The sequence below is a fragment of the Rutidosis leptorrhynchoides genome, chromosome 7, assembly GCF_046630445.1.
Source record: "Rutidosis leptorrhynchoides isolate AG116_Rl617_1_P2 chromosome 7, CSIRO_AGI_Rlap_v1, whole genome shotgun sequence".
NCBI lineage: Eukaryota > Viridiplantae > Streptophyta > Magnoliopsida > Asterales > Asteraceae > Rutidosis > Rutidosis leptorrhynchoides.
In genome coordinates this window covers 97,548,233-97,620,321 of record NC_092339.1, presented here as the reverse complement: position 1 = coordinate 97,620,321, position 72,089 = coordinate 97,548,233, and the positions used below count along the sequence as shown (strand labels likewise).

Genomic DNA, 72,089 nt, shown 5'->3' with positions numbered 1-72,089 from the left:
GCAACTAAAAACTTTACATATTGGAAGGATATTGCACCTAAATATATGTTAATTTGGAGCACTATCACACATGTTCACTTGAATTTTTTTATGATTTTAATGGTTGATGAAGTGGTTATAAAATCTCTTTTAGATGTCACGATATAGTCAAATCCCGTATTTTCAGAAAAGTATCAATTCGTTTCCTACTTTCCTATAGAGTCAGCTCACATCTATAGTCTATATTAAAATGCTATAATGATGACATCATAAATAGTCATTTTCCTTCATTGAAAAAAATCAAAAAGAAAATAGAAAAAAATCTAACCCACTTGGATGACATCATAAATCAATTTAATTTACAATTAAATTTTAATCTTTACAATTAATTATAATTTAATTATTATGATTAAGATATAATTTAATCTTTACAATTTTTAAAAAAAATTCAAAAGACATTTGTTATTAGTTATAATTATTATTAAAAATATAAATACTCAATTTTTAAGCAAACTTTATTATTATTTTTATTATTATTATTATTAATAATAATTATTATTATTATAATAATAATTATTATTATTATAATATTAATATTCAAATATGAATTCTCCTTACGGAATTAATTACGTTACATATGTATGCGAAAATACATGTCTCTATATGTTTGTAAAAACGATAAGTTTCTTAGTCAGAATCCGTAGTTTTACGGTCATTAAACTAAACGATTTTACCATTTATATTCACTTAATTCCTAAAACATATCATTAAACTGTTTCGTTTAACCAAACTCGTGGTTCCACGGGTCATTTCACTAGTGTATTCTCATAATCCTATCGTCACTTGGTTTTGACTTAGCATATCATCATTTCTCTTTGTAGCATATTATGTTAATTTGTAGTTTTGTACTAATGTTAATTTGTAAATTACATTACTCAAATGATAGATAAGTTCATATTTATGATCATATCTTCATTTTCTTCACCATATCATTATTTGGTGATAATGCTTTAGATCTATTGTCAAGTTCCAAGGGGTGGTCAAGTAAACCTCGTCGTCGTCGTCCCATTCCTCGTGCACTCTAACATTTTCATCATCATTAGCAGCAGCAGCAACTTGATTCTTCCTTTGGCACAACAACTTCCCCTCGGGATCTTTGGCTTTTTTGTTATCCTTTTCTTCAAGTAAAGCAAAAGGGATGATTTCTGGAGTGCTGCCATTGGTTTAGATGTTCACAAGAATTAGTAATCAAAACACACTAATAATAATAATATAGTACTAATATACTAATAAATATCAAATCAAATATATTGATGATAAAAACCTGGATAGGACGTGAGAAACACGCGTAGAAGAGCCAGGACGAACGTGTTTTATGTGGCTCTTGTTATTATTATTATTAGCAGCAGCAACAAATGCATCAAGCACCATCTTCCAATCACAACCGCAGTTTTCATTTCGACAGAAGGTGATAAAATCAACAGCTATACCCTCTCTTTTCAACAAATTTCCGTATTCCTCAGCTACTTGAATTTTTTTGTAGCACATATCCCCAGGACTGGCAGGCAACAACAAGAGCAAACATAATAATAATTAGTCATCTAGTAGTAGTAGTAAGATTAATATAGCAGTATATAAATAAATTAAATAAAAAAAATAAAAAAAATACATACATACCCTCTGGCAAAAAATAGTATCCTTTTTAGCTTACATGGTTCAACTTCGTTGAGTATCATACGGGATATAATGATCCCTCGCCCAATGCTCAACTCACCACCTAATCCTGAATCTGCAAAAACAATTGGTGGAATTTAATCAAAAAAATATTCAATTACAATTGGTGATTTATTTATTATTATTATTATTTTATAATATAAATAAAAACAAGAGTATCTATGTCAAGGTTGAAAAAGACGCGAGACGGGGCCGAAACGGTAGCAACCTCAAAACGTCGCAACGGAAAAAACGGGGCTGAGACGGGGTCGAAACGGATGTTGACTAATGTTGACTTATATATATATAAATATATATTTACACATATTATAGAGCTAAAAAACCTTCATTGACAAGTTTGTACCTATAATTGCTATTAGCGTTAATATAATACAAAATGGAATACTAAACTAAGTCAATTTTGATTGATTTGACCGACTTATGACTGATTTTAACAGAATTTCTGACTTTTGATCGGCGTTGACCCAATTTTTCCTGCATTTGACCCGATGTTTGACCGTTGACCGGCTTATAAGAAAACGGGACGGGGTCGAAACGTTTTAGTCACTAAAACGCCGCAACGGGCGTCGCAACGGACGCAACGGACGCCGTTTACAACAGTGATCTATGTAGTATGCTTACTTTCCAAATTGTAAAGGTAACGCACGACTTTATCAATATCACTAGTTGGTCTAAGCGTCTCCACCCAGAACTTAGTACCCGTTATCATTACGCCTATATCATTCTTCGAATTAGACTGTAACGAAACAATTTCAACAATTCGTGTGTTAACCAATGTATACATTTAAGTATACATATATACACAATTACTATTGAACTAACCTATAAATTTAAAAAAATATATATCAGTAAATAAATAGGAAATTACCTTGTGTTTAGCTCGGCAATACCATCGAGCACATTTAAGTTGAAGCGCATAGCTATAAGCATGCTGTCCCATCCATTCAGAATTGTCGATACAGATCATAATAGTCTCCTGGAATATCAAAAAATTAACCACGTTTAGTTACGAAAGTAATTAGATTTAGATTGATAGCATGAGAAAAAAAAAAAAAAAAAAAAAAATGATACCTCGGCCACCATGGTTTCAAATTGGGATTGAAATCGACGACCAAAATAAACCTAGTATAGACGATTACTTGATTGATTGAGGAATAAAAGAAATTGGGATTGAAACCGACCAAAATAAACCCTAGGATAGACGATTACTTGATTGTTTTCATTGAGGAATAAAAGGAAAATTGGCCGTCGGGTTCTTATTTATATTATCAAGTAGTTCTAGTTTACCCCCTTACTAAAATCTGAGAAATACAAAATAACCCCTAATCTTATTAATTTTTTCATTATTGTTCGAATATAACTAGAAAATTTTTGCACAATTGAAATATTTATAGGGTGTTTGGGATCATGTTTTGAAAGTAATTTTTTGATTATTGTGTTTTGTAAACGTAAATAATTGTTTTCTGGTGTTTGGGAATATAAATTTAATTATCAATTGTTTGCATTTTGGAGGGATGATAACGCAGGTTTGAACAAGTGACGATGGACCTACCGTTTTCAAAACGTGATTTTCAAATTAAAGGACTTATATTTAATACAACATATTTACCCCCTTACTAAAATCTGAGAAATACAAAATAACCCCTAATCTTATTAATTTTTTCATTATTGTTCGAATATAACTAGAAAATTTTTGCACAATTGAAATATTTATAGGGTGTTTGGGATCATGTTTTGAAAGTAATTTTTTGATTATTGTGTTTTGTAAACGTAAATAATTGTTTTCTGGTGTTTGGGAATATAAATTTAATTATCAATTGTTTGCATTTTGGAGGGATGATAACGCAGGTTTGAACAAGTGACGATGGACCTACCGTTTTCAAAACGTGATTTTCAAATTAAAGGACTTATATTTAATACAACATATACTTGCCCAATCATCTTACTTATTAACTTATTTACTCATTTGTAAAAGGAAATTTAAGTAAAAAGAGAGAAAAAGGTTGGAGAACATAGTAGAGGTGACATCATGTTGGATAAAAGTAAAAAATAATTGGTAGGATGCTAGAATCGAGCTAGGGAGCATATGAATACTAAGAACGTGTGGTTACCAGCTACGTAGGCTGTTGGTTTAGTATACTTAAGGAAAATTAATTATATACTTACAAAAAATTCTGATTCTGATTCTGATTAATAATTAATAATAAAAATAAAAATAAAAATAAAAATAAAAATAAAAATAAAAATAAAAATAAAAGAAAGAAGAAGTTATGAAAAGTAATAAAGAAAATTAAAAAGAAGTTATGAAGAGTAGTTTATGATTTAGTATATACGATAGTTAAACAAAATATTTAACTGATATAATAATGATAGAAAGAATCACATGACGATGAAGTAACCATTTTTACAATATTTCACACACAAATTATTACAAACATCTGCAAGTGCACAAAAGCCGGTTCTTAACAGACTAGAACTGAGACCGATCACAATTGTAGCCAGTTCTAATTGATGATTGAGAAGAATGGTCCCGGTGCAAACTGAACTATGGTATCTTTTGTAGCGACCCGACAAAATCGTCATTGACGGCGCCGTCTACTTAGGTCCCGTTACATGGTCATAAGTCTTTAAAACAACGTTTGACCAAAATATGTCGCATTCATTTCAATTATAAAGATGTTTCAAAGTTTACAAAGTAGTTCATGTCTAAACATGTTACAACGTTTTAAGTACAATTGAAACCCATGCGACACAAATTAAGTTAAGTCAAATGACGCTCCACGTATGCATGTATACTCGACATCCAAGCAAGTATCAAAAATAATGTGCGGAAGCATGTATCACCTAGCGTTCAAGGACCTGAGAAAACATATAGAAAACTGTCAACGAAAAACGTTGGTGAAATCATAGGTGTAATAGTAACGTTATTTTTGAACCACAAGATTTAATATAGTTGATTATCCAAATCGTTTGTATTCTAAAAGTATGTTCGCGAGCACCCAATTATCAAGACTTAACTGTTTTGTACCCTGTTACGTAGTGTTAGAACATAAACTATATTCGAAAATATATTTCATCCGCTAACGGTAGCGAACTGTCCGAATGAGGGCTCGTCAAGCCCAATGTGATCACATAACATAAGTTCACGTTTACACCCTGCAAGTGTAACTAATGATAATTGAATTGAGGTTTTTTCTTCTAAATCGCTGTGGAATGTTTGTTTTCGTACTTGTGTTCAAAGCATAAAAGTATGATACGTATATGTTTCTCATCCCATAGTTTAAAAGTAAAAGTTGTTGAAAAGGTGGGACTATGATCTCACCTTGGTTGCACGAATACTAAATTGTACTTCACAAAGTAACGTGTGCAAGAAGGAATGCTAGTCTTGACCTAAACAAATAGGTTCGTATAAATATCGGTAAACACGGTTGGTCAAAGTGTTTAATTAGTCCTATGGCTCATTACGACTCGATTATAAAGCATGTGAATCAAGTTGTCAAGTTTCATGTAAGAATCAAGTATGCAAGAAGATTAGAATGGTTTAAACAAGTATTGGTTAAGTTTGGACAAAAGTCAACTTTGGTCAAGTCAAAGTCAACACGTTCGGGAACGGTCCCGAACTATTTTTCTGAGGTTTTTAATCATATATAAGCATGTTAGAACCAGTTACATGTGAATTGGAGGTGCGTAGAATAGCAAACATTTTTCGTAAAATTGTAAAGTTGGTCAGTCCCTGGCCACGCCTAATGTCGCGCCGCGACCAAGGAGTGTCGCGCCGCGGCAATCAATGTGAACTGGTGTCTGGCCAGTTTCAATTGTTCAAGTCTCAACCAAACTTCAATTAAGCACAAATCGCAAACCGTAAACACTTAAAACGTATGCCATACATCGTTGGAAAGGTAATTTAACGAGGAATGCAACTAAACATATTTCATCAACCAAAATCATCATTTACATATAATCAAATTTTCAAATTGAATGATCAATTAATGCTCATCATAAATGCTTCAAGTTTATAAATGCATATTGATGATTCGGGAATTAAATGCACACATATGATACGCCGTTTCGTAGGTAATTACGCATACAATACAACTAAACACTTACAAACAACATTGCAAAGCATTCAATGCATCAAAAGTTCATTTTACTTCTATCAAACCCTAACTCAAAATCACAAATTTAACAATTATGTTTATGAAGCTATTTCATGTCAACCTACATACCAAATTGAAGCTAGTGATGCTAGTAACACATTTAATACATGCACTTTTAACATCTAACAACATTTAGGCAACCAAAACTCAAGATCAAGCACACCCATTTCAAGTTTAAGCTAGTTACTTAAAATAACAAGATCGAGCATATAAATCATATACTCATGTTAGACTTGAGCCATAGACACTAATTAACACTTTTATAAGTTGAAAACATCAAGAACACAAAATCTAGTGATCTTATAAAGTTACCCAAATGCAACAAAGTTGGTATAGATTCGAAGAGGAAGATGCAAGGATTCTGAATATGTAATTTGTTTTGATGGTTGCTCCTTGAAATGATTTAGATGATGATTCTTTGTATTGGGAGTTTGAGAGAAAAAGGAGATGGAAGTATTAGAGAGGGAGGTGAAAATGAATGGAGGAGATGAGGGTTTGACTCTTTAACTTAGTCACATCTTTAGTCATTTGGCAAGTCTAGTCCCTCGAGTTTGAATCGGGTGCGTGAATTACCTAAACAAGATATTTTAAAAACGCGTATTAACGGAAGATGTTATAATTAAATAACGGACTTTAAAATAGTATAACGGAAGGTAAATGGAAAAAGGCGGGAAGTTACATTACCTACTCCTTAAAAGAAATTTCGTCCCGAAATTTAAGTAGGCGTAGTAGTCGTAGTTTCTTCCTCGGGATCTTGCGTTTTCAAATCCACGAATAAATGAGGATACTTCCTTTGCATTTGATCTTGTTTTTCCCAAGTAAACTCGAGTTCCCTTTTGGCATTCCAACGGACCTTAACGATCGGAATTCTACTTTGTTTTAGCGTCTTGACGGAGGTGTCCACAATTTCAACCGGTTCCTCCACAAAATGAAGTTTGTCATCAATAGTAAGTTCCTCGAGAGGGATGACGAGTTCGGGTTTGGCAAAACACTTCTTCAAGTTCGATACATGGAAAGTAGGATGAACGGAGCTCAATTGAGGCGGAAGGTCTAAACGATAAGCAACGATTCCAAGACGCTCCAAGATTTCGAAAGGACCAATATACCGCGGATTTAGCTTCCCGCGTTTCCCGAAACAGATTACACCTTTCCAAGGTGCGACTTTTAACATTACGCGATCACCGACTTGGAATTCGAGGTCGTTGCGTCGAGTGTCGGTATAGCTCTTTTAACGACTTCGGGCCATCCTAAGCCTATCTCGGATTTGAACGATCTTCTCTGTTGTTTCATGAATGAGTTCAGGTCCGGTGATTTGTGTGTCGCCTACTTCGGCCCAACAAAGAGGAGAACGACATTTTTGACCATATAAAGCTTCGAAAGGTGCGGCGTTGATACTCGCATGGTAACTATTGTTGTAAGAGAATTCGGCGAGAGGCAAGTGCTTGTCCAAAGCTTTTCCGAAATCGATAACACAAGCTCGTAGCATGTCTTCCAAGGTTTGAATTGTGCGTTCACTTTGTCCATCGGTTTGTGGATGATATGCGGTGCTCATGTCTAAACGCGTTCCCAATGCTTCTTGTAAGGTACGCCAAATCTAGAAACAAAACGGCCATCTCGGTCCGAAATAATCGATAAAGGTACACCGTGACGGGCTACGATCTCTTTAATGTAAAGTTGTGCAAGTTTTTCCATTTTTTCGGTTTCCTTCATGGCTAGGAAGTGTGCGGACTTGGTGAGTCGGTCAACAATAACCCAAATAATATCATATGTGATGACCCGGAAATTTCCGATCAAATTTAAACTTTAATCTTTATATGATTCCGACACGATGAGCAAAGTCTATAATGTTGAGTCTCGAAAGTTTTGAAATCTATATTCATGTAATCAATTACCCTTTGGCCATGTCTGACGATTCACGAACCTTTAATTGTAAACATAAAAATATGTATAAATAATAAATAATATTACATTAAATTCAATCACAAGTTTGAATATAATTGTTATATTAATATTATGATCATTACCTTTATTATTGTTAATATTGATATTAACATTTGAATTATTAATATTATTAATTTTAGTATAAGATATATATATATATATATATATATATATATATATATATATATATATATATATATATATATATATCATTTGATATGTAAAAGTTGTTATATTATTATTATTAATATTGTTATTGTTATCATAAATGTCATTATAATTAGTTATAGTGTTAGTATCTTGAATGAGATTATTATTATCATTATTATTAATTAAATTTATTAAAATTATCATTTAGCATATATTTATTTATCATTTATTATTACTAGTCTTTTATTAATAATATTATTATTATAAGTAATATTAGTAATAGTATTATTAATAATATTAAAATATTTACTAATTATAAATATTTATGAATTATATAAATGTATATATACATATATAGTAACAGATTTAGAAAAACAGAATTATATACATACTTATACAGTTATATATTTGTATATGAATACATATACAGATAATTAAATAAATATACGGTTTATACAAATATTTATACAGATATATACAATACAGATACGTATATGAATACTAGTGACAAAAACGTAACCTTTTATCCATCACAATCAATTTGTTTTACTTTCCTGCTCTTGATTTGTACTACACCTGCTCTAAATTGATTCCAATCAATTATAAGAAAACAAATTCTGTTTAAACTCATTATCAAGTTGTAGATATATTTTGTTTTTTGTCTGTAGATCGTTACATGTCGATTCCATGTGTCTAGTACAAACAAATGGATAAATTCGTGTTCCTATAACAAGTGTATACTCATATTCTATGAATTACTACTGCAATCCGTTATCAAAAGGGGAAATTAAATCACCTGAAATAATCACCATGTTCACACATCACCCGATGAATCACCACCTTTACAACAACCCTTGAAAGACCCTACTACTTCTACTTGGATCGATTACGAACCAAACCCAATATGATTAGGACAACCATGCTGCTGCTTATTTGGGTTCAACTTGTAACAAATCGAAAATCACCTTCTATCAAACAAACGACCTTCACAAACCAATCTTTTAAACTGTAAACCTTGCTACTACTACTTGTTCCTGTGTCTGATTAACGAACCACACCTATTATTCTTCTCCTATTCTTCTTCGGCTCTAATCACTAATCATCGAAACCCTCATCACCACTCATCACCACCATGAACAACACCTTAACCACAACCCATGATTACCTATAATCAACAATAACCATCTTGAAACTATTACAAACCGAACACCGACACCTCAACCATTCAATACCCATTAAACGCCATCAAACACCACCACTTCTAATCTTCTTCTTCGTAACTACACCACCGGTCACCACCACAGCTATCCACGACACCAACTCTCTTTCTCTCTCATCTTCAAACCACAATCTCGCCACCTGTTATCATCCCATTACTCGAAACCAGACAGCACCATAAACCATCACCACAAAACCACTATATCAACCGCTGCTATGCTTATCTTCTTTCTGTTTTCCTTTTCTTTTAATGACGATGAAAAAGTGAATGAATAATGGTAGGGATGAAATAGATTGATATGCATTCACAGATTTTAAATTTATAAAAGCCACTTTATAAAAGGCATCTTGGCCGACACCTTTATCCAGTGAATTTTTTTTTTCACATTGTTGTTGGCTGCTACCGATTCCCTTTACAAAACCACGACACCCTTGAATTTGATTTTGGGCCGTAAACCTTGAATTTTCTGTTGGGCCGTGAAAATTTAGTTGGGCTGCAAAACTAGGGCCTTTGAATGATGGGTTCGGTTAGATGGTTATGAAGACAGCATTTCGGTTTTAATATTGAGTGATCCTGGCCGATTTTTTTTAAGCAGAAGAGAAAACAGTAGGATAGTTTAAATAAAATTTGAATGGATGTTAATCAGATAAAAAGAAATGGCTAAATGGTTTGAGGTGTTGATGGGGTAGCTGGAGGTCGTGGGTTCGAGTCCCATATTGGGCAGTTTTTTTTTTAGAAAGGGCTTCAAAGGTAGAAATACTTTTATTATTATTGTTATTATTATAATCTTCATTATTATTATTATTATTATTGATTATGCTATTATTAGGAATGTAATGTTATTACTAATATAAAGAATGTTATTATCTTTAAAAGTAACTAATATTATTATTTTCATCATGGTTATTATTATTATTATTATTACTTATTAGTATTATGGTATTATTAATTGTTATCAATATTATTAACTATAACTAATTATTAGTAAAACAAGTATTATTAATATTATTAAATTTATCATTTTAAGTATTATTATCACTACTATGATTATGATTATTATTATTATTATCATTTTATAAATATTAAAACTTTTATTATTAATATAGGTATATTATTAGTATTAATATAATTATTTTTATCACTAATGAAATCATAACCATTATGATCTTAATTAATAGTATTATAATTATTATCATTTTGATTATTAATATTACTCTAGTATTACTATAACTATTATTTTGTAAACAAAAGATTATTTATATAAAAATAAATATAAAAACCATAACTTAAATATATAAATACTTTATTTAAAGTATACAAAATGAATATATGATAAAATACATAAGTTAGTAATATAGAAATCATCACTAATAATAATATAATTATTTACTCGATTGCGATTTTGTGTATTAATAAATAAACAAATGATATAGGTTCGTGAATCCAAGGCCAACCCTATACTTGTTCAATGTCGTTCTATGTATTTTTACTACAAAATACATTAGGTAAGTTCATTTACTCCCTTTTTACTCATTATATTTTTGGGACTGAGAATACATGCGCTACTTTTACAACTGCTTTATTAAATGCTTTTGAAATATATTTTAAACTGCGAATACATGAAATGCTTTTATAAATGTTTGACGAGATAGATACAAGCAAAACATTCCTCGAATGAATTATTATGCAGACAAAAGTTCTGCGGATTATTATTGAATTATGTGAACATGATAATTGCCACCGTTGAATTATGTAGACATGATAATTGCCACCATTGAATTATGTGGACATGATAATTGCCACCATTGAATTATGTGGACATGATAATTATCACCAAATGAAAAGTGAATATTATGTATCGAGAGAATGATTTTATACACAGGTTATGTGTATGTTATTTTTGTACACGAGATATGTGTATGGTTACTAAGATTTATGAAAGATGATTTTGTACACGAGAAAGGTGTACTGTATTTAAAATATATCGCATGTACATTACAGGTGGGTATAGGATTCGGGCCCATTTGTACCATGCAGCATTTAAATCTTGTGGTCTATCAAAATGCTGAATTTTATTGTTTTATGATAAACTTATGAACTCACCAACCTTTTGGTTGACACTTGAAAGCATGTTTATTCTCAGGTATGAAAGAAAGCTTCCGCTGTGCATTTGCTCATATTACATGGAGTCGTTCATGGCATATAGAGGTCAGAACCTCGCAATGGGACCAGCTGTTGAAGACTTCGTCCAGATGGATTAGGATGGGTCATTTCAGTTGGTATCAGAGCGGTGGTCTTAGCGAACCAGGTCTGCATTAGTGTGTCTAACTGATAAGTCGATAGGATGCATTAATGAGTCTGGACTTCGACCGTGTCTGCATGTCAAAAGTTTTGCTTATCATTTCGTGTCAAAAATTATTTGCTTATCATCCTTAAAGTCTAGACATGTCTTACTGCCTCTATTGCATAGACAGTGTATAGATAAATTCATATCTTAGCGTATCTGTTATTGTTGCCTTTGCCTGACAGTTTTCGTAGATTCCTCCGTAACTTATGGGATTTTAGTATTATATATGCATATGTAAATTATGTATTGCAGGGTACTAATCTACATCCTATAATCTATTTCTTATCGAAAATCCTTTATTCAATCGTACGAAATGGAACTCACAACTAGTTCAAGTCCCTCGGATTTCGATATGGAGTCTCACTCCAGCTCCGAAAGCAGCATCACCAGAATGAATCAATCAATCAACCATCCCCAATTCATCTGATGAATTTGTAGCCTACTTAATCATTGGAGACAAGAAGAAGGCGATCCCTTCCATCCGCCACATTCCACTCTTGGTGAAGAACCTGAAGCACTTACCGGCGAACCTATCCGCAACACTATTTTCACCCTCATTTCCTAAATATCGCACCACTATTATATACTATCTCAAATTCTAAACCTTATTCATCCGCTCGTTCTGACCGACAATCATCCTGGAATAATAGAAGACGTCAATGAACATCACGCTCGAGTAATCAATCTGAAGAATATGGTGCAAAATTTACCAGCTTCAACAACATCACCGGCACCAATAGTACCATCAATAACAGCACCAGTACCATCAACAATCTATGCCTCAACATCTCATTCTGTACCTCAAGTATAATCATCATTCTACGTATCGTTCTATATCAATTATCTTCGTTCTTCATGGCGATTATGTAATCTCTAATGTTTTAGAGATTATGTACTCTAATTCTAGCCGTAAATCAGATGAGTTTAATATCATATTAACTCATTAAATCCACGATTTACATCTGAAGAAAATATATATGTATATATGTTTTCATAAAGATTATAATTAAAAATTCTTTTGTATAAACTGTTAATGGTGAAAATATTTTAGCGGGTAGGTAATACCCGAGGAATATTTAGATTTCGCATTAATAAGTTACACTGTACATTCTTCGAATCTGATTCAACAGTCATTTACTATCCTACTTACATCCACAGATATACGAATCCGTTCACCACAGAATAACCATTTTCTTTCAATTTTATATTTGGATTTTGACATATCAGAATCCAACAAGTGGCATAATGAAGAAAACATTGGACAAAATAAAATTTGTTAGAAACAAACGATTTAATTATGAGAAATTCTATTAAGAATCCACACTAACAAAATCCTAGCTAACTGTTCCTAGCTAACTGATTACATTTTATTTATCGCAGTTTATTTATCGCAATTTAATTATCGCAATTTTATTTATCGTCATTTAATTTCTGTTATTTATTTTACGCACGTTAAATATCGGGACACGTATACAAAGTTTTGACATATCATATCGACACATCTATATATATATTACTTGGAGTCACCATAGACACTCTATATGCAGTAATGATCGGGTTCTCTATACAGGGTTGAGGTTGATTCTACAATAATATATATAATTTGAGTTGTGATCGAGTCTGAGACATGTACACGGGTCACGATACATATTAATTAATTCAAATATTATATATTAAATTATATATGAATTATTGGACTGTCAACTGTGGACTATCGACTGTGTACTAATAACGGTGGACAATTAAAATGAATTAAAATATTGATTAGAACATATGAAACTAAACAATTCTTCAAGTTTGCCAGTTGATTTCATTTTTAAACCTCATTTATATATTGACGATTACAATCTGCAATTCAAACCTTTCATAATTCTTGAAAACATTTCAATCGATAGGATGAACCAACCGCACTTCATCTACGTAAGAAGAGATGGATGCATATAGTTATGCATTTGAAAACACTAGAAACCTGAACAAACGTTTAACACGTATCTGTGCTAGCTCCTTTGGCGTTATTATTACCGAAAGTAATTTTGCAATCCCTTTCCAAATTAGCCAATTTTGTCACAGCTTCAGCAAATCAATTTCGACTTTTCATACGAATAAACACTATTATAACCTCGATATATAAGTTTGCCTTTCGTCATCGTTATTAGGAAACCGTTTATATTCCACCGCACTAGCAGTAAACTTACCAACAACTTCATTGATCTTTGACTTTTCGAAAAATCATTAACTTTATTGAAACCTATTCATATACTCATCCGCATCTTGTAACGATAATTGCCATATCAATTACAGAGAATTAACAATCAGTATTTTGAATCTTGCAGCATGACTACATCAACAGTTATATGTATAACCTTTCTCCTTTAGAATTATGACCTTCCATTCTAAAATTTTGAAAAGCAACCAGCCTACGAATCAATACATTGAACTTTGAAAAAGCTTAATGAAGCATCATAAACTGTAGACAACCGTAAACGACCTTAATCATCAGAAGTTTGATGATAAGGAATAGCATGTTGGAAAAGCTCAGAAAAGTTAGAACTGGAAAATGGATCGAGTTAACCACGAAGGAGACCAAGGACAAATACAAGAACCAAACCCTATATTCAAAGAATCCAGATAATTCTGGATCCGTTGAAATCTTTAGAGAATATCTTACTCCGAAGTCATGTAAAAATCTTGCGAAAAATCTTTCTCCATCAACCATCGAACTTAGAAATTCCAAAAATATCATCATCAATATCTTCGATATTTCTGAGGATATTTTCATAAATATTCTCGTCCGAAATTTTATACCTCTTCGTTCTTCCTGTGTTTCATTATATTGAAAACTTCTGAAAAATCTAAGTTTAATTTATGAATAAATTCTGGAGAAATATAAAGAAATTGATGCATGAATTAGTATAATATAATGACACTTTATCAACGTGATTATATTACAGTAAGTCATGCTGAGTTTCTAATGGAATGTGATAATTCATAGTACCATCATCATGTGCCATGTTACACGACTCTTACATTCTACCTAATCTCCAAACATATCAAGAACATATCTCCTGATAGTTCTATCTTTTCTATTGAATTCTGGTAATTTAACCAATCAAAATCGTGCTATTTACAACCTCTCTCTTAGAACGTTAATCATATTCATTCAAAATTTCATATCCATGAATTCTGAATCATTATTCGTTTGACTTAAAGTCGGGAAGAGAAAACAAAAGTATGGAACTCCCAAAATATAAAAGAAATGAAGAGGGTGGATTTATAGTGAAGTATCCGACAGAGCGATCAAAACAGATTATCTCATTCAACCAAAGAGGATTCTAATTTCCTTAATTACCTAAGAACAAAATCTTATTATGAAGATTTTCTTTAAATCCCTTGAATTCCGGAAATCAATCGTAACTACGTCATCGGTTGAAACGAATATACATTTATTCATCTCACTCTCTTGCGATAGTTTCACTTATACTCTTCGTGTAATCAAATTGTTTTATCTATAGTACTCAATGATGATAAAACTCTATTCATCAACTCATATTCGTCATGAAAACATTCTTATAGTTAGCCATGACTACCTCGATCAAATTTCGGGACGAAATTTCTTTTAACGGGTAGGTACTGTGATGACCCGGAAATTTCTGATCAAATTTAAACTTTAATCTTTATATGATTCCGACACGATGAGCAAAATCTATAATGTTGAGTCTCGAAAGTTTTGAAATCTATATTCATGTAATCAATTACCCTTTGACCATGTCTGACGATTCACGAACCTTTAATTGTAAACATAAAAATATGTATAAATAATAAATAATATTACATTAAATTCAATCACAAGTTTGAATATAATTGTTATATTAATATTATGATCATTACCTTTATTATTGTTAATATTGATATTAACATTTGAATTATTAATATTATTAATTTTAGTATAAGATATATATATATATATATATATATATATATATATATATATATATATATATATATATATATATATATATATATATATATATAAATTTGATATGTAAAAGTTGTTATATTATTATTATTAATATTGTTATTGTTATCATAAATGTCATTATAATTAGTTATAGTGTTAGTATCTTGAATGAGATTATTATTATCATTATTATTAATTAAATTTATTAAAATTATCATTTAGCATATATTTATTTATCATTTATTATTACTAGTCTTTTATTAATAATATTATTATTATAAGTAATATTAGTAATAGTATTATTAATAATATTAAAATATTTACTAATTATAAAGATTTATGAATTATATAAATGTATATATACATATATAGTAACAGATTTAGAAAAACAGAATTATATACATACTTATACAGTTATATATTTGTATATGAATACATATACAGATAATTAAAAAAATATACGGTTTATACAAATATTTATACAGATATATACAATACAGATACGTATATGAATACTAGTGACAAAAACGTAACCTTTTATCAATCACAATCAATTTGTTTTACTTTCCTGCTCTTGATTTGTACTACACCTGCTCTAAATTGATTCTAATCAATTATAAGAAAACAAATTCTGTTTAAACTCATTATCAAGTTGTAGATATATTTTGTTTTTTGTCTGTAGATCGTTACATGTCGATTCCATGTGTCTAATACAAACAAATGGATAAATTTGTGTTCCTATAACAAGTATATACTCATATTCTATGAATTACTACTGCAATCCGTTATCAAAAGGGGAAATTAAATAATAAAAATAAAAAGAAAAGCACTGAACTAAAAACACCAAAAGAATACTTCATCAACCAGTTAATCAATCACCTGAAATAATCACCATGTTCACACATCACCCGATGAATCACCACCTTTACAACAACCCTTGAAAGACCCTACTACTTCTACTTGGATCGATTACGAACCAAACCCAATATGATTAGGACAACCATGCTGCTGCTTATTTGGGTTCAACTTATAACAAATCGAAAATCACCTTCTATCAAACAAACGACCTTCACAAACCAATCTTTTAAACCGTAAACCTTGCTACTACTACTTGTTCCTGTGTCTGATTAACGAACCACACCTATTATTCTTCTCCTATTCTTCTTCAGCTCTAATCACTAATCATCGAAACCCCCATCACCACTCATCGCCACCATGAACAACACCTTAACCACAACCCATGATTACCTATAATCAACAATAACCATCTTGAAACCATTACAAACCGAACACCGACACCTCAACCATTCAATACCCATTAAACACCATCAAACACCACCACTTCTAATCTTCTTCTTCGTAACTACACCACCGGTCACCACCATAGCTATCCACGACACCAGCTCTCTTTCTCTCTCATCTTCAAACCACAATCTCGCCACCTGTTATCATCCCATTACTCGAAACCAGACAGCACCACAAACCATCACCACAAAACCACTAGATCAACCGCTGCTATGCTTATCTTCTTTCTGTTTTCCGTTTCTTTTAATGACGATGAAAAAGTGAATGAATAATGGTAGGGATGAAACAGATTGATATGCATTCACAGATTTTAAATTTATAAAAGCCACTTTATAAAAGGCATCTTGGCCGACACCTTTATCCAGCGAAATTTTTTTTTCACATTGTTGTTGGCTGCTACCGAATCCCTTTACAAAACCACGACACCCTTGAATTTGATTTTGGGCCGTAAACCTTGAATTTTCTATTGGGCCGTGAAAGTTTAGTTGGGCTGCAAAACTAGGGCCTTTGAATGATGGGTTCGGTTAGATGGTTATGAAGATAGAATTTCGGTTTTAATATTGAGTGATCCTGGCCATTTTTTTTTAAGCAGAAGAGAAAACAGTAGGATAGTTTAAATAAAATTTGAATGGATGTTAATCAGATAAAAAGAAATGGCTAAATGGTTTGAGGTGTTGATGGGGTAGCGGGAGGTCGTGGGTTCGAGTCCCATATTGGGCAGTTTTTTTTTAGAAAGGGCTTCAAAAGTAGAAATACTTTTATTATTATTGTTATTATTATTATCTTCATTATTATTATTATTGATTATGCTATTATTAGGAATGTAATGTTATTACTAATATAAAGAATGTTATTATCTTTAAAAGTAACTAATATTATTATTTTCATCATGGTTATTATTATTATTATTATTATTATTATTATTATTATTATTATTATTATTATTATTATTATTATTATTATTATTATTATTATTATTATTACTTATTAGTATTATGGTATTATTAATTGTTATCAATATTATTAACTATAGCAAATTATTAGTAAAACAAGTATTATTAATATTATTAAATTTATCATTTTAAGTATTATTATCACTACTATGATTATGATTATTATTATTATTATTATTATCATTTTATAAATATTAGAAATTTTATTATTAATATAGGTATATTATTAGTATTAATATAATTATTTTTATCACTAATGAAATCATAACCATTATGATCTTAATTAATAGTATTATAATTATTATCATTTTGATTATTAATATTACTCTAGTATTACTATAACTATTATTTTGTAAACAAAAGATTATTTATATAAAAATAAATATAAAAACCATAACTTAAATATATAAATACTTTATTTAAAGTATACAAAATGAATATATGATTAAATACATAAGTTAGTAATATAGAAATTATCACTAATAATAATATAATTATTTACTCGATTGCGATTATGTGTAATAATAAATAAACAAATGATATAGGTTCGTGAATCCAAGGCCAACCCTATACTTGTTCAATGTCGTTCTATATATTTTTACTACAAAATACATTAGGTGAGTTCATTTGCTCCCTTTTTACTCATTACATTTTTGGGACTGAGAATACATGCGCTACTTTTACAACTGCTTTATTAAATGCTTTTGAAATATATTTTGAACTGCGAATACATAAAATGCTTTTATAAATGTTTGACGAGATAGACACAAGTAAAACATTCCTCGAATGAATTATTATGCAGACAGAAGTTCTGCGGATTATTATTGAATTATGTGGACATGATAATTGCCACCGTTGAATTATGTGGACATGATAATTGCCACCATTGAATTATGTGGATATGATAATTGCCACCATTGAATTATGTGGACATGATAATTTCCACCAAATGAAAAGTGAATGTTATGTATCGAGAGAATGATTTTATACACAGGTTATGTGTATGTTATTTTTGTACACGAGATATGTGTACGGTTACTAAGATTTATGAAAGATGATTTTGTACACGAGAAAGGTGTACTATATTTAAAATATATCGCATGTACATTACAGGTGGGTATAGGATTCGGGCCCATTTATACCATGCAGCATTTAAATCTTGTGGTCTATCAAAATGCTGAATTTTATTATTTTATGATAAACTTATGAACTCGCCAACTTTTTGGTTGACACTTGAAAGCATGTTTATTCTCAGGTATGAAAGAAATCTTCTGCTGTGCATTTGCTCATATTACATGGAGTCGTTCATGGCATATAGAGGTCAGAACCTCGCAATGGGACCAGCTATTGAAGACTTCGTCCAGATGGATTAGGACGGGTCATTTCATCATAACCGCCCACCGTCTTTGGTAGTTTGGTGATAAAATCCATCGTTATCCCTTCCCACTTCCATTGCGGAATTTCGGGTTGTTGAAGTAGTTCGGACGGCCTTTAATGTTCGGCTTTGACTTTGGAGCAAGTTAGGCACTTTCCAACATAAGTAGCAACGTCCCTTTTAATGTTCGGCCACAAATATTGTTCTTTAAGGTCGTGGTACATCTTATTGGTGCTGGGGTGAATCTAATATCTTGACTTATGGGCTTCGTCTAAAATAAGGCTTCGTAAGTCCCCGTAACTAGGCACCCAAATTCTTCCGGCGAAATATCGGAGTCCGGTCTCCTTAACTTCGAATCATGAGGTGAGGATGTTCAAGCGTTCATGAGATATGTTTTCATCCTTAAGAGCTTCATCTTGGGCTACCCGAATTTGGTTATTGAGATTGGTGTGGATGGTGATGTTAAGGCTCGGACACGAAGAGGCACCGCTCTTTCTTTTCGACTTAAGGCATCGGCTACTACATTTGCCTTCCCGGGATGGTAACGAAGCTCACAATCGTAATCGTTCAAAGTTTCAATCCACCGTCGTTGTCTCATGTTTAGTTGCTTTTGATCGAAGATGTGTTGAAGGCTTTTGTGATCGGTGAAGATAGTACTCTTGGTTCCATAAAGGTAGTGTCTCCACATTTTGAGTGCAAAGACAACGGCTCCGAGTTCGAGATCATGTGTCGTGTAGTTCCGTTCATGAATTTTTAGTTGTCGGGAGGCATAAGCAATGACTTTCTTTCGTTGCATTAATACTCACCCAAAACCATGTTTCGAGGCATCGCAATATACGAAAAAATCATTATTGCCTTCGGGAAGTGAGAAGATAGGAGCGGTGGTTAGCTTTGTCTTCAAGATTTGAAACGCAGATTCTTGTTCGGTCGCCCAAATGAATTTCTTTCCCTTGTGAGTTAACGCGGTTAAAGGACGAGCAACCAAAGAGAAATCTTTGATGAATCTATGATAGTATCCGCCGAGACCCAAAAATTGACGAATGTGAGTAGGAGTAGTAGGAGTTTCCCATTTGCTAATGGCTTTGATTTTTGATGGATCAACCTTAATGCCTTGGTCGCTTACGACATGACCGAGAAATTGAACTTCTTTCAACCAAAATTCACACTTGAAGAATTTGGCATAGAGTCGTTCTTGTCTCAAGAGTTCGAGCACAAGTCAAAGGTGTTGTTCGTTCTCTTCTTCGCTTTTAGAATAGACCAAGATATCATCGATGAATACAATAACGAACTTGTCGAGATACGGTTTGCACACGTGGTTCATAAGATCCATGAACACCGCTGGTGCGTTAGTTAGACCAAATGGCATGACAAGGAATTCGTAACTACCATAGCGAGTCCGAAAAGCAATTTTGGAGACATCTTCCCCCTTAACCCTTAGTTGATGATAACCCGAGTGGAGGTCATCGATGCGCGGAATAGGATATTGGTTCTTGACCGTCAATTTATTTAGTTCACGATAGTCGATGCACATTCGTAGGGATCCATCTTTCTTCTTAACGAATAAAATCGGAGCACCCCATGATAAATGGCTAGGTTGGATAAAACCACGGTCAAGTAGTTCTTGAATTTGACTTTGTAATTCTTGCATTTCGGATGGAGCAAGTCTATATGGTGCACATGATATGGGTGCGGCTCCCGAAATAGGATCAATTTGGAATTCAACCGGTCGATGAGGTGGAAGACCCGGTAATTCGTCGGGAAATACATCGAAAAAGTCACTAACAATTGGCACATCGTCGATATGCTTCTCATCGGACTCGACTTTCTTAACGTGGGCAAGGAACGCAAAACAACCTTTACGAAGGTAATTTTCAACTTTAAGGCACGAGACGAGGTTGAGTCCGGTGCAACTCTTATCGCCATAGACAATCAAGGGTTCACCATTCTCGATAGGAATTTGAATCGCTTTAAGATCGTAAAGAATGTGAGATTTCGTTTTGGCTAGCCAATCCATACCAATGATTACATCAAAGCTCCCTAGTTCTATAGGTATCAAGTCAATTTCAAACTCTTTACCCATTAAGTTTAACGTACACCCCCGGTAAAATTTGTCGGCACTCAATAGTTTCCCGTTGGCCACTTCAATGGTATAATTAGTATCTAGTGGGAGTGGTGGAGTGCTAAAATAATGAGTCAAAGTCTTGGTTACAAAACTCTTATCGGCACCCGAATTGAATAAACAAGAGACATAAGAATCGTTGAGAAGAAACGTACCCGTGACTAGTTCATTGTCATCCCGGTCTTCCTCGATGTTGATGTTGAAAGCTCAGCCGCGTGTATTGGGGTTAGCTTTCTTCTTTGGGCACGCATTCCTATAATGACCCGGTTGGCCACATTCAAAACAAACACCCGGTCTTGGTGCATTTGGCCCCTTTTGAGCAACGGGAGCGGCGTTTCTACAATCGTTGGCCACATGGCCACTCCTTAAACATTTGTTGCAAAATGGGTTGCCACATTCACCATAATGATGTTTGTGGCACTTGTTGCAAAATGGTTTATTCCCGACATAACCTTTCTTGTCATCGAAGGTGAAAGACTTTTTGGTGAAGGTGTTGTTGTGGTAATTGCTTGATGGAGTGACTTCCCATTTTCTTTTGTTGCCACCCGATTTATCCTTGGCCTTAGGTGCCAGTACTACAATTTCATCTACCGTCTCTATCAATTGACAAGCCATCTTCTAAGCTTCTTGTAGGTTAGCGGGTTTGGATGACATTACCCCATGTTTGATGCTCTTAGGAAGGCCATCCATGTAAAGTTCAACTCTTAGTGACTCGGGGTTCACGAGATTTGGGCACATTAAGGATAGCTCGACGAACCGTTGATTGTAAGCCTTGAGGTCGTTTCTAACCACTTTTAAAGTTCTTAGCTCTTGTTCGAGCTTGCGAGTTTCTTCAAGCGGGAAGTATTCGGTGATCATCTTTTCTTTCATATCAGGCCAAGAGAGAGCGTGGGCTTCATCGGTACCCACCGATTGTACATACGTGTTCCACCACGTGAGAGCGATACCGGCGAAAGTGTGGGTGGAATATTTGACCTTATCTTGGTCCCGACAACCGCTTATGCTAAAGATGGCTTCCGTTTGCTCAAAACATCGAGTGAGAGCAATCGGTCCTCCGGTCCCATCGAAAGTATGAGGTTTGCACCCCATGAAAGCTTTGTAGGAGCATCCCTCGTTTGAGTTACCAGCTCCGTTGTTGTTGTTGTTGTGGTTGTTGTTATTGTCGTTGTTGTTGGATGAGTGTCCGGCCATGGCCGCATCTACAGCGGTGGCTATCATTCGTTGAAGAGCTTGTTCAGAGTTTCGTTGCGTGGTACATGACGAGGAGGCATTGTTCCTTCAAAACACAAGAATATCGTTGATTAGTATTCGCAATAATACTACCCGTGATATGGAATGAGGATAAAGAGAAAAATTTTCTTGACTCGCCTTAAATTCTTTATGTCAGAACGTTCACATGAGTCACCGTAATATAATCCCGAAAATTATATTACCCTAATTCATATGTGCATTCGACATTATTTCACTAAGTCAAGGTGGCGTGTCAATCAAATTAAACAACATGAGATTAAGATGAAATAAAAGTTAGATATGAATCGAAGAGTCCGAGTATAAATGCACAAGTAGTCAAGTAATTCCTATTTCAAGTCTATATGCCGGTTGTAGTCTAGACTCACTAATGTACCTTATGACTCGGGGTTGACACCAATAAACTCTAAATCCCTACAACCAACTCTCTGATACCATCTGTAGTGACCCGACAAAATCGTCATTGACGGCGCCGTCTACTTAGGTCCCGTTACGTGGTCATAAGTCTTTAAAACAACGTTTGACCAAAATATGTCGCATTCATTTCAATTATAAAGATGTTTCAAAGTTTACAAAGTAGTTCAAGTCTAAACATGTTACAACGTTTTAAGTACAATTGAAACCCATGCGACACAAATTAAGTTAAGTCAAAAGACGCTCCACGTATGCATGTATACTCGACATCCAAGCAAGTATCAAAAATAATGTGCGGAATCATGTATCACCTAGCGTTCAAGGACCTAAGAAAACATATAGAAAACTGTCAACGAAAAACGTTGGTGAAATCATAGGTGTAATAGTAATGTTGTTTTTGAACCACAAGATTTAATATAGTTGATTATCCAAATCGTTTGTATTCCAAAAGTATGTTCGCGAGCACCCAATTATCAAGACTTAACTGTTTTGTACCCTGTTACGTAGTGTTAGAACATAAACTATACTCGAAAATATATTTCATCCGCTAACGGTAGCGAATTGTCCGAATGAGGGCTCGTCAAGCCCAATGTGATCACATAACATAAGTTCACGTTTACACCCTGCAAGTGTAACTAATGATAATTGAATTGAGGTTTTTTCTTCTAAATCACTGTGGAATGTTTGTTTTTGTACTTGTGTTCAAAGCATAAAAGTATGATACGTATATGTTTCTCATCCCATAGTTTAAAAGTAAAAGTTGTTGAAAAGGTGGGACTATGATCTCACCTTGGTTGCACGAATAGTAAATTGTACTTCACAAAGTAACGTGTGCAAGAAGGAATGCTAGTCTTGACCTAAATAAATAGGTTCGTATCAATATCGGTAAACACGGTTGGTTAAAGTGTTTAATTAGTCCTATGGCTCATTACGACTCGATTATAAAGCATGTGAATCAAGTTGTCAAGTTTCATGTAAGAATCAAGTATGCAAGAAGATTGGAATGGTTTAAACAAGTATTGGTTAAGTTTGGACAAAAGTCAACTTTGGTCAAGTCAAAGTCAACGAAAAAGTCAACACGTTCGGGTCAAAGTCAAAGTCATATTTCCATGTCTGAATTGACTAATTTGACTATAGGGTTGTTATCCATACGTAATATATAATTAAATTTGACATTGATCAAATATTTATTTTTAGTCGACACTTTTTGTTAACTAAAGTTTACACTAATTATATAAAATAACTTTAGTTAATATTAATGCGTATTATATTTAAAACTATATGTAACATAATTATTAATTAAATGATAAGTTATTTTAATCATTATATATATTTTTAGCTTATAAAAAAATAAAAATAAAAAGAAATAAGATTTTTTTTTATAAATTAAATAATGAGCCCATGAATTTTGACTAAATATTTTCAAAAACAAAAACTTATTAAAAACATTTTTAACATGTTTTTATTATTTTGTCAAAATTGGCACCATTATTTTATTATTTTTTTTTCTTTTCACCAACTATTTTTTACCTATAAATACATGGCTCCTCATTCATTTTTTCTTGCCAAATACAAAAACTTAAGTTATTCTCTCAAAACCTTGAAGAAAATTTGAGGTACTTTCTATTTTTATTAAATTTTTTTCAATATTGTCATTTATATTTATATTTATTGTATATTCTTTGTAAAATTCAAAATTAATTACGTTTATATGTTATAATTAGTATTATAAGTGTTATGATGCATAAAAATAATTTTGATAATTTATGGAATATTATTTATAATTAAATACGAATTATGTAGTGTTTAAACGTAAAAATAATGTAAAATTCGTAATAAATACTTTTAACCAAAAATAAAATATATATAATTTTTTTCTGAGTTTTTAAAACTTATATAGATCTGAAAAAATTATAAAAATAATTACTTGGGTCGAATTGGTATTTATTATATAATTAAACTCTATTATTATGTAATTCGAAGGTAAATTAAGAATAAATATAAAATAATAAAAAAATATTTTTAAATATTTTTCTACAGGTTATTAGACTGATAGAAACTTATAAAAATTATAAAAATAATTATTTGGGTTTATTTAGTAATTATGTTGAATTAAAATTATTTTATGAATACATTAAGGGTAAAAACAAAATTAAATACAAAAATATAATAAAAACGTTTTCTTAAATTTTTTTACTAATCTATATGATTAACTAAGACTATAAAAATTATGTATGTAATTTTTAGATATTTAATTTATTATTTAGACATTTTTGAATAATGTTCGATTAATAAAACACTATTATTTTTGAAGTAATTTAGGTATTTATTTAAAGGTAATTATATTTAATATATATAAGACATACTAAGGTATAATAACTAAATGTTAAATAAAACTTAGGTTATATTATCACATATATAATTATTAAGTACATTAATAATTCGTTGTGTGTATACACCTAAAGTGAAGGTTAATCAAAGATAATGTATAATTCATGTGAACTTCATCGCTACTCACGGTCGTAAGTGAATGATGTCTAGGTTGCCATTTATGGGTAAGCTTGTGGATCTCGAATGCCATGACTTAGATTCTGGTCAAGAATCCTGGGCCCCCGGTTACATCTGGTCATTCCTGACTTATTTGATAGCAACGAAGTTTGAGTAAAGTTATACAACGTCTTGCTAAAGATTAACCCGAACTTTCTAAAATTGGAAAATTACTATAAGTGGAAACTTTCCATAAATAGTAACCTTCTGAAAATGGAAATTCTTTAGTGAACCATTACTATCAATATAGTACTATATACTATTGTCTGTTAGGCAATGTCTGATCATACGTTCTATCTCTAGGTTGAGATCTCGGTCACGTCCTTCCGTTCAATTCTTTCGTGTGCTACTAAGGTGAACTTCATAGCCCCACTTTTTACTGTTTCATAACTGTTTTATAACTTTTGGGGTGAGATACATGCTTGCTTTATAACTGTTTTACGCTTAGACACAAGTACTAAATTGTTAACTATGCTGTCATGCTTTAATTCATGCTAAATCCCTACCGTAATATCGTTAATTGCTACGTTTAAATGCAAACTTAATTATTGTGAGTAGGTCTATTGAGAGTAACGTCTCTAACCATTCGACCGTTGGTCTTTGGTTACATAATAATGATTCCACGACACTGACAGTACAAGGTGTCATAGGGTAAACTTGTTTAGTAGCAATATTACAAAATGCAGCAACACTTTTAGATTGATATTTCTATATCAATCAACTTTAAACTAAATCTTGTGGTCTAAAACTTTGGATATTATTTATAAACCTGTGAATTTCACTCAACCTTTTTGGTTGACACTTTAAGCGTGTTTTGTCTCAGGTGATGATTGAGCTAGCTGCTACTTGCTACTAGATGATTGATGTATGCTTTGCTGCTTGCATGGAGTCCATCATTCATATTTATCATTTTGTTTAAGACATTTTCCATTTACTGTACTCTTATGATGTAAAACTTTGAATAATGCTTTCGCTATTTATTTAATAAATAAAACGTCTCATTTAGAGTCGTTCTCGCTTATACAACTGTGTTATGATATGATTGGTCACAATTACCCCTGGTCCATTTTGGGGGTGTGTCAGATTGGTATCAGAGCAGGCTGATGTAGAGAACTAGGATTGCATTTTATGTGTGCCTTATACAATTAGGTACCTTAGCAATGTAGGACTACAACTTTCCTTGACTATAGTACCTTTAATTGTTGCCTTAAACTATTAAATGCTACACTATACTTTAGAAACTTTACTTATCTTAGAATGCCTAGCCAACCTAAGAACTCTGCTCACTTTCCTAAGTACTATTCAATTCTGCCACCACATTTAAATGCGACACCGTTCTCAACATTCCTATGTCATCTATCATAGTTTTGTGTATTACATATGTATTACATGAAATGTTATCCATGATTTTTGAAACTCCTATATTTGTTACTATTCATACTCAAACGTATATAACCTCCTTGTTATATCACGTACCTATATGCTTTATGCCTTTATGCATCGGTTTGTGAACCGAAAAATGTCATTGAGTTATCTCAAAGACATTATAATGTCATCACTACTCATATTCATTACTTTTAAATCTTTGATTTCTCGTTATTTTTTTATCATTGAATTTTCTTGACGGATGGCGTCTACGAAACTCTAGAATAGAAGGGTTTGGATTATCGATTTAAAGGATCCTATAGCTCAAGCCGTAGACCTGAATAGGCCATTACGAATTGAAAGTCTTTAATCGAAAGATTATCAGATTACATACTTATCATTTTATGATCTCGACACGTCATACTGCTATTATTGGATTATAGACACATCATTTCTTATTATATCTTATCATATCTATCTTAATAAACTTTGTCTAACACTTTTCCTAAATTTCCTCCGTAAATTACGGAAATCTTTTTGCTATATATAAGTATATCAAGAAGACAAATATATCATTCAATATTCAACACTCATCTCATAACAAAAACCCTTATTCCGATCAGATAATATGGATTTCTCACATGATTCCTCGAACTCCTCGAGCTCCAATGGCAGCGTAACCGGAATAAACCAACCAATTAGTCATCATCTATTTTGGATGAATTGGGGATGGGTTCGTAGTAAACTTAATCAATGGAGACAAGAAGAAGGTGATCCCTTCCACCAACCGAATTCACCTCTTGGTGAAGAACCTGAAGCACTTACCGGCGAACCCGTTCGGAACACTATTTTCACCCTCATTTCCAGGGTATCCAGTCACGAATATATAATATCTAAAATTCTAGATCTTATTCATCCACTTGTCCGAACCGCCAATCACCCCGGAATAATAGAAGAAGTCAATGAGCTTCGCGCTCGAGTGGTGGCTCTGGAGAATATGGTGCGAAACCTACGAGCACCAGCACCAGCAGCATAACCAGCATCACCACCAGTACCAACAGCATCACCACCAACAACATCAGCTTCACCAATAACAAACACCATAATCTGTACCTCGGATATCAACATCATACGCCCCATAGATACCAAGGAATATTAGTAATAATGAGTTAAGATGTATTGACTCATTCTTCCTGAAAATTATATATGTATACTTTATATATATATATATATGGTTTGGAACAATAATAAATCTTTTCGTATTAAGCTATTACGTGTGAATCTTAAATAGTATGTACTACTTGGTTAATTCATATCACTAATATGCTATGATATACATTCCTCGTTAATCACTGCTTCATCACAATAAACTCCATTTCATAATAAACTAAGTGTATTATTCAAATACATGTTTGGTTTTACACTTTCATTTTCGATGTACTCAAAACTCTTTAGAAAACATCATTCGTGCCTTGTGAATTTCACAAGAATTCCATGAGCATCAACATCATATACCGAGGTATATCAATAACAATGAACGGTGGAGTATTGATTCATAACTTCATTAAAGAAAGATTCTGCGATGATTATGTAATCTCTCAAGTTTTGAAGATTATTTATTCTCGCTTCAACCGCAAATCAAATGATTTTAATAGTATATTAACTCATTAAATCTATATTATACGTGAAGAATACATATATGAACGTATATCTTCATAAAGATTGTAATTAAAAATCCTTTTGTACAAACTGTTAATTGTGAAAATATTTTAACGGGTAGGTAAAACCCGAGAAATATTTATATCTCACATCAATATCTTACATTGTACATTCTTCAAATTCTGATTCAATAATTAGTAACTATACTACTTACATCCACATATGTATCCGTTCACTAAAGAACAACCATTTTCATACAAATTTAATTACCTATTCTGATTTGGACATATCGGAATCTAAGTAAAGCTTTAGCAAGTGTAATCTTCCTAAAGATCACTACATTCATGAATTATATTCATTCGTATTCTATGATGAATTATCACATCAAACCACCGAAATTATCGTTCATTACTTTTGAAATCAACAACGCCTATTCATCAACTATTAGAACCGTTGACGATTACAATCAGCGTTTAATCATCTAAAAATGAAATTTCTTGAAACCATATCGGATTGATAACCGATGAATCAAATATGGCTGCATTAAATGCAGAGGAAACAGCAAAATTGTAGATGGTCTTAATGGCCAAAAGTTTGATAATAAAGAATGGTACGTTGGAAAAGCTCAAAAGAAAATTTGGAACTGAAAAACGGATTGAGCTAACCATGGAGGAGACCAGGACCAAACCCTATATTCAAAGAATCCAGGTAATTCTGGATCCGATGAAATCTTTAGAGAATATCTTGCTCCGAAGTTATGTTAAAAGCTTGCGGAAAATTTTTCTTCATCAACCTTCGAACTTAGAAATTCCAAAATGTCGTTATAAATATCCTCTATATTTCTGAAGATATTTTCATAACAATTCTTGTCCACAATTAAGTATCTCTTTGCGATATCTTTATAAAGGAAACTATTTTAGTTTCTATATTCAGTAAAATTCAAGTTTAAATTATAAATGTTTTGAAGAAATGTTGGAAATTGAAGCATGAGTTAGTATAATATAATGACGTCAGGCCAACGTGATTATATTACAATAAGTCATGCTAAATTTTTAATGGAAGATGATGATTCATAGACTTTATAATCATTATTTGCCATGTTACACGACTCTTACATTCTACTTAATCTCTGAACATATCAAGAACATATATTCTTGATAGTTCTATCCTCAGTAATTCTGGTAATTTACCAAATCAAATCGTGATATTACGCTTAGAACATTAGGTTCATTCGAAACTTCATACCTACAAATTCTGGACCATTACTCGCTTAACTTAGAGTCGAGAGCAGAATAAAAAGGTAAAGAGCTCCGACATATAAGGGAAAATACAAAGCCCGATAACAACACGGAAATTACAAATCGTGTATATCAATGCGTATAGCAATATAAAGACACGGGAGAATTAAAAACACTATAACCCCAAGAGCATAGTAGAAGTAAACAGATTCCTCTGGTGGTAAAATAAAAAGAAGCATGACTGCATATATGGTCAATATAATAACAAATATCAATACGGGATTGAGCATATTAACAAATCTTTTGGAAGTATGAATCTAGGAAGAAAGTATAGAAGTGGTGAAGATAATGAAACGGAAGAAGCTAATTTATAGCAAAATTTCCAAACACAGCAATCGAGGCAATTCATCGCATTTAATCAAAGAAATCCCAAAATTCCGTAAATACCGGATAATCAAATATTTATAGATTACGAAGATTTCCTTTAATCCCTTGAATTCCGGAAATCAATCGTGACTACGTCAAAAGTTAAGGCGAACATTTAATTTACTCATTCACTCTTTTACGATAGCTTCGTTTATACTCTTTCTATAATCGAATCGTTCTATCCATATTATTCAATAGTGATAAAACTTTATTCTTCAACTTATATTCATCATTACAATATTCTTGTTGTAAACAATGATGATCTCTATCAAACTTCATGACTATAATTTTCATGAACTACTCTCTGTTTTGTCTACCCTAACATTGTGGCATAAACGCTCAAGGTTTAAATGAGCTTGATATTATTCATAACACATTTTATATATCCAATTTACTGAAATGACTTGTATAACATCATCATTTTGAATGATCTCCGCATTAATAATAAAATGCACTTCGTAGAAGAACTTGTAGAAATTATGGTTTGTATGATTTTAATTCTTGAAACAGAACAATATTCTATCCGTTGGAATTCACGCAAGGCCCCGAGCATACCTGGGAACGTGAAAACCAAATAAAACGTAAATATCCTCGTCTATGTACGAACAACACCAATTAATGGCAACAACTAAATTTCGGGACGAAATTTCTTTTAACGGGTAGGTACTATAATAACCCTCATATTTCCATGCCTGAATTGACTAATTTGACTATAGGGTTGTTATCCATACGTAATATATAATTAAATTTGACATTGATCAAATATTTATTTTTAGTCGACACTTTTCGTTAACTAAAGTTTACACTAATTATATAAAATAATTTTAGTTAATATTAATGCGTATTATATTTAAAACTATATGTAACATAATTATTAATTAAATGATAAGTTATTTTAATCATTATATATATTTTTAGCTTATAAAAAAATAAAAATAAAAAAAAATAAGATTTTTTTTTATAAATTAAATAATGAGTCCATGAATTTTGACTAAATATTTTCAAAAACAAAAACTTATTAAAAACATTTTTAACATGTTTTTATTATTTTGTCAAAATTGGCACCTTTATTTTATTATTATTTTTTTCTTTTCACCAACCATTTTTTGCCTATAAATACATGGCTCCTCATTCATTTTTTCTTGCCAAATACAAAAACTTAAGTTATTCTCTCAAAACCTTGAAGAAAATTTGAGGTACTTTCTATTTTTATTAATTTTTTTTCAATATTGTCATTTATATTTATATTTATTGTATATTCTTTGTAAAATTCAAAATTAATTATGTTTATATGTTATAATTAGTATTATAAGTGTTATGATGCATAAAAATAATTTTGATAATTTATGGAATATTATTTATAATTAAATACGAATTATGTAGTCTTTAAACGTAAAAATAATGTAAAATTCGTAATAAATACTTTTAACCAAAAATAAAATATATATAATTTTTTTCTGAGTTTTTAAAACTTATATAGGTCTGAAAAAATTATAAAAATAATTACTTGGGTCGAATTGGTATTTATTATATAATTAAACTCTATTATTATGTAATTCGAAGGTAAATTAAGAATAAATATAAAATAATAAAAAAATATTTTTTAAATATTTTTCTACAGGTTATTAGACTGATAGAAACTTATAAAAATTATAAAAATAATTATTTGGGTTTATTTAGTAATTATGTAGAATTAAAATTGTTTTGTGAATACATTAAGGGTAAAAACAAAAATAAATACAAAAATATAATAAAAACATTTTCTTAAATTTTTCTACTAATCTATATGATTAACTAAGACTATAAAAATTATGTATGTAATTTTTAGATATTTAATTTATTATTTAGACATTTTTGAATAATGTTCGATTAATAAAACACTATTATTTTTTAAGTAATTTAGGTATTTATTTAAAGGTAATTATATTTAATATATATAAGACATACTAAGGTATAATAACTAAATATTAAATAAAACTTAGGTTATATTATCACATATATAATTATTAAGTACATTAATAATTCATTGTGTGTATACACCTAAAGTGAAGGTTAATCAAAGATAATGTATAATTCATGTGAACTTCATCGCTACTCACGGTCGTAAGTGAATGATGTCTAGGTTGCCATTTATGGGTAAGCTTGTGGATCTCGAATGCCATGACTTAGATTCTGGTCAAGAATCCTGGGCCCCCGGTTACATCTGGTCATTCCTGACTTATTTGATAGTAACGAAGTTTGAGTAAAGTTATACAACGTCTTGCTAAAGATTAACCCGAAATTTCTAAAATTGAAAAATTACTATAAGTGGAAACTTTCCATAAATAGTAACCTTCTGAAAATGGAAATTCTTTAGTGAACCATTACTATCAATATAGTACTATATACTATTGTCTGTTAGGCAATGTCTGATCATACGTTCTATCTCTAGGTTGAGATCTCGGTCACGTCCTTTGGTTCAATTCTTTCGTGTGCTACTAAGGTGAACTTCATAGCCCCACTTTTTACTGTTTCATAACAGTTTTATAACTTTTAGGGTGAGACACATGCTTGCTTTATAACTGTTTTACGCTTAGACACAAGTACTAAATTGTTAACTATGCTGTCATACTTTGATTCATGCTAAATCCCTACCGTAATATCGTTAATTGCTACGTTTAAATGCAAACTTAATTATTGTGAGTAGGCCTATTGAGAGTAACGTCTCTAACCATTCGACCGTTGGTCTTTGGTTACATAATAATGATTCCACGACACTGACAGTACAAGGTGTCATAGGGTAAACTTGTTTAGTAGCGATATTACAAAATGCAGCAACACTTTTAGATTGATATTTCTATATCAATCAACTTTAAACTAAATCTTGTGGTCTAAAACTTTGGATATTATTTATAAACCTATGAATTTCACTCAACCATTTTGGTTGACACTTTAAGCGTGTTTTGTCTCAGGTGATGATTGAGCTAGCTGCTACTTGCTACTAGATGATTGATGTATGCTTTGCTGCTTGCATGGAGTCCATCATTCATATTTATCATTTTGTTTAAGACATTTTTCATTTACTGTACTCTTATGATGTAAAACTTTGAATAATGCTTCCGCTGTTTATTTAATAAATAAAACGTCTCATTTAGAGTCGTTCTCGCTTATACAACTGTGTTATGATATGATTGGTCACAATTACCCCTGGTCCATTTTGGGGGTGTGACAGTCAGTCCCTGGCCACGCCTAATGTCGCGCCGCGACCAAGGAGTGTCGCGCCTCGGCAATCAACGTGAACTGGTGCCTGGCCAGTTTCAATTGTTCAAGTCTCAACCAAACTTCAATTAAGCACAAATCGCAAACCGTAAACACTTAAAACGTATACCATACATCGTTGGAAAGGTAATTTAACGAAGAATGCAACTAAACACATTTCATCAACCAAAATCATCATTTACATATAATCAAATTTCCAAATTAAATGATCAATTAATGCTCATCATAAATGCTTCAAGTTCTTAAATGCTTCAAGTTCATAAATGCATATTGATGATTCGAGAATTAAATGCACACATATGATACGCCGTTTCGTAGGTAATTACGCATACAGTACAACTAAACACTTACAAAAAACATTGCAAAGCATTCAATGCATCAAAAGTTCATTTTACTTCTATCAAACCCTAACTCAAAATCACAAATTTAACAATTATGTTTATGAAGCTATTCCATGTCAACCTACATACTAAATTGAAGCTAGCGATGCTAGTAACACATTTAATACATGCACTTTTAACATCTAACAACATTTAGGCAACCAAATCTCAAGATCAAGCACACCCATTTCAAGTTTAAGCTAGTTACTTAAAATAACAAGATCGAGCATACAAATCATATACTCATGTTAGACTTGAGCCATAGACACTAATTAACACTTTTATAAGTTGAAAACATCAAGAACACAAAATCTAGTGATTTTAGAAAGTTACCCAAATGCAACAAAGTTGGTATGGATTCGAAGAGGAAGATACAAGGATTCCAAATATGTAATTTGTTTTGATGGTTGCTTCCTTGAAATGATTTAGATGATGATTCTTTGTATTGGGAGTTTGAGAGAAAAAGGAGGTGGAAGTATTAGAGAGGGAGGTGAAAATGAATGGAGGAGATGCGGGTTTGACTCTTTGACTTAGTCACATCTTTGGTCATTTGGCAAGTCTAGTCCATCGAGTTTGAATCGGGTGCGTGAATTACCTAAACAAGATATTTTAAAAACGCGTATTAACGGAAGATGTTATAATTAAATAACGGACTTTAAAATAGTATAACAGAAGGTAAACGGAAAAAGGCGGAATGTTACATCTTTTGCCACATCTCTCTAAGTTACAATTCACTTGCATCTCTAATATACATAGTACATAGAAGCTACCGAATACTAACGCTAAGAAGCAAAAGGTGCCTCAAACATGTTTCAGATATCAACAATGGTACTCAAAAACTTTGCATCTTATAAACCTTTCTCACCTTTTTCACTTCTACAACTCTTTATTTTTTGTTACATTATACGCACTTCCCGGGACATTGACAAAAAAAGTCACTATCAAGCTTGATGCTTTTATCCTGTTCCTGACCATTCAATACTTTGTGTTCTTTTTATATATAACGTGCCTAATAGGGAGGAAGCTAATAAAATGTTACCTTTCGCTTGACCATCTCTGTAGTGTCATCGACAGTTTTAAGGTTGGCCAGCAAGCGATTAAGTTGCTTTTTAGCCTTGGCTCTTTCTGAGATCCGTTCAGCTCATTGAGCTGCTGCAGTAATTTCAGCGTGATACGCAATACAAAGAGTCCGCATGTTCTCTAAATATGGATCGTATAGAAACATTCAAGTGAAGTTTCAATATTGGATCTAATCAGAGAAAATTGCAATTTCAGCTATTCTAGAAGATAAAGTCAAGTTACAGGTTTAAATGTATTGAAATAAGATAATCATCTCTATTACGAAGGGCGGTAGACAAATTGTGTTTATAATTGACTAATTTGAGTGCTTTTGCAGGTTGAAGTTGTAACAATAAGATAAATTGAGTTTTTTGCAAGTTGTAATCATTTAGGAACTAATCAGAAGTAGAATTTGTTGATTAAAACATTAAAAAATCTGATTGTTGCAACTACAAATCTCAATTTCAGATAATCAGTTTCAAAATGCAATCCAGACACCTTAAAACGAAGAACAAGTTACAGTAAAAATACCACAAGTCAATGATACAATAGCAGAGCTAATAGTTTATTGAACAACAACAACAAAACTCTATCACATATTAGTAGTGTACGAGGAGGTGAGATGTAGACAATCCTTCCTCTATCCGAGAATAAAAATAAGTCATTTCTCCACCCTGAGTGCAAAGTAGAGAAACTCATCACTCTCTCTATTCGACGGATAAAGATTGCTTCCGAGTAGACCTCCAGCCAAAAAGTAGATTATTTTTTTTTTTTTAAAGTTAAATAAAAATTAAAATAAAATTGAGACGCCGTGAAAATGGTACAATCAAATTTTCATGGGTTTTAAAAACCTTCATGGGATTCAATTTAGGCTCTAAACGTTAGTCAAGACGCCAATGCGTTGACACTTGCTGTTGATACCAAAATTGAGCCAAAAAGACCTTGTAAACATAAATACGAAAGACATGCTAGGTGGAAGTTGTTGAGCAAGCAAAGAGCCAACCACCCGTACAAACCAAAACACCACTCATGCACCTTTACGGTAGACATTCCCGAAGCCACACGGCTAAATGAAAACCAGCCAAGCTCAAGAGCAAAGAAGGTCGTTCTCCGCCATAATTGCCTCAAGATGCACCGAACGATGCGCGACACACACGCACACCCCCACGCACACCCCCACACACCCACCCATCCCCACACCCCCACATATATACATACCCATGTACATACATATATACCTACGTACATACATGAGACATACCAACGTACATCCATACATAAATCTATACACAAATATAACCATACATACATACCCTACATACCTACATAAGTATACATGCATATGTGCATACATATTGCATATATACATATGTGCATACATACATATCTAAAAAACCTACATACATGCAAAAATATACATACATGCTGAAACATACATATATGCATGCATCCGTAAACGTGAGTACATACCAAGTCGTACCTACACCTATGAACAAAAAAAAGAAAAAAAAAACATGCATACATATATACAGTGTTGTATGTTTAAGATACCTCCCCCTCAATATACTGGCACAATATAATCTGCATGCCATGTGTTGCCCTCTTGTTGGATCAATGATAAGCTTTTTTAAGTCTTCATTAATTAAGAAAGAAATGAATTGTTAGGAATATGATTAGATTTAAACCACTTTAATCTCTTTCATAAAATTTTCAAATCTTTCTAACCAAGAGTCTGGGTGATTGTTCTGGAAACATTTTTCTTATATTTCGGATTAATGAGTTTACCTTCATCACTACAAACCTAATCTGTAACGACCCTGGATTTTCCAACGTTTAATTATTAATAATTTTTTATTAATATTTGTGTTTTAATAAACGTGTTCTTATACGTGCTACTTGTTACCGTATTTAACTTTTCATGGTCCGACTTGTCTTTGTGACATACGTACTTTTCACCAATAATATTTTCGAATATTATTTACACTCGTGATTAATTAATATTGATCATTTTTAATTAACTAATGTTACTAGTTAATTACTTGGGCTTTGTTTATTTAATTTATTACTTACTTAGACTTGAGCTTTTATTATTTGATATGGACTAGTTAGCCCACTTTTATGCAAGTATTACATTAAGATATAACTAGATTAATTAGTGTTATGTAAAGACTTGTTACATGTATACTTACACCATTTTTCCACACCATTTAACTTTAATACCACTTCAAGCTCACACCATTCTCCCACATATGAAAGTGCATTTGATTCCTTCCTCTTTGGGCCATAAAACCGTCGGCCAACATGGTGTGGGAGGGAGTTTTACTTTCAATTTTTGATTACTTATTCACTTGTATCCATTTCAATTTTACACACACTTCAAACACCACTTCTCTTTTCTCTCATTTCTCTCTCAAAATATTGTAAGTAATAAGCTTTATGTTCTTTCTTTTTCCTTCATAAAAACCGAACCAAATCATCATCATTTTACTTGATTTGTTACTTGTTACTTGTTTATGTTAAAGATCAAGTTTTCTAACTTGTATCTTCATGTAATCTTAGTTACTTTCATCTTTGTTTGATGAAGAACCAAGAACAAGGATCTAAGTTCTATAACTTATGGTTCTACACTTAAAATGTTGTAAATATTTAAAGTTCATAAGTTTCATTATCATACTTGTGTTCATGTTTGTAAACTTAAGGTTTACTTTCTTAAAGATCAAAGCCTTGGCTTGAATCTTTCTAAGTATGAACAACCATGAACTTATTACTTGTAAATTTAGTTTATTTCTTAATGTTATGTACTTTTAAATTCATGATTTGTGTTTTTGGTCAAGTAATTACTAGTTAATCTTGATCTCATTATTCTTGAAACTTTATAAGTTCAAGAACATGGTAGTTTAACTTTCTAGTTACAACTTCATATACTTGTTGTAACATCCCGCCTTTTTCCATTTACTTTTCCGTTATACTAATATAAAGTCCGTTATATGTTTATAACATCTCCCGTTGATACGCGTTTTAAATTATCTCGTTTAGGTAATTCCCGCACCCGAACGAAAGTTGAGGGACTAAACTTGACAAGGGATCAAACCCTTGACTAGGTCAAAGGGTCAAACCCCTTTCACCCATTCATTATCATCTCCATCTCTCTCTCTTTCTCTCTAGCAAGAACACACACTCATTTACCAAATTCATTCAATCATCATCTAAATTCGATCTAGGAGGCTTACAACAAAATAAACTACATATTTGTGATCCTCTCTTCATCCTCTTCATTTTGGTACCAACTTCATCTCATTTGGGTAACTTTCTAAAATCACTAGATTTTGTGTTCTTGATGTTTTTAACTTATAAAAGTGTTAATTAGTGTCTATGGCTCAAGTCTAACATGAATATATGATTTATATGCTCGATCTCGTTGTTTTAGTGTAACTAGCATGAACTTGAATTTTGGTGTGTTGTTCTTGAATTTTGGATGATCATATGTTGTTAGATGTTGAAAGTTGATGTTTTAATTGTGTTACTAGCATCACTAGCTTCAATTTGATGTGTAGGTTGCCTTAGAAAACTTCATGAACTTGATTATTGATTTTGGTGAATTTGGGTTAGGGTTTGATGAACTTGAAATGGATTTTTGATGCATTGAATGCCATGGATTATTATTGGTAAGTGTTTAGTTGGATTGTATGCTTGATTACCTTCGAAACGGCATATCATTCATGTAAATTGGTTGCCCGAATCATTGAATTGCATTTATGAACTTGTATGCGGTTAATGTTAAGCATTAGATGCGGTTTTTGGTTGTTGTTAGTGATGAATTGCTTGATGAAATGTGCTTAGTTGTTCTCCTTGTCAAATTACCTTTCTAATGATATAGGTTATGCGTTTTAAGTGTTTTCGGTGCATGAAATGTGTTATATTGTATTTTGGTTCGTGACTTGGACCATTTTTTCTGCAAACTGCATGTTTCCCAGGTATTGCGCGCCGCGCATATACCCGCGCGCCGCGCAGAATTAGAAATCCCAGATGTTTGCCTTCGTGGTTAAGTTCTGACCAGGATTTACACTTGGGTGCGCGCCGCGCATATGCCCAGCTCATTTTTGTTTTTATTTTTCCTTTCACAAAATGTTTCCCGCTTAACCGTAACTCCGATTAACATGAAACTTGGCCATTCTGCTCATAAATGATTTCTCATCATGGGAAAATTGTCGGATACCCGACCCGACCCCGTTGACCTTGACTTTGACCAAGTTTGAATTTTAGTCAAACTTAACCAAACAATTATGCGATCGTTCTAACATGCTTAGTTACTTGTATCGTGCATGAAACTTGACTAATTGATTCACATGCTACATAATCGAGTCGTAACGAGCCATAGGACTAATTGAACATCTTTGACCAATCGTGACTATCGTTATTGATACAACCTATTTGTTTAGGTCAAGACTAGCATTGTTCTTTGCACACATTTACTTGTTGAAGTACTTTACTACTTGTGCATTCAAGGTGAGATCATAGTCCCACTCTTACTCTTTTTGAACTTACATTTGGGATGAGAAAACATAAACATTTCTTTTACTAAGTGAACACAAGTACAGGAAAACAAACATTCTACATACGAGTTTAGAACAAAATCCTCAATTCGATTATCATTAGTTACACTTGCCGGGTGTAAGCGAGAACTTATGTTGTATGGATCCATATGGGTTTGACAAACCCTCATTCAAACGGTTCGCTACCGTTTACGAATGAAATATATTTTCGAGAAACAGTGTATGTTCTAGCACTAAGTGATGGGGTTCAATGGAAGGAAATGTTAAGCATTGATAATTGGGTGCTCGTGAAACAAACTTTTGGAATGTATTACTATTATTTCATTGATGCAAATCTTGTGGTTCACTTGTACTTACTTACTTAAACCTATGATTTCACCAACGTTTTCGTTGACAGATTTCTATGTTTTTCTCAGGTCCTTGAACGATACATGATACATGCTTCCGCTCATTATTTTGATACTTGCATTGGATGTCGAGTATATATGCATACATGGAGCGTCTTTTGGATACTTTTAAATTGTGTCGCATAAGTTTCATTTGTACTTAAAACTTTGTATCGTAACTTGTGGTGGAACTATTCTTGTAAACTTGAACAACCTTTACATTTGAAATGAATGCGACATATCTTTTGGTCAAACGTTGTTTTAAAGACTTATGACCACGTAACGGGACCTAAGTAGACGGCGCCGTCAGTGACGATTTGGTCGGGTCGCTACAGATGGTATCAGAGCGTTGGTTGTAGGGATTTAGAGTTCATTGGTGTCAACCTCGAGTCATAGGGTACATTGGTGAGTCTAGACTACAACCGGCATATAGACTTGAAGTAGGAATTACTTGACTACTTGTGCATTTATACTCGAACGCTTCTACTCATATCTACTCTTAGTTCATCTTAATCTCACGTTGTTTAATTTGATTGACGCGCCACCTTGACTATATGAAATGATGTCGAATGCACATATGAATCAGGGTAATATAATTTCCGGGATTATATTACGGTGACTCATATGAACGTTCCGACATTATGACATAAAGAATTTAAGGCGAGTCGAGGAAAAACTTCTCTTTATCTTTATTCTATATCACGGTTAGTATTATTGAGAATACTAATCAATGATATTCTTGTGTCTTGAAGGAACAATGGCTCCTCGTCGTGTACGCCGCAATGAAACTCCCGAACAAGCTCTCGAACGGATGATAGCTACCGCCGTAGATGCGGCCATGGCCGGTCACTCATCCAACAACAATAATAATAACAACCACAACAACAACAACAACAACAACAACAATGGAGCCGGAAACTCAAACGAGGGATGCTCCTATAAAGCTTTCATGGGGTGCAAACCTCACACTTTTGATGGAACCGGGGGACCGGTCGTGCTCACCCGATGGTTTGAGCAAACGGAAGCCGTCTTTAGCATAAGCGGTTGTCGGGACCAAGACAAGGTCAAATACTCCACTCACACTTTCTACGGAATTGCTCTAACATGGTGGAACACCTATGTTCAATCGGTGGGTACCGATGAAGCTCATGCCCTCTCTTGGGCCGATCTAAAGGAAAAGATGATTGTTGAATATTTTCCGCGCGAAGAAACCCGAAAGCTTGAGGAAGAACTAAGAGCTTTGAAAGCGGTCGGAAACGATCTTAAAGCTTATAATCAACGCTTCGCCGAACTATCCTTGATGTGTCCTAATCTTGTTAACCCCGAATCTCAAAGGATTGAGCTCTACATGCTCGGTCTTCCAAAAAGCATCAAACAAGGGGTGATGTCATCCAAACCCACTACTCATCAAGCCGCTATGAACATGGCTAGCCAACTAATTGAAACGGTTGACGAAATCGTAGTTCCGGCACCTAAGGCCGAGGATAAATCGGGCGGCAACAAAAGAAAGTGGGAACCCTCCCAATCAAGCAACAACAACTTTGCCAAGAAGCCTTACACCTCCGACGGCAAGAGGGGTTATGCCGGGAACCTACCTCTTTGCAACAAATGCAACAAACATCACTTTGGTGAATGTGGCAAGTTAATTTGCCACCGGTGCCAAGGAGTTGGTCATAAGGCCAACGATTGTAAAAGTGCCACTCCCGTTGCTCGAAAGTGGCCCAATGCACCAAAGACGGGCACTTGTTACGAATGTGGTCAAACAGGTCATTATAGAAATGCATGCCCAAAGAAGAAAGATAACCCCAACACGCGCGGCCGAGCTTTCAACATCAACACCGAGGAAGCCCGGGATGACACTGAACTAGTCACGGGTACGTTTCTTCTCAACAATTCTTATGTCTCTTGCTTATTCGATTCAGGTGCCGATAAATGCTTTGTATCCAAGACTTTGACTCATTCTTTTAGCACTCCACCTCTTCCATTAGATACCACTTATACCATTGAAGTGGCTAACGGGAAACTATTAAGTGCCGACACATATTACCGGGGGTGTACGATAAACATTTTGGGTAAGGAATTTGAAATTGATTTGATACCCATGGAACTAGGAAGCTTTGATGTAATAATCGGTATGAATTGGTTAGTCAAAACAAAATCTCACATTCTTTGTGATCTTAACGCAATCCGAATTCCTATCGAGAATGGTGAACCTTTGATCGTCTATGGCGATAAGAGTTGCACCGGACTCAACCTCGTTTCATGTATTAAAGTTAGAAAACTACTCCGTAAGGGTTGTTTTGCGATCCTTGCTCACGTTAAGAAAGTCGAGTCCGATGAGAAGCACATCGATAATGTGCCAATTGTTAGTGACTATTCCGATGTATTTCCCGACGAATTGCCGGGTCTTCCGCCTCATCGACCGGTTGAATTCCAAATCGATCTTATTCCGGGAGCCGCACCCGTAGCACGTGCACCATATAGACTCGCTCCATCTGAAATGCAAGAATTGCAAAGTCAAATCCAAGAACTACTTGATCGAGGTTTTATCCAACCTAGCCATTCACCTTGGGGCGCTCCGATTTTGTTTGTTAAAAAGAAAGACGGATCCCTACGAATGTGCATTGATTATCGTGAACTAAATAAATTGACGGTTAAGAACCGATATCCTCTTCCTCGCATCGATGACCTCTTTGATCAACTACAAGGGTCTTGTGTATATTCGAAAATCGATCTCCGCTCGGGTTATCATCAATTGAGGGTTAAGGGGGAAGATGTCTCCAAAACCGCTTTCCGAACTCGTTATGGTAGTTATGAATTCCTTGTTATGCCATTTGGTCTCACTAACGCACCGGTGGTGTTCATGGATCTTATGAACCGCGTGTGCAAACCGTATCTTGATAAATTCGTTATTGTGTTCATCGATGACATATTGATCTATTCTAAAAATGAAGAAGAGCACGAACAACATCTCCGACTTGTGCTTGAACTTTTAAGACAAGAACAACTCTATGCCAAATTCTCCAAGTGTGAATTTTGGTTAAAGGAAGTTCAATTTCTTGGTCATGTTGTAAGTGACCAAGGTATTAAAGTCGATCCAACGAAAATCGAAGCCATTAGCAAATGGGAGACTCCTACTACTCCTACTCACATTCGTCAATTTTTGGGTCTCGCCGGGTACTATCGTAGATTCATCGAAAATTTCTCTTTGGTTGCACGTCCTCTAACCGCATTGACTCACAAGGGAAAGAAATTCATTTGGGCGACCGAACATGAATCCGCATTCCAAATCTTGAAAACGAAGCTAACCACCGCTCCTATCTTGTCACTTCCCGAAGGCAATGATGACTTTGTTGTATATTGCGATGCCTCAAAACATGGTTTTGGGTGTGTATTGATGCAACGAACGAAAGTCATTGCTTATGCTTCTCGACAACTCAAAATTCATGAACGAAACTATACGACACATGATCTCGAACTCGGAGCCGTTGTCTTTGCACTTAAAATGTGGAGACACTATCTTTATGGAACCAAGAGTACTATCTTCACCGATCACAAAAGCCTTCAACACATTTTCGATCAAAAGCAACTAAACATGAGACAACGAAGGTGGATTGAAACCTTAAACGATTACGATTGCGAGCTTCGTTACCATCCCGGGAAGGCAAATGTAGTAGCCGATGCCTTAAGTCGAAAAGAAAGAGCGGTGCCTCTCCGTGTCTGAGCTTTAAACATCACCATTCACACCAACCTTAATAGCCAAATTCGGGTAGCCCAAGATGAGGCTCTCAAGGATGAAAACATCTCTCTCGAACACTTGAACGTCCTCACCTCTCGATTCGAAGTTAAAGAAACCGGACTCCGATATTTTGCCGGAAGAATTTGGGTGCCTAGTTATGGGGATCTACGAAGCCTTATTTTAGATGAAGCCCATAAGTCACGATACTCGATTCACCCCGGTGCCAATAAGATGTACCACGACCTTAAACAAATATATTGGTGGCCGAACATCAAAAGGGACGTAGCTACTTATGTTTCCAAGTGTTTGACATGTTCCAAAGTCAAAGCCGAACACCAAAGACCGTCCGGACTACTTCAACAACCCGAGATCCCGCAATGGAAGTGGGAAAGGATAACGATGGATTTTATCACCAAGCTACCAAAAACGACGGGCGGTTATGATACCATTTGGGTTATTGTTGACCGTCTCACCAAATCCGCACACTTCCTTGCCATGAAAGAAACGGACAAAATGGAGAAACTTGCACAACTTTACATTAAGGAGATCGTAGCCCGACACGGTGTACCTTTATCGATTATCTCCGACCGAGATGGCCGTTTCGTTTCTAGATTTTGGCGTACATTGCAAGAAGCGTTGGGAACGCGTTTAGACATGAGCACCGCATATCATCCTCAAACCGATGGACAAAGCGAACGTACAATTCAAACCTTAAATCGTTCAAATCCGAGATAGGCTTAGGACGGCCCGAAGTCGTCAAAAGAGCTATACCGACAAACGACGCAACGATCTTGAATTTCAAGTCGGTGACCGAGTAATGTTAAAAGTCGCACCTTGGAAGGGTGTAATCCGTTTTGGGAAACGCGGGAAGCTAAATCCGCGGTATATTGGTCCTTTCGAAATCTTGGAGCGTATTGGAACCGTTGCTTATCGTTTAGATCTTCCGCCTCAATTGAACTCCGTTCATCCTACCTTCCATGTATCTAACTTGAAAAAGTGTCTTGCCGAACCCGATATCGTCATCCCTCTCGAAGAACTTACTATTGATGACAAACTTCATTTTGTGGAGGAACCGGTTGAAATTGTGGACACCTCCGTCAAGACATTGAAACAAAGCCGAATCCCGATTGTCAAGGTTCGTTGGAATGCCAAAAGAGGACCCGAGTTTACTTGGGAAAGACAAGATCAAATGCAAAGGAAGTATCCTCATCTATTCGTGAATTCGGAAACGCAAGATCTCGAGGAAGAAACAACGACTACTACGCCTACTTAAATTTCGGGACGAAATTTCTTTTAAGGAGTAGGTAATGTAACATCCCGCCTTTTTCCATTTACTTTTCTGTTATACTAATATAAAGTCCGTTATATGTTTATAACATCTCCCGTTGATACGCGTTTTAAATTATCTCGTTTAGGTAATTCCCGCACCCGAACGAAAGTTGAGGGACTAAACTTGACAAGAGATCAAACCCTTGACTAGGTCAAAGGGTCAAACCCCTTTCACCCATTCATTATCATCTCCATCTCTCTCTCTTTCTCTCTAGCAAGAACACACACCCATTTACCAAATTCATTCAATCATCATCTAAATTCGATCTAGGAGGCTTACAACAAAATAAACTACATATTTGTGATCCTCTCTTCATCCTCTTCATTTTGGTACCAACTTCATCTCATTTGGGTAACTTTCTAAAATCACTAGATTTTGTGTTCTTGATGTTTTTAACTTATAAAAGTGTTAATTAGTGTCTATGGCTCAAGTCTAACATGAATATATGATTTATATGCTCGATCTCGTTATTTTAGTGTAACTAGCATGAACTTGAATTTTGGTGTGTTGTTCTTGAATTTTGGATGATCATATGTTGTTAGATGTTGAAAGTTGATGTTTTAATTGTGTTACTAGCATCACTAGCTTCAATTTGATGTGTAGGTTGCCTTAGAAAACTTCATGAACTTGATTATTGATTTTGGTGAATTTGGGTTAGGGTTTGATGAACTTGAAATGGATTTTTGATGCATTGAATGCCATGGATTATTATTGGTAAGTGTTTAGTTGGATTGTATGCTTGATTACCTTCGAAACGGCATATCATTCATGTAAATTGGTTGCCCGAATCATTGAATTGCATTTATGAACTTGTATGCGGTTAATGTTAAGCATTAGATGCGGTTTTTGGTTGTTGTTAGTGATGAATTGCTTGATGAAATGTGCTTAGTTGTTCTCCTTGTCAAATTACCTTTCTAATGATATAGGTTATGCGTTTTAAGTGTTTTCGGTGCATGAAATGTGTTATATTGTATTTTGGTTCGTGACTTGGACCATTTTTTCTGCAAACTGCATGTTTCCCAGGTATTGCGCGCCGCGCATATACCCGCGCGCTGCGCAGAATTAGAAATCCCAGATGTTTGCCTTCGTGGTTAAGTTCTGACCAGGATTTACACTTGGGTGCGCGCCGCGCAACCCATTGCGCGCCGCGCATATGCCCAGCTCATTTTTGTTTTTATTTTTCCTTTCACAAAATGTTTCCCGCTTAACCGTAACTCCGATTAACATGAAACTTGGCCATTCTGCTCATAAATGATTTCTCATCATGGGAAAATTGTCGGATACCCGACCCCGTTGACCTTGACTTTGACCAAGTTTGACTTTTAGTCAAACTTAACCAAACAATTATGCGATCGTTCTAACATGCTTAGTTACTTGTATCGTGCATGAAACTTGACTAATTGATTCACATGCTACATAATCGAGTCGTAACGAGCCATAGGACTAATTGAACATCTTTGACCAATCGTGACTATCGTTATTGATACAACCTATTTGTTTAGGTCAAGACTAGCATTGTTCTTTGCACACATTTACTTGTTGAAGTACTTTACTACTCGTGCATTCAAGGTGAGATCATAGTCCCACTCTTACTCTTTTTGAACTTACATTTGGGATGAGAAAACATAAACATTTCTTTTACTAAGTGAACACAAGTACAGGAAAACAAACATTCTACATACGAGTTTAGAACAAAATCCTCAATTCGATTATCATTAGTTACACTTGCCGGGTGTAAGCGAGAACTTATGTTGTATGGATCCATATGGGTTTGACAAACCCTCATTCAAACGGTTCGCTACCGTTTACGAATGAAATATATTTTCGAGAAACAGTGTATGTTCTAGCACTAAGTGATGGGGTTCAATGGAAGGAAATGTTAAGCATTGATAATTGGGTGCTCGTGAAACAAACTTTTGGAATGTATTACTATTATTTCATTGATGCAAATCTTGTGGTTCACTTGTACTTACTTACTTAAACCTATGATTTCACCAACGTTTTCGTTGACAGATTTCTATGTTTTTCTCAGGTCCTTGAACGATACATGATACATGCTTCCGCTCATTATTTTGATACTTGCATTGGATGTCGAGTATATATGCATACATGGAGCGTCTTTTGGATACTTTTAAATTGTGTCGCATAAGTTTCATTTGTACTTAAAACTTTGTATCGTAACTTGTGGTGGAACTATTCTTGTAAACTTGAACAACCTTTACATTTGAAATGAATGCGACATATCTTTTGGTCAAACGTTGTTTTAAAGACTTATGACCACGTAACGGGACCTAAGTAGACGGCGCCGTCAGTGACGATTTGGTCGGGTCGCTACACTTGTGTTGGATCTAAGCTTCTATAGCTTATGGTCTTCTAATTTTGTTGTAAATAAGAGCTTACAAGCTTACATACATTTTACAAGTTAAAAATCTAAGTTTCATAACTTATGGTTTCATTAAAGTGTAGATCCAAGTTTTGTAACTTAGGATCTAACTTAAGAACACTAGATCTAGACTTTCTAGTCTAGGATCTTTAAGATCTAGCTAAGATCTAAGTTCTACAACTTAAGATCTTGTTTATTTAGTTTACTTTCAAGTTTGTAGCTTAATATTACTAGTAGAACTCATGTAGGTATCGGATCTAAGATCTTGATGTAACTTTGGTTCATCAAACTACATACAACTCTTAAGTGAGTTGTGCTACATATCTTAGACTTACACTAGTGTTATGATGGTCAAACCTTGGTTAAAATTATGCAAACCCATCAACGAGTTGTACACTTGAAGCTATACGCATCAAGGATGAGAACCGTGATGAGCATCAAGCACCAAGAACCCACCGGAACACCTTTACTTACTGTTTCTGGAACTGATCAGACTACCTAAGCTACTGGATAGTTGATTTTCAGTTTTTTCGGTTCGATTAGATGATTTTCTGTTTAGACCTCGTCTTAATCCGAGTTACGATTTAGGATCTATGGCCTCCCGAAAGTCACTACACCCTATTAACGTTGTGCTGAAATTTCTGACATACTCGCACTTAAACCGTCACCACGGTCAAACGAAGACGAGTTTGGTTATGTAAATTGGTCAGCCTCTAGGGGACTCATATACGGAGCCATGGACACTGGTCTCACCTCATTTCAGTTTGTATAGAGGTCGTGGTGACTGAACGAAGTCAGTCTTTGTTTCAAACCCTAGTCTTGACTTAAAACTTACTTTACACTTTTTGTTTAATGATGAATGATGATGGTACTTAAGACCTAATTTACATACTTTTAAACCTTTGGGAACGATTTACTGACTTAGTAACTTTTGACTTAGGTTGAGGACCTTCCGGACCAACCACTTGCTTACTATTCCCGCGTATCGACTTTTACTACTTTCCGCTGTGAGTTATAGCATCTCTTTTTACTTTAACTATTTTGGGAACTGAGAATACATGCGCATTTTACGTTTTACATACTATGCACAAGTACTTAAACTTTATATATGTGTGGGTTATACAACGGCATAAACTTTCTCCTTAGCTCGGTAACGTTTAGTCATCGGTCTTTGAATCGGTGAACGCAAATCTTAGGTATGGATCCATAGGGTTTGACATCCCCACTCGGGCTAGTAGCGCTAGCATTTAACGGGTGTTTAATACTTCGTAAACTTACGCACTCGCCAAGTGTACTTTTAGGGGGTGTTACTTACGTTAAGTTAGTTACCAAGTGTACACGGTTATACATATACTTTTCATACTGTTTTGAAACGCTGTTTGAAGCACTGAAATCTCGTGGCCTACCTTACATTATTGTTATACTTAAACTATAGCTCACCAACCTTTGTGTTGACCTTTTTAAGCATGTTTTTCTCATGTGCTTAAGGTTTGATTGCTTCCGCTGTAGTTGCCATGCTTTGTAGACTCCCGCTGCGCTTATTAGAGATGTCTTCGCATGAAACGTTTAATTTGCATTCAAACTTTATTACTTTTGAACAATGATTTGTAACGACCTATGGGTCACATACTATTATTTTTGCTTGCTATTCGTAGAAGCATACTTTCGGATGTTAAACATTTGACGTTGGTTAAAACGTCACCTTTATTCATGAATGCAAACTTATTTTGAAACAGCATATAGTATTTGACCTTGTAATGATCATGTTGTTGATGATTCGTACACGATGGTTTTGTATGGGGCATCACATTTGGTATCAGAGCATTGGTTGTAGGGAATTAGGTTGCATTAGTGAGTCTAGACCAGACTGTGACGATCGCTCCAAATCTCTATGGACAATACGTCATTCATTGATTTCATTGCGAGGTATTTGACCTCTATATGATACGTTTTGTAAACATTGCATTCTTTTGAAAAGGCACACCATAAATGAATATTTAAATCAAAGGTTTTTGACATCTGATGATTTCTACATATAGACAATCACCGTAAATAATAGTTTACAATAGTACTTCCATTGACAATGCAGTCAAAATAAGATACATGGTGATGATTTGGTGAATGCAACGTTTCCTTGAAAAATATGCCATGTACGACTCCATGCACATAGCTTGTCTAACATATAAGCAAACAGCGGAATACTTCTAGGAAACCTGAGAATAAACATGCTAACAAGTGTCAACACAAAGGTTGGTGAGTTCATAGTTTTAGTGCTTCGCATAATCTGTATATAAAGGTGGATCACAAAATTTCAGTTGTTTCATCCAGAAACGTTTATCAAAATATTCTACGAAATTGAGCACCCTGGTAACTAAACTTAACGTATATATAATTTGTACCCTTTATATAATCATCTTAATAATACACGCAAACCAATGTGTATGCTTCTCAAATACCATACGTCCATTAAAAAGCTAGTGCTCTAGCTCGGACGGGGATATTAAGCCCTATGAATCCATATATTACTACTCGCGCCCACCAGTTCTTATAACCGGCAGTTACTAGTTGCCAAAGCTAAGAGATTTTTGGTTCAAACTCAGTATAGAATTTAGTATGTACTTGTGTCCATTGTTTAAAATAAAGTGCATGTATTCTCAGCCCAAAAATATATATTGCAAAAGCATTTAAAAAGGGAGCAAATGAAACTCACCTTAGCAGCATATAAAATCGTTCACCAAAATGTGACTGAAACTCGGATTACCAAATAACCGTAGATCTCAACCTAGAGAACATATGTTGGTCAATAAATGTCTATCAAGCTAGGTCTGGTCATAGTGTATCACAATCCTAATGCTCGAGATCGACATACAAAAGTTATCCAAAGTCGTTTCAAAAAGTCAATTTTGACGATAGTTCAACAAAACGAGACATACCTTATATAAGGAGTCATTTACTCGGTTGGTAATATTCAAAAATTCATTTTATCAATCTCGTAAATAAGTTGTTTAAATCTTAATAGCAGATTCAAAAGCAATTTCAATTAACGTCAATCATAATTCAGTTGACCATATCTTTTGATTCGTTCATCAAAATTACGTGATTTCTAAATGAAAAGTTATTGATTTTTTGCCAGCTTTCCAAAAACATGCATATCATATACCTTTTACCAGTAATATATGTATTTAATTCGTGATTCATCGTAAACTGTTTAACGACGAAATTTAGCATACAAGCATGCATAAACATATATACTCGAGCACTAGACATGGATACACAATTAATATATAAAAGATAAGATATGAATGCTCACGTATCATTATTGTGATTCAATATTGCAGGGAAGTACGTAGACGCAACAGAGATGATAAACACTAGGTTTGATTTGCCAATAATACCCACGTACATTACCCATAACCTCCATAGTTATAACCCATAATTTCCTTAGCTCTATCCCGCTCGAAAACCCATTTTGAAAGTGACACGCTCATAACCTCGTCGTAGTAATTTATGTAATATTACGAATAATAATAATAATAATAATAATAATAATAATAAGATTAATAATATTAATCTTAATAATAATAATAATAATAATAATAATAATAATAATAATAATAATAATAATAATAATAATAATAATAATAATAATAATAATAATAATAATAATAATAATAATATATAGTGTTTACTGTAGCAAATAGTGATTTTCGAAAACACTGTAGCTTTTCGGGCACTGTAGCAATTCGAAAATACTGTAGCAAATTAGTGTTTTACTGGTTCATCTTAAACGTTTTAGTTAACTTATCTAAATATCAAACAGATAATCAAACCAATAAGGTTAATGCACAGTATCATTTTTATAACACTTTGTTACGTTTTCAAGTTATAGCATATGTATCTATTTACATATAATTGTTCGCGAATCGTTGAGAAGAATCGAAGGGTAATTGAATAGTTCAAAATTTTGAGATTCAACTTCATAGACTTTGCTTATAGTATCGGAAACGTTAAAGATTAAGTTTAAATTTGGTCAGAAATTTCCGGATCATCACACGGACCGAGTAGGATTCACTAATAGGACTAATCTACAACTTGCTAGTTTACCTGTTTCTGCGAAACTTGTTGCATGCTGCTGCTTACTTTTACTGCTATATGCCGTGTACTGTTACTTGCTTTCACTTCTGCATGCTATTATCTGCTTTCGATTCCATGATACTTGTCGTTATTGCCATGCTACTTACTGCTATAGATGATCTAGACTGTCGTAGTTACTTTGCCTAATACGTGCTTGCTTTATGACTTACTGACCTGGAAAAAGTTATTTTTCCTTGTTCAGATGTCGGATGTCCCGCCCGTTATCATTTTGGAGATCGACTCAGACTCATCCGCCACCTTGCCTGCCATTGTTGCCGATTCTCAGATCCCGTCGTCGACACCCTCCAGTGACTCTGGCGCTTCATCCTATGGAGCCAGTAGCCATGCACCCGACCCAATGATCACCTCAGACGGAGTCAAGGACCTACAGGAGATTCCAGCTCCACATATCCCAGGACCCTCGGAGCCACAGCACCATTCCGGTGATGCTGTGATTCCTGGGGGATATGGGGACGTCCCGTTCCGTAATGAGCATAACCATTGGTGCTGACGCCTTCCTGATGGGCGTGTCGTACCGATTCCACCCTGCAGTTACCGATTGATGACCACCGGACGAGTAGAACCACCTCCACATGATTCTGATGACTCATCATCCGACGACTCAACATCCGACGATTCCAGCGATGATGATTCCTACGAGGACCCTGAGGAGGCACCCGTGCAACCACCCTCCACCCCGCCTTTGAAGCGGTATCATTTCGACGGTACTGTTATTCTGGGGCTTAACGGAGGTAGGTCGTTCGTTAACGCACGTGGACTGAAGGTTAGAGTTACCGCCCGTAAGTGGCTTGTGCCGTATCCTGCTGATCCATTCATACGTAAGGCTCCCCGTTACATAGCATCTACTTCTGGTGCTGGACCGTTTGCACCACCAGCTCCACCAGCATCTGCACCACCGGCACCACCTGCACCATCAGCATCGCCTGCTCCATCAGCCTCTCCCTCTGTCGAGGAACTGACGAAGGAGGTGGATACCCTCCGTGCTCGGGTAACTGAGCTCGAGGACCAGATGTCCCACGTAATGGACATCCTACACCCACCATCACCATAGGATATTTGTATTAGATTTCATTATGTAATCTCGTTTGTAGTTTCATGTATTACTTATGTATTGTACGAACCTATGCGGATGCATGCAAATTTTTATAAATGAATGGAACTTTGCGTTGTTTAATTTTCGTACGGTGTTCTATTTACGTTACTGTATGATGATTTTGTGGTATATGAATCTATTTGCATTACGTAATTAACATGTGTTGTGTTGATTCCATGTTGGTTACCATATACTGTATTATTATAATTGAATACTGGATTTTGACTTGAGTCAAAATTTTTGTTTAGAACATCAATGGACAATGAAAAATCAACGCCCACAGCAGCACAGATCGAAGAAATGATCACCTAACGAGTAGCCGCAGCTTTAGCGAAAATGAACCCCCAAGCCCCACCAGTTAACCAGCCCATTCGTAATGGGTGTACTTATAAGGAATTCCAAAGCTGCAAGTCCCACAACTTTAGTGGTACTGAGGGGCCAGTTGGTCTCACTAGGAAATTAGAATTTGTGTTCCGAGTTAGCAACTGCTCAGAGATGAACAAAACAAAGTATGCCTCATGTACATTATCTGACGGCGCCCTAACTTGGTGGAACACACTGGCTCAAGCCAAGGGTATTGATGAGGCGTATGCTACCCCATGGGAGGAATTTAAGGGGGCTATGATCGAAGAGTACTGCCCCAGAACGGAGATACAGAAGATGGAAACTGAGTTTTGGGGACTGAAGGTGGTAGGAAACGATCTTGATGGTTACAACCGTAGGTATCTGGAATTAGCTCTAATGTGTCCAACGATGGTTACTCCGGAGTTTAAGCGGATGAAAAGGTACTTGTGGGGACTTCCTAAGACCATTAAGGGAAATGTCACCTCTTCAAAGCCAGCTGATGTCCTAGAAGCAATGCGCATGGCGCACACCTTAATGAACCAAATTATCAGTGATGAACCGGAAAAGGTAAGATCCGAATCAGGGGTTAGCAGTGAGAAGCGTAAGTGGGACAACAACAAGGGGAGAGCCTATGATCAAACCCCCGCTAAGAGGCACAACGATGGGAGGAACCCCAATCCGAACCCTAGCTCAAACTCTAACTATAAGGGTAGTCTACCGCAGTGCAAGAGATGCTACAAGCATCACACCGGGTATTGCAACGTGGTCTGCGAAAAATGTAAAAGGACTGGGCATATTGGCAAAGACTGCAATATCACCACCCTGAATGTGAAGACAAACCCTAATGGACCGAGAAAGTGCTATGAATGCGGACATACGGGCCACTTCAGAAATGAGTGTCCCAACAAGCGAAAGGACGGCGGACCACTGCGTGGAAGAGCATTCAATGTAAACGCAAGGGATGCTCGTGAGAACCCCGACTTGGTCACAGGTATATTCACTATCAACAATCTATTAGCTTCTGTTCTGTTTGATACTGGTGCCGATAGAAGTTATGTATGTAGACACTTTTGCTCTAAGATAAATTGGTCGTTAGTTCCTTTAATGGAGAGTATGCTGGTAGAGGTAGCCAATGGAAAACTTGTGAAAGTTGACCAAGTTAGCCGAGGAGCTATTATCAACATAGCTGGTGTGGATTTCGAGATTGACTTGATACCCATTAAATTGGGAAGCTTTGATGTGATTGTCGGTATGGATTGGTTGACCAAAGTAAGGGCCGACATTATCTGTGGGGATAAAGCTCTTCGTATACCACACGGAGACGATGAGCCACTGATTATTTACGGAGAGAGATGTAGCTCAAAACTGAATCTCATTAGTTGCATGAAAGCACAAAAGATCATGAAGAAAGGACGTCTTGCTGTTTTGGCACATGTGAAAACGTTAGAAACTGGGGTGAAGAGTGTGGATGACGTACGAATTGTGAACGAATTTTCCGATGTCTTTCCAGAGAAATTGCCTGGATTACCACCACCGAGATCAGTAGAGTTTTAGATCGATTTAGTGCCAGGAGCTGCACCTGTAGCTCGACACCTTATCGACTGGCACCTTCCGAGATGTAAGAGTTGTAGAGCCAATTACAAGAACTGCTAGACCGTGGATTTATCCAACCAAGCTTCTCGCCTTGGGGCGCACCCATTTTATTTGTGAAGAAGAAGGACGGATCATTCCGCATGTGTATCGACTACCGTGAACTCAACAAATTGACGATCAAGAATCGGTATCCTCTTCCGCGAATTGACGATCTTTTTGATCAACTACAAGGATTGAGCGTTTACTCTAAGATTGATTTGAGATCCGGTTATCACCAGTTGAGGGTGAAAGAGAGTGATGTGATGAAGACTGCATTCAGAACTTGTTATGGTCATTATGAGTTTCTTGTAATGCCATTTGGTTTAACCAACGCACCTGCTGTATTTATAGACCTCATGAATCGTGTCTGGAAGCCATACCTGGATAAGTTCGTTATCGTCTTCATAGATGATATCCTCATCTACTCCAAAAGCGAAGAAGAACATGAGCAACATCTTCGTATAGTGTTGGAACTCTTGAGATAAGAGAAACTTTATGAAAAATTCTTCAAGTGTGAGTTTTGGTTGAAGGAAGTCCAATTTCTGGGTCACGTTGTGAGTGATCAAGGTATCAAAGTTGATCCCGCAAAGATCGAAGCTATCAGCAAGTGGGAAACCCCTACTACTCCGACTCACATCCGCCAATGTTTAGGCCTCGCTGGTTACTACCGAAGATTTATTGAAGGTTTCTCTCTGATTGCGCGTCCTTTGACCGCGCTGACTCACAAAGGGAAGAAGTTCATTTGGGAACCCGAACAGGAATCAGCATTTCAAACCTTGAAAAAGAAGTTAACCACCGCACCTATCTTATCACTTCCTGAAGGCAGTGACGATTTCGTCGTTTATTGCGATGCTTCGAAAAGTGGTTTTGGTTGTGTACTGATGCAACGAACAAAGGTTATCGCTTACGCCTCTCGACAACTGAAGATTCACGAGCGAAATTACATAATGCACGATCTCGAGCTTGGAGCCGTTGTCTTTGCATTAAAATTGTGGAGACACTACCTTTATGAACAAAGAGCACTATTTTCACCGATCATAAAAGCCTACAACACATCTTTGATCAGAAGCAACTGAATATGAGACAGCGTCGATGGATCGAGACACTGAACGACTATGATTGTGAACTTCGTTATCACCCTGGCAAGGCCAATGTTGTAGCTGATGCTTTGAGCCGAAAGGAGAGGATGGCACCTCTTCGTGTTCGGGCTCTGAACATCACCATTCATTCGAACCTCAATAGCCAGATCCGAACAGCTCAAGATGAGGCTCTCAAGGAGGAGAATATATCTCATGAATACTTGAACATTCTCGTCTCTCGATTCGAAGTTAAGGAGACTGGACTCCGATGCTATGCCGGAAGAATTTGGGTACCCCGTTATGGAGATCTACGGAACCTTATATTAGATGAAGCCCACAAGTCGAGATATTCGATTCATCCAGGAGCCGGTAAAATATACCACGATCTTAAGGAACAGTACTGGTGGCCTAATCTTAAGAAGGAAGTTGCAAGTTATGTTGGAAAGTGTTTGACTTGTTCGAAAGTTAAGGCAGAACATCAGAGGCCTTCTGGATTACTTCAACAACCAGAAATCCCGCAATGGAAGTGGGAAAGGATAACAATGGATTTCATTACGAAGTTATCAAAGACGGTGGGCGGATACGATACCATCTGGGTTATCGTTGACCGTCTTACCAAATCTGCACACTTCTTAGCCATGAAGGAAACGGATACGATGGAAAGACTCGCTCAACTATATATAAAAGAGGTTGTATCTCGTCATGGTGTGCCCTTATCGATCATCTCAGATCGCGATCCCCGTTTTGCTTCGAGATTTTGGCGTTCCTTGCAAGAAGCCTTGGGAACACGTCTCGATATGAGTACTGCGTATCACCCACAGACCGACGGACAAAGCGAACGCACGATTCAGACTTTGGAGGACATGTTGCGTGCATGTGTCATTGATTTCGGAAAGGCTTGGGAAAGGCATTTTCCGCTAGCCGAATTCTCTTACAACAACAGTTATCATTCGAATATTAATGCCGCACCTTTTGAAGCGCTGTATGGCCGCAAATGCCGATCTCCTATTTGTTGGGCCGAAGTAGGCGAAACGCAAATCACCGGACCCGAGATAGTCCATGAAACAACTGATAAGATTGTCCAAATTCAAGCAAGACTTAAGATGGCCCGTGATCGTCAAAAGAGTTATGCTGACCTTAAACGTAAAGACTTTGAATTCAACGTGGGTGACCGTGTAATGTTGAAGGTCGCAACTTGGAAAGGTGTGATTCGTTTTGGAAAACCTGGGAAGTTAAACCCGCGATACATTGGTCCTTTCGAAATCTTGGAGCATGTTGGACCCGTTGCATACCGTTTGGGTCCTCCAACTCAATTGAGCTCAGTTCATCCTACCTTTCATGTATCGAATTTGAAGAAGTGTCTTGCTGAACCGGAACATGTCATACCATTGGAGGAACTTACAATTGATGACAAACTCCACTTCGTGGAAGAGCCTGTCGAAATTATGGACCTTGAGGTCAAAACTTTGAAACACAACAGGATTCCGATCGTCCGAGTACGATGGAATGCCAGACGAGGACCTAAGTTTACCTAGGAGCGAGAGGATCAAATGATGCAGAAGTATCCTTACCTTTTCCCAACTCCTCCATCTACCTCAGCTTAAAATTTCGGGATGAAATTTTCTTTAACAGGTGGGTAATGTAACGACCCTGGATTTTCCAACGTTTAATTGTTAATAATTTATTATTAATGCTTGTGTTTTAATAAACGTGTTATTATACGTGTTACTTGTTACCGTATTTAACTTTTCATGGCCCGACTTGTCTTTGTGACATACGTACTTTTCACCAATAATATTTTCGAATATTATTTACACTCATGATCCATTTCAATTTTACACACACTTCAAACACCACTTCTCTTTTCTCTCATTTCTCTCTCAAAATATTGTAAGTAATAAGCTTTATGTTCTTTCTTTTTCCTTCATAAAAACCGAACCAAATCATCATCATTTTACTTGATTTGTTACTTGTTACTTGTTTATGTTAAAGATCAAGTTTTCTAACTTGTATCTTCATGTAATCTTGGTTACTTTCATCTTTGTTTGATGAAGAACCAAGAACAAGGATCTAAGTTCTATAACTTATGGTTCTACACTTAAAATGTTGTAAATATTTAAAGTTCATAAGTTTCATTATCATACTTGTGTTCATGTTTGTAAACTTAAGGTTTACTTTCTTAAAGATCAAAGCCTTGGCTTGAATCTTTCTAAGTATGAACAACCATGAACTTATTACTTGTAAATTTAGTTTATTTCTTAATGTTATGTACTTTTAAATTCATGATTTGTGTTTTTGGTCAAGTAATTACTAGTTAATCTTGATCTCATTATTCTTGAAACTTTATAAGTTCAAGAACATGGTAGTTTAACTTTCTAGTTACAACTTCATATACTTGTGTTGGATCTAAGCTTCTATAGCTTATGGTCTTCTAATTTTGTTGTAAATAAGAGCTTACAAGCTTACATACATTTTACAAGTTGAAAATCTAAGTTTCATAACTTATGGTTTCATTAAAGTGTAGATCCAAGTTTTGTAACTTAGGATCTAACTTAAGAACACTAGATCTAGACTTTCTAGTCTAGGATCTTTAAGATCTAGCTAAGATCTAAGTTCTACAACTTAAGATCTTGTTTATTTAGTTTACTTTCAAGTTTGTAGCTTAATATTACTAGTAGAACTCATGTAGGTATCAGATCTAAGATCTTGATGTAACTTTGGTTCATCAAACTACATACAACTCTTAAGTGAGTTGTGCTACATATCTTAGACTTACACTAGTGTTATGATGGTCAAACCTTGGTTAAAATAATGCAAACCCATCAACGAGTTGTACACTTGAAGCTATACGCATCAAGGATGAGAACCGTGATGAGCATCAAGCACCAAGAACCCACCGGAACACGTTTACTTACTGTTTATGGAACTGATGAGACTACCTAGGCTACTGGAAAGTTGATTTTCAGTTTTTTCAGTTCGATTAGATGATTTTCCGTTTAGACCTCGTCTTAATCCGAGTTACGATTTAGGATCTATGGCCTCCCGAAAGTCACTACACCCTATTAACGTTGTGCTGAAATTTCTGACATACTCGCACTTAAACTGTCACCACGGTCAAACGAAGACGAGTTTGGTTCTGTAAATTGGTCAGCCTCTAGGGGACTCATATACGGAGCCATGGCCACTGGTCTCACCTCATTTCAGTTTGTACAGAGGTCGTGGTGACTGAACGAAGTCAGTATTTGTTTCAAACCCTAGTCTTGACTTAAAACTTACTTTACACTTTTTGTTTAATGATGAATGATGATGGTACTTAAGACCTAATTTACATACTTTTAAACCTTTGGGAACGATTTACTGACTTAGTAACTTTTGACTTAGGTTGAGGACCTTCCGGACCAACCACTTGCTTACTATTCCTGCATATCGACTTTTACTACTTTCCGCTGTGAGTTATAGCATCTCTTTTTACTTTAACTATTTTGGGAACTGAGAATACATGCGCATTTTACGTTTTACATACTACGCACAAGTACTTAAACTTTATATATGTGTGGGTTATACAACGGCATAAACTTTCTCCTTAGCTCGGTAACGTTTAGTCATCGGTCTTTGAACCGGTGAACGCGAATCTTAGATATGGATCCATAGGGTTTGACATCCCCACTCGGGCTAGTAGCGCTAGCATTTAACGGGTGTTTATTACTTCGTAAACTTACGCACTCGCCAAGTGTACTTTTAGGGGGTGTTACTTACGTTAAGTTAGTTACCAAGTGCACACGGTTATACATATACTTTTCATACTGTTTTGAAACGCTGTTTGAAGCACTGAAATCTCGTGGCCTACCTTACATTACTGTTATACTTAAACTATAGCTCACCAACCTTTGTGTTGACGTTTTTAAGCATGTTTTTCTCAGGTGCTTAAGGTTTGATTGTTCCGCTATATTTGCCATGCTTTGTAGACTCCCGCTGCGCTTATTAGAGATGTCTTCGCATGAAACGTTTAATTTGCATTCAAACTTTATTACTTTTGAACAATGATTTGTAACAACCTATGGGTCACATACTATTATTTTTGCTTGCTATTCGTAGAAGCATACTTTCAGATGTTAAACATTTGACGTTGGTTAAAACGTCACCTTTATTCATGAATGCAAACTTATTTTGAAACAGCATATAGTATTTGACCTTGTAATGATCCTGTTGTTGATGATTCGTACACGATGGTTTTGTACGGGGCATCACATAATCGAAGCGCCATCACAGAAGGAGACGTGCCATGAGTACTCAACACACCCATCCCACAAATCGACCTCATCTCAAACAAAAAGACTCGGAGGCCACTGAACCATTAGACTTAATCTTCTTATCCCGAAGAACAGGGAGCCGAAGTTCCTTGTGCCTCTTGACATTCTTCCTATCATAAGAGGACCCACACTCAACACTAACGCATCGTTCCACTTGTGAAACGTCAGCATGAGGCATGATAGGAACATAATCACGAACAAGGGAAAACGGGACAATAGGAGCACCACCAACAATACGACCATACAAGGGTGAATCAAGGCCCTTAACCTGATCAGGAGCTACATGCATGTACATGGTCGGTCCCAAGAATATAAGTACCTAGTACGAGGTAGAAAAAAAAGCCTTTAGGCCTTAACGAATTATATAAGCTATTTAAAAAGGCCCGTAGGCCATAATGACTAATATAAGCTAATTAAAAAAATGCCCAAATGAATGCTAGTGGACTTTGATTTCTCTTTTTCGTAGGCATTTAACTGTTCTCTTTTTCGTAGGACTTTGATCAAGGCTCAAAATGTTAAGGTTTTTGGTTTCGTGATTGGGTTGTGGTGATATTAATTTCTTGGTAGGGTATAGTCTTTCGGTTGTATTCTCGTGAGGTTATGCAATGAGTGGAATTGTAGTCATGTTAGTCGTAGGTTTTTCTTCTTTGTGTTGTTTTCTAGCTTCTTGCTAGTTCCTTTTTCTATCTATAAATCTTGCCTTTCACACAAAAAAAAAAATTTGTTGTTTTGGGCCTATTGTGCTTCGCCTTCGTTGTCTCAGTTGTGTTCCCCTAGTTCTCGTGTTTCTCAAATCTCTAATTGTATCTGTATATATACAAAAATTGAGCCCCTTTAACTTTAGGCTCCGAGCGGTCGATCGTTTTGTTCCTCTCCGGGCCTTTCATGTGCATGCACTCCGAACTTATCGAGTGTCGATTTGACCAAATCCAAATTATGAAAATAAAAGTATTTGGGAAAATAAAAATGATGATAGTTGTTGGAAGTTAGAGGTTAAAATTGTGAGCGAAATATAAACACAACAATAACGAAACGTAAATACTTTTGTGAACACGAATCTTGAGGAGACACGGACATTAACAGATTCAGCTGCTTTGTATCTTTTTTACAATATAAATAAAAGGCCGATAAGTATATTTAAAAAAAAAAACAAAAAACTATTACTGGTAAGTTTAAGGACAAACTACAAAAGTCATCGATCATTTTCTGACACTAAAATATTACATTATGAAGAAATAAATTATTTAAAATGATAAAAAAAGATCTTGAATCTTTACTAGATGTACTCATGTTATTTAAAATCTTGAATTTTTACTAGATGTACTCATGTTATTTAATTAATATATACAATAATGTGGATTGAATTTGTTTACTAAAACCTACATTATGAAGAAATAAACTATTCAAGATGATTATAAAAAAAAAATCTTGAATTTTTACTAAATATCATCAGTTATTTAATATATAATTGATAAAATATTGAATTTAACAAATCCGTTGTAGTCTAGTTGGTTAGGATACTTGGCTCTCACCCGAGAGACCCGGGTTCAAGTCCCGGCAACGGAATTTATTTTTTATGTTAACTCTTTTTTGTCACGTTTTACTGCCACATAGTAGCAGTTTCCTTCTTTAAATATTTGTTTTACCAAAATATTGTTGATTTCACTCTGCTTTCGAATGATATATAGTAACTACCACACCTTCAACTAAACAGTTGATACAAACAATGGTGGAGCCAATATGGGGATTGGAGGTATTTATTTGAGGTAGAAAGTTTTCCCTATTCGGGCTAATCCGACCCCATACTCTATTATACGCAGTCTAGCATGATTACTCCATGACTGTTTCCAACCCATCCCTGACCACCACTAAATATTCGCCATATACGGGATTCGAACGTAAGACATCTTGCAAACAACTCGGGGCCCCAACCATTGGTAAATCAGGTAATGTTCAAAATATTTATTTAGCCGCCCCCAATTGATTTGAATAAAATTTGTTACTATTTAAAGTTACTCCCCAGTAACTTTAAATCTTTAAATCCTGGTTCAGTCCCTAAATACAAACTCATAAGTTGAGCTAAGTAGAATCCGATGGAAGATCGTGTCATAGTTTAGCCAGTGTTTCACATTACTTAATACGGAGTATGTATGATCATATATAGTGTCGCCTTGAACACTTTCTATTGTATTTCACATTACATTCGTGACGTATCAACCTCTCGTTTGAGATGTTAGATATAGATTTAAGAATATGTCAAGACACACTTTAATGTATCTCATGTTAGATATAGATAATTGAGTTGATTATGGTAGTCAGATTTTCATCAATTAACTTTCAGAAATTATTCCAAGTCAAAGCAACTTCATTTCATTATCATAAACATCAATAAAAATGGCAATAACAAAGCAACAAAGTTGGTGTACAACACACCCTTTACAATCTTTCACTTTGTTGCCTTTCTTTCCATTTTCCATTTCTTTGACGAGTGGGAAATCACACAAAGATTCGATAAAATGTTAAACCCTAGGTAAATTATTTACAAATTTCACCTTTACAACGTAGTAAGCCGTGTGTTTTTCTTGAGGTGGTTTAACTGCAACTTGTAACTGTACAAAGCCGATACCATTCTGCATGACAATGAAGGTTCACTTTCAGTTGCATAATACATTATATTTCAGTTAATTAAAGTGAACACTTTAACGATAAACAACATAAACCAAGATAAAGTAATTGTGTAGTGTACCATACACAGCTTAAGATGTCTGAAAAAGAGTCACCGTAGCAATATAACCATTCTTCATGACCTACTTATATCAACACAAACCTTATCAGCAATTAATTACATTCAGTGGATGATATTTTGATAGGAGCAAATTTGAATAAAAAGAAGAGACAATATTCAAAAGAGAAGATTACCTCAAAAGCAACATTTGGGTACCCATATACAAAGGTGGAGCCAAACGGGTTGCTTGTAGAGCCTTGGGTTTGAATAGCAGCTCGTCCACAATCTCCCAGAATTTCCTATACATCAATATAATACCAAATCCAGACTATTTAACGTAACATAATCAACGCGATTCTACTTAGTACGATATAATAAATTCAATATATTATATAGACAACTTAAAAACTTCAAGTGGTGGCAAATTGTACTAACCTTGACTTTGTCCCACTTCGTGCCAGGTGTAATCCTACTTTTGGAAGAGTTTATGTCTTGATGGTATTCACCATCAACTACAGATTTAAAACAAAAGATATAAAAAAACATCAATTGACAAAACCTTAATCTAACAGTGGCTTTCTGTAATGAAATTATTACTTACAATCTGTGGGATGGATAACAAAATTGCACTTAATGTATGAGTTGAAGTCTGCATGTCCTGGATAGTTTGTATGTAATACAAACTTCTTGATCTTATGGGTCTGTAAAAATCATATCAATACATTCACATTACAAAAACAGATGATGTTAGTTAGTAGTTAGTTAGTTACCTGTCCATCGAATAGTATATCGAAGCCACGAGCAAAGTAGTTATAAAAGTAATCTCCGCAGAGTGTTGTTTTGGGTCGTGGGTCCGAAGCAGAGTGAATTACCATTTGGTCTACCTGCAACATCGCAATGCTTACATTAGTTTGTGTAAAAAAAAAACGTATTGTTTATTTATTTATTTTTTTTTTAAATATAACTTGAGAGAACCTGCTTTTGATGAATTCCATCGGGTCGGCCTAATTCTGTCCAAACATCCTGCATGTAATAAGATAAAACGTTCAGTATAGGTTTTATTTAATGAGTAAAATCATACTTTTTAGCCAAAATAGAATGGATCAATCCAGTTGCTATTCAAATGGAATTGTATTTCTAATGCATAAAACCTCCTAAATTACTTAATTAGTTATTTCTAAGCAATACTATTATTAAGTATTAACTAACCCTAGTTAAGTACTCATAACTGATTCGCAAAACATTACTGAATAATCAAATGACCCAGCCCACCCATTTTGCCACCCAGAACGGAAACTAAAATAACACACAGACATCCAAATGAACTGCTTTCGATATCATACCTGTGGAGAAGCACCAAAAGGGATGTGCTGTCCACCTACAGTAAACCATAACTCTTTCCCTAGCTGTAATCAAATCAAAATAAAGAAGTACTTGAATTTTTATTTTGAAACTGATTTTATAATTAATTGGAGTTACAATAATCAGTTTCTACAGATTCCAATTGTAATAATATAATTTCAAAGTGTGAATGCTCAGGTTTTTAACAAACGAACCTTAACGTGAACTTCTTCCATATAAAGGCTACCAGCAGGTAGTGGAGGTGCAGAAGCCTTGTTCATCAATGAACCTACACCAACTTTGCTATCTGTCGAACTATCGTATATACATACACGGCAAGTTACTGGAGTCGTCCCATCCGGAAACTCCAACGGCAACTCAGCTTTTAAAATTATACATCAGAAAAAAAAATTATTATAGGATATTGGGAAATTAATCGAGATGTATCTTATATATTTAATCAGATTATATATGAAACCTTCTCCATTATGGCAGCAATCTGTATACTGAGAGGGAATGGGAAAAGCAAATGATAATCCCTGCAAATAACAGCCAGCTGAAGTGTTCAGACAACCAAGGGTGATAGAAAATAGAAGGTTGGGAACAAAGAACATCTTATACAACTAGGAAAGTGGCTTTTATGGCAACTTACATTTAAATGGGTCGATTCAGGTTTTGTTTTATCTCCAATAGATGAAACAACTAAATTAGGTACAAGGAAAAAGACAAGGGTTGAAGAACCCGAAGTGTATTTCTAACACACAAATCTAGCTTGAATATTTTTAGTAATAATACACTAATTATTAAAAGCATGGATCAAAGTTATACTTATAAGTTCGTATAATATACCCAAGTAAGTATTTATTTATACTTTGTTATTTATTTTTATTTATGTAATAATGCAATGTAATTATAGTTTGATTTATGCACTAAAACAGTATGATATTTAATTTAAACGCATATCTAGATTATACTTATAGATTCAATATATAACCACACATCCTACATATTAATAGATAGTTTCATATTATAAGATTTATATTATGTATATATCTAATATCTAATATCTATACTATATTTATATTTATCTATATTGTTACATTAATAAAAAAATTCAATATATAAACACACATCCTATATATTTAGACAGTTTGTATTATGAACTATTTTTATTTTATCTTTTATCATTAAATCTTATATGAGATTTACAATATCTATGTATATATACTATATTTATATTTGTATTTACATCATAAATTTACCTATATATGTATTAAAGTTATGCATTTATTGAGTATTGTTATTGTCAATATAATTTATTGATTCAGATAAACCCCAGCCCCATTTTAATACATTGTCCAACCCACTCTACCAGCCCATCTTGCTACCTCTGCATGTGACTGTCAACTAAATAATACCGGGTAGAAGAGAGTGTAAACGCCTCTTTCTTTGTCATATATTCCAGGAAATGTTGGCCCAAAGACTGCATAAACAGCTACAAAAGTAGCCGGAGTTGACGGACCTCTGAAAAAAAAACAAAAAAAAAACAAGTTTTATTCAAATCCAATTAGACAGAAGTCAAAACGATAGAAAAAGATTCAGTATATCACTCCTACCCAATAAGTGATGTTGCATAGCGCATTTGAAGGCGTTTTACATCAAAGATTTCAATAAGACGAAGCCTCTGAAACAACGAAAAAAATAACTTATTTGAAGTTCCAGATACAATAATATAAACAAAGAACACATAGATATAAAAGTCAATCAAGAACCTGAGACCATGGATCAAAACGAATATGAAAACCATGATCCGGGAAGCTTATAACAACATCCAGCTTTAATGGATCCTATATAGAACATACATTGCAATATGCTGTTAGATATAAATCAAGGAGAAACAGACTAACTAAAACATTTGAAGCTAAGAACATATAGTGAATCAACAAAGATGAAAACGAATAGATGCAAGTATTCCAAATTACTCGATCCATCACAAACCTCGTCAAAGTACTTGACGTGAACAACATCGTAGATATTCGGTTGTTGCTCTATCTGTGCAAACGCCTCACATATCGGCATTCCTGAAACACAATATCATCAATCGCCATCTACGATTCTAAACGAATTAAAATGTCAACTAGAACCACTTTCATCACTTAATCATCATTATCAACTTCAGAGCTCAAACTAACAATAAATTAACATCAATTAAATCCGAAGGTAAGCTAAATCCACATTAATTTCAGTAAGCCATACAACACAATATTTCATTTAATACAACTATTAACTATATAACAAAATCTAAATATAAGATTTCATACCAAATGAATTAATTAAATCTCATACGGAGTATATCACAATTCAATCACAAACACATCATCATCAAATACAACAAATTACAAATAATCAATCAAAAACAATAATAATTAATAATTTAATAATTTAATAATAATAATAATAATAATAATAATAATAATAATAATTACCTAGAGAAAAAGGACCGATTCCGAGTCCGGGACGAAGATCGAGACCGATAACGCCCATTGCCGTGCCCTCACACCTTCTACGTGGTCTCTGCAACATACTAATTGAATAATAGTGACGATAATTAATGAATTCAGTTACGATTCTAAATTTCGAAACCCTAGAAATTATTATTCGCGGTAATCGGTTATTTGGGTCAAATGATGCTTAATAGGTTCAGTTGGCATCCACAACACGGCAGCAATAGATCGGATTCGTGACGTATGTGTGCTTTACGGATAGTACCCTATGCAATGATAATTGTCCGTTTGATTCAAAGCAAGCTTTTGGTGAAGAGAAAGTTACACTTACTTCCCTTGAAGTTTTTATAATGTTACATTACGCGGCATTTTGTTTTTTCTTTTTATTTTTGTTAAAAACCACGTACATTTGAATATTTGATATTGACCGTTTAGCTGCTTTAGCATCACATCAGTTGTTCTTAAAAAAAAAAACTACAGTAAATAAATAAATATATTGAACATTGTCATAGGATCTAAAGTATTAGTATATCATTTCGGACCCTAAACGTATAATAATAATAATTTTTAATGTACAAACGAAATATTCTATACTACAAATAAAAATAATAATAATAGGCGGCTCTTTTTTTTTTTTTTACATCTTTCATCATTCTCGCAAAAAAAAAAAAAAAAAAAAAAAAAAAATTTCACCAAAGGACGTCTCAAACATGTAATGGTGACATCCAAGTTTTGACAATCATAAGACAATTGAAAATTCTTGAAAATATATCAATGGTAATGATCTAATAAAACATAGTAGAGAAAACATATCTTCGTGAACTATTTTATATTATTTTTTTTTTATTATTATTTATACGACTAGCCGGTATGCTAGGTCCTTTTCAAGTACTTCATAATTTAATAAAATATTTATTATGGGTAAACAAATTAAATATTGTGATTGTTGGTCATTATTTTTAGTGAAGATGGAATAAAGGAACACGGCTGCTGTCTTTCTACTTTTAATGTATCTATTGAGTGGAAATCTATAAGCAAAACAAATATTTTATGTTCTAGATTTGGTGATACTTTTATGCTTTTCAAGTCTGTAATATTCATACTATGGAGTATATAGTACCACCCTGGAAAAATCAGGTTTAGGTTTAATAATATTTATAGATAGAAACTTTAATTTCAAATGAATGATATTGACTTATAATCTCGTACGATTTTGGGTATTTTGAACCAAGTCTTATTACTATTCATTTTGAGTTGTCAGTTCGCTGATCGAGCATCCACCGCCTTGTGCAGACGATAAATACAATGTTAGTCACTTATATTTTGGTTTTTCGTTTTGGTGGTGTTGTGTGCTTATGTGATCGTTTACTTGGTTGTTCGACGAAGCTGTTGACGTTTAGATTTGAACTACATCACTAGGTGTTGGTTGGTTGTTGCTTCCATCCTTCGGTGATCTTGATTCTGTTATATATCGGCTTGTAGATTAAACTTTCCATTCTAATATAGCCGTTTTCATTCGGTGTCAGATAACACATATTTGAAAACGTAATTACGCGATTGCTAAAGATGTTTCTTCAATAATCAAATTTAATATATATTATATTCTAAACAATAATGTAAACAAAATTTGTGACTCTTACTGAAAAAGTTACCAAAAGAAAGTGATAAATGGAAAAAGGCTAACCACGCTAAAACTAGCCACCTTTGCACTTTCCGTTTCTCGTCAGCTTTCCGTTTTTCACATCGACCCTCATGCAACTGATTTTCAGTTTTGAGTTTTTGTAATTGTGAGGTTACTCACACGACTGCTTAATTAGCATGATGCAATTTTTTTTTATCGTTGATAATTAGCCACACCCATACATTATCCTAATCCTAATCCTAATGCTCATTAAAAGGCAGATTTTAATCACAAAGATGCATTCCAATATGTGATTGTTTTGATCATGAAAACCTATAATTATAATGTGTACTTCATTATACTCGCTACCATCACATAAACATTATGTGTAGTTCATTATATTCTTCTTCTTTTTTTCGAAAAGCCAACATGTTATAAATCACACAAAAGACTTTACAGCCCACACAACACAAAGAAACTGGACAAAGTATACTAGAAGCAACTGTAACGACCCAACCTCGTTTTACCAAAAATGCGTCTTAATTTTTTATTTTTTTTTATATAGTGCATCTGGACGGCGTCCAGCAGTGAAGCCCAGGACGACGTCCAAGCCATTTGGACGACGTCCAAGCCATTTGGACGGCGTCCAAATGAACTAAAAGTTCCTGATCAGTTTTACAAATTCACGCGGGCGGAAAACTCGCCTCCCGACACTTTTAAAGGAAATGGTTTTCACAACATACTATAATAATTATAATTAAGAGATTTCCTCATTAGAAACGGGTTTTACATCACAAACGTTAATTAAAAGTATTTACACCACAAATACGGGTTAAGACTCAATAACCCAACCCAATACCAAGAGCATAATCCCGGGGACTACCAAATCCCCCATCCGCATCCAAATATCCAAAAGCTGCACCATCGAGTCCAAGCGCCCCTAAGCATCTAGTCTAACAACTAGCTAGTTTCATAATCACAATACCTGTAAAAAGGTAAACAACGAGAGGGTAAGCAAAGCTTAGTGAGTGCGACAATTATACATACACATATATAACCCATCTATTTGCAATCGCACCCACCAAATACCTCATACTAAAATATAACTCAAACAGCATGCCGTCATACTCATAATGCTAACAACTCTACACTATCACAATGCCACATTAGCATATACTCAACACAATATATATAAACGTATAGCATGCTAAACAAAATCCAACAACATAATATGGTTAACCATAACGCTATGGTGCTACCGGCTCGTGGTTCACACCATACGCATTTGAGTCTCACTCGTTTATAGTGCTACCGGCTCGTGGTTCACACTTGTTTATAGTGCTACCGGCTCGTGGTTCACACTTCGATGCTACCGGCTCGTGGTTCACATCTCATTTTATAGTGCTACCGGCTCGTGGTTCACACTTGTTTATAGTGCTACCGGCTCGTGGTTCACACTTGATGCTACCGGCTCGTGGTTCACATCATGTTATGGCACTACCGGCTCGTGGTTCATACCATAACATTCACAAATAAACACGTCATATACATATACGCATAATTATTCCACTCACCTCGATTACATGAAGAGCCAATCCCGCTTGAGCTCCTAATCATCCAAAAGTAAATCACCTAAGAGATTCAAAACAAATAAGCTTTACACCTAAGCTTATACTAAAATCACCATAAGTGCAATTTCCGACCATTTACACATGCACTAACTTTGACTAAGTCAAAACTCACCCGAACTTCTCATAATCACAATAAACTTGTGATTATGTTCCAATAACACATTTTACAAAAGATTTGATCAACCATTCCCCCATTTGGACTCACGACCCGCCCAAATTGCCATAAAGTGCAATTTACACCTTTTTGCACTTTTCACGATATCCGATGGTCCAAAATTAACAAGGCTTGCCCGTTTTCCCTAAATGCCCTATGACATCACAATTAGCCTTTAAACACTCTCTAGCTCGAGTTTTGCACCAAAAATCCATTTCGACCCTTAACAAAGTCAATTTCCAACATTTGCTAGTTTTGACGCCAAAACACTTTTAATTCAAGTTTATACTCTTAACTTAACCCTTTTAGGTTTATAAACCTTACAAAATCAACAACCGATCCAAGATCACTAACGAACCCTAATTTTGACTTATTTCAAAAGTAGTCAACCAAATATACTCAAATGGTTTTCAACACTCCTATAATCACTAACACTAGTGATTGTACACTATTTACGAGCTCTAAGCAAGGCTAAGTCGTTCACCAAACCAAAACCCGCAATCATCAACAATAAACCCGATTACTAGTTCAAATCTTCCATTAATGACTAATCGGGTTATCCCAAGAACATACAAGTTTAAACCGCAAATTGATTATCAAATTAAACAATAAAAACTCGGAGTTAGAACTTACCAACACTACCACAACGTAATCGTGAACGAGGAGAACAACTTAACTCTCGCGACCCGACCCGAATCACACTTCTTCTTCTCCAAATCCCCAACTCTCTCTCTCTAGAACCTCCTCTCTCTCTCTCTCTCTAGGGTTTGGTTGGGAGTGTTTGCGGGTGAAAATAAGGATAAGGGTGAGTTTAGATCAGTTTTGATAGCCCAAACGACCCCCAAGTAAAAAGACCCAAATACCCTCTTTTAAAAGCTTCAAAATGTCACAGCTGGCCCGTCAGGCCTTTTGGACGGCGTCCAAAAAGCTTGGACAGCGTCCAGATTAACTGACTCAGCTTTCTGAACTTGTTTTGGTCGTAACTTTCAAACCGTAACTCCGTTTTCGATGAATCAAATATCGTTGGAAACATAATGAGATTTACTATCCAATAGTAAGGTTTTAGAACCTCAACTCCAACTTTATTTGGGATCCAAATATACGCTTACATGCCTCGTATTTCGAATGACGTTCGAAATAACGCATAACTGAAAAACGGGGTGTTACAACTCTCCCCCACTTAAATTGGATCACGTCCTCGTGATTCGCACCAACACTAGAAGTTAAGCACTTCTCCCTCGAACATTTCCGCTTCCAACGCGAAGTCACACATGTAGTAATCACGCACCCGAATTCTCGCTTCGTGCACTGACTCAACATTTAACAACAATATCGGGTAATCAACCCTCGAGTCAAAACAACTGCAACCGTTTGCTCATACGCCGAGTATCCAAACTCGTACCATACACTTCACAATCGTCTTAAAAGTAGAGCATTTCACCGGCAACCATCGTCGTCGTGCCTTTCAATCCTACGATACACAACCAAGCCCGACATCCATAACATCTTCCGTGAACTCTAAGATCTCACCACACGCTAATAATCACTAGCGTGCACTACCGCAACAAGCGATATCTCATACACTCAACGTCCAGAATTCCCACTTAGGAAAAATACGGAAAACACCATTATCCCTTCAAGTTCTCTCGGCTAAAACTCGCAACAAGCTACAGCCATAACTATATCACCCAACGCGATCTACTAGGTCCACTACGCCGTGAACCAAGTCTTACATTAATCCAAATCGAGAAGGATTCATGCCGCGTCGAAACTCAGTACTTTCAACGGTTCATAACCGTATCACTCAACGATCGCACATCCGCTTATGTGCAAACACTTGCTTTCCACCCCAGAAACCCGTGATCCTCAATTTTACAAGTCGATGCCAATGGGGCAATCGACACACTCCTCCGACTAGTACTTCTTACAGTCACCATAGCTGGGTTATTCCTTCAACGAAGAAATTTCGGTACCGCCAAAATAATCACTTAGTGTGACGATCGCTCCAAATCCATATAGACGAACACGTCATTCATCGATTTCATTGCGAGGTATTTGACCTCTATATGATACGTTTTGTAAACATTGCATTCTTTTGAAAAGGCACACCATAAATGAATATTTAAATCAAAGGTTTTCGACATCTGATGATTTCTACATATAGACAATCACCGTAAATAATAGTTTACAATAGTAATTCCATTGACAATGCAGTCAAAATAAGATACATGGTGATGATTTGGTGAATGCAACGTTTCCTTGATAAATATGCCATGT

General features: G+C 34.8%; 2 protein-coding genes and 1 non-coding gene across 5 annotated transcripts; 1 reads left to right on the top strand and 2 right to left on the bottom strand.

Moving 5' to 3' along the window:
- Positions 1-720: 720 nt before the first annotated feature.
- LOC139856875 (26S proteasome non-ATPase regulatory subunit 4 homolog) lies at positions 721-2,445 on the bottom strand. Its single transcript, XM_071845584.1, has 4 exons — positions 2,335-2,445; positions 1,657-1,768; positions 1,304-1,537; positions 721-1,192 (listed from the first exon to the last, which is right to left on the bottom strand). Exons 1-4 carry the CDS (start codon positions 2,420-2,422, stop codon positions 961-963), a joined length of 666 nt encoding a protein of 221 aa, XP_071701685.1. The 5' UTR covers positions 2,423-2,445; the 3' UTR covers positions 721-960.
- Positions 2,446-61,329: 58,884 nt separating this feature from the next.
- Positions 61,330-61,402, top strand: TRNAE-CUC (transfer RNA glutamic acid (anticodon CUC)). The gene has a single exon. It is a non-coding gene; the product is annotated as a tRNA-Glu (tRNA).
- Positions 61,403-62,180: 778 nt separating this feature from the next.
- LOC139857423 (PHAF1 protein At3g51130) lies at positions 62,181-66,602 on the bottom strand. Of its 3 annotated transcripts, none has more exons than XR_011762525.1 (15): positions 66,389-66,602; positions 65,901-65,983; positions 65,675-65,749; positions 65,519-65,586; positions 65,321-65,426; positions 64,381-64,441; positions 64,118-64,284; positions 63,905-63,967; positions 63,537-63,584; positions 63,332-63,445; positions 63,163-63,262; positions 62,997-63,073; positions 62,756-62,860; positions 62,583-62,646; positions 62,181-62,466 (listed from the first exon to the last, which is right to left on the bottom strand). XR_011762525.1 is itself a non-coding variant. In XM_071846174.1 (15 exons), the coding sequence occupies exons 1-14, from the start codon at positions 66,483-66,485 to the stop codon at positions 62,593-62,595; spliced, it is 1,215 nt and encodes a 404-aa protein (XP_071702275.1). In that variant the 5' UTR covers positions 66,486-66,600; the 3' UTR covers positions 62,181-62,466; positions 62,583-62,592. The 3 variants fall into 3 exon arrangements, 2 of the variants coding, with proteins under 2 accessions (XP_071702275.1, XP_071702276.1); XM_071846174.1 differs by having other exon boundaries at positions 62,583-62,643; positions 66,389-66,600; XM_071846175.1 differs by having other exon boundaries at positions 62,588-62,643; positions 66,389-66,600.
- Between the last annotated feature and the right edge of the window lie 5,487 nt (positions 66,603-72,089).

What these genes read in the sequence shown, in the direction of transcription:
- LOC139856875 (XM_071845584.1), bottom strand. Translation starts at nt 2,422, where the DNA reads ATGATAACGGGTACTAAGTTCTGGGTGGAGACGCTTAGACCAACTAGT. An exon ending in TTACCTTTACAATTTGGAAA is followed by an intron (nt 1,769 to 2,334) that starts GTAAGCATACTA and finishes TTGTTTTTGCAG; the next exon opens with ATTCAGGATTAGGTGGTGAG. An exon ending in GTTTCTCACGTCCTATCCAG is followed by an intron (nt 1,193 to 1,303) that starts GTTTTTATCATC and finishes AACCAATGGCAG; the next exon opens with CACTCCAGAAATCATCCCTT.
- LOC139857423 (XM_071846174.1), bottom strand. Translation starts at nt 66,485, where the DNA reads ATGTTGCAGAGACCACGTAGAAGGTGTGAGGGCACGGCAATGGGCGTT. An exon ending in TGTTATCCATCCCACAGATT is followed by an intron (nt 63,074 to 63,162) that starts GTAAGTAATAAT and finishes TTAAATCTGTAG; the next exon opens with TTGATGGTGAATACCATCAA. An exon ending in CGAAGTGGGACAAAGTCAAG is followed by an intron (nt 62,861 to 62,996) that starts GTTAGTACAATT and finishes ATTGATGTATAG; the next exon opens with GAAATTCTGGGAGATTGTGG.